Below are 72,089 nucleotides of genomic sequence, written 5' to 3'. Positions count from 1 at the left end.
GGCTTTGAACAAGACATAACCACCAGGCCCCGGATGCAGAGGGATACCGGCTCTGCTCTCCTCAGCTCCGCTCGGATGCTTCCTCCCTTTGATGTGCTCAAATCCCTGCGACAGGGTGAAAAGCAGCCTCGACCTCTGTCTCACCTCTCTCACAGTTAGTCATTCGAGAGCGGACCCCAGGTAGTTATGGGAGACGCCTATTTTTTGTTTTGCAGCAGCAGCTGCATTGGTGATTCTAATGATAGGTCACATTTTGAATTATAGTGTCCTGCACTACAAGATGCCCAGCCCGCACAGGCTTCAAGACACTCACAACATTAGCATACAGATACACCACAAACAGAACACAAACAGAATTATTGTCCAAGGCTTTGAGTTACGGATACATCGTTCTAATTTCAACGCAGCTGCCATGCCTTGACTTCTCTATGAATTTTCCTAAAACAAAAACTACCTTAGTGAACAGCCAACTTAAAGACTTTTTTTTGTCGCATCCCGAGTGTGAAATTGATAGAAAATAAGCCATTTAACATTCACACATCCAAAACAAATCTGGGTTATTATCCTGGATTTGTTCACATAAACAAAACTTCTAACGATTCATTACAAGTGAGACTGAAACAATAATGCCAGATGAGACAAAACACAACCTCAGAGTCATCACACAGTCCAATTTAATTAGTTTCTATCCAACGTGGTCCACCGTAGTAGTAGTAGTAGTACCCTCTAATCCCCTGCAAGCTAAAACGCAGAGACGTGGCAAGGTGGCATGCTCAAAAACACAACGGCACACCCACACGGGAGCGGGCCATTTCATAAACATGTACAACTTGTAAAATGACCAATTCGAAAAGTCATGAATACTAAAAACCCACTATTTTGCAGCAAGCTGAGGTGGTATATAGCAGGACTCAGGAGGGGGGGTCATCCCTCCTTCCGTGCATCCTTCCTCCAACCATTCCTCCCTCCCTCCCTCCCCGCTACCCACTCTCCCATGCCAATAGGAACACCCATAGTCCACACGAGGTCTCGGATTCCTTTGGGCTAACTGCAGGCAAGTGCAGGGAGGAGGGGGGGGGGGGGGGGGTGACCGGCTTGAGGAAATTGTACCACTCCTCGTTTGCTTTCAAGTCCCCAAATTCCATGCACAAAATTGGTGAAGTCTGGGGCCCTGAGCTGGGAAAACAGCTAAGTCAATAGGCAGCAATGAATTCTTATTTACCCAGCTGGAGGGGGAGGGGGATAATGGGACAAGACAGAAGAAGAAGAAGGCCCCTGAAGTCACCCAGCTGGGACAGCAGGGCCAGTGGCCAAAACCACATTCTACTTCCTCCCTCCCTCCGTCTGTCTGTCTGTCTGTCTGTCTGTCTGTCTGTCTGTCTGTCTGGTCGCTCCTCACATAGCTTTCTGCTGGATTCACAGGGCTAATCACAGACCAACAAAGACTGGCAAGTGTCTAAAACAGTGGTTTCATGTCAAAATGATATGAATTTGGCTGCGGACAGACCCACATAAACTCATAAAATACCCTAAATGATTGTTAAATCATTGTTAAAATGATTGTGACGCTATTTAAACCTATTTGAGTTCTCAGACTCAAACCTTTTCAGATTTTCACGTCAAGAACCCCCAAATTGATTTGTGAACATATTATGGTCTATCAAGAAAGAATGCATTGAAGAATTAACAAAAGTATAGTTAAGATAGTTAAGGAGTGGAGGTAGAGAGACAGAGAGAGAGAGAGAGAGAGAGAGAAGAGAGCGAGAGGGGGGGAGAGAGACAGAGAGAGAGATTTTGGCCTTACGGTTTCTCCCAGGGAGGCGGCCAGCATGTGAGTGACAGGTGCCATGTGGGGCGGGGCCAGCGGCCCGGCGTCTCTGAGCAGGGACTTGATGCATTCATAGGTGACGAAGAACGCAGCGGCTGAAACCAAGCAGAACCGCAGCCGTTAAAGGCCCATTAGTCAACCTGCATACAGCAATTAATATCTCTCACTGCCGCTGACAGGAGAGACGCAGAGGAGGTGAGTGACTGTGAAAGTGTGTGCGTGTGCGACTGTGCGTGTGCATGTGTGTGAGAGAGACTAGGAAAGTTGTGCGTGTCCCACACAAAGAGAAAGTCCTGACTCTCCAGCTAGTAAAACAAAAGGAGGAGTGCAGCCAGCAACAAACGTTGAATTCATTAGCAAACTGCAGCAAAAGCTGCATTACTCCGTTCAAGGACTGGGGCATTTAAGCTCAGCCTTTCTCCGACTCTCCGGTGATATACAGTATATAATACTGTACACATCATACAAATTTAATTTCTCGACACTGATAGCAATCATCAAAAATACAAGATACACACCTTTCAGATATCAGTATTTACTATGATAACTGCAATCTTGCATTGTTAAAGGACGACTTCACCACTTTTCAACCTATCTTCATATAATAGGTCCTCACTAATAATCATGATAAAATAGCACAATTTATTTCTACTCAGTCTGTGTCTCATAAGAGGGCTGTGGGCAGTTCAGAAACCCGTCCACCAGTGACATCATCATTAGGCAGATTTTTTTTAAACAAGATTTTTTACAAAAATGTTTAGATTTTCATTATCATGAGAACGATGACTTCCATTTTCGCATTGCAACTTTTCAGGACTAGAAAGCCTGCAGTTTCTATTAGCTTGTATTCCCCATTGATGATGTCACTGGTGGACGGGTTTCTGAACTGCCCACAGCCCTCCTATGAGACACAGACCGAGTAGAAAAAAATTGCACCATTTTTTCATGATTATTAGTGAGGACCTATTATATGAATATAGGTTGAAAAGTGGTGAAGTGGTCCTTTAAGTTGAGTATTTTTCTTCCCCTTATTTTAAAAGAAAAATGACAAAATGCAAGTTATCCCCATTTCCTCATGCTACATCCATCAACATGAATATGCCTGTCAAAAAGCTAGCGACACAAAAGCCAATGGATGATCTAATAAGATATATTGTCTCTGTCAGCTGAAAACCTCATACTGTCCAAAACTGTTACTTTTCAGGATAAAAAAAACAGCAAAAGTTGCAGATCTACAAGCTCGATAAGCTTCGCTTAAAACCACTTTTGATGCTTTTGTGTGAGGCTGCCTGTATAGTATGATCAAGCAGGGCGTTAATTCACAACACAAACAACAAAACACAACAAGTTATAGTATGGAGATGAGAGGTTTCTGCCCGACAGCGCTCGGAGGCACCCCATAAATAATTAATATGAACAGTAGCAGCTCTGTGGACACAATGACATCCTCCGGAGGATTTACGACTCTGGCTCATTTTTCACTTTGAAAATGTTCACACTTCACACCACAGTGACTTTTTTAAGTTTAAAGAATAAAACTGCTCGCTGGATCCCACAAACAAAGTCAATTACAGACGGTCTCCAAGTTCCTTATTAATAACTGTTGGCACAACTGCAGTGAAACTAAACACAATAGTATAGTATGCTAATGCAGCTAAATGCCTCAGCTAGAAAAGTGCAGATCTCCGCCAGACCGGGTTGCCTATACCCAGGGCTGTGACAGTCGCGGGATGCGGCAGTCAAGACACGAGGAAGCTGCGGGGGGTAAATACATTTTATACGACAGGCGGTGCAACTTATCCTATGGGCTGGAAAGAAAGCGCTTTTGGTGGTGGGCTAGAAATTATTAATTAAATTGGTTCATAATTCATATTAAATCAAATGGTTCACTAATAGCTAATCATGATGATACATCGTTAGTGATTAAGCATCTTAAGTCATAATAAGCACAGCTTGAGTGAACTACAGTCCATTGCATGGGCATTGAGAGGTGGTAAATAATGCAGTCAGGAATCAGGATTCCAGTCCACAGGGAGGCGTACTGGATAGTGCAGTGGTTCTCCACCTTTTCAGGCCGTGACCCTGAAAATAATCACTTTTGAACTGGTGACGCCCCCTGATAAGCACTTGGAGAGTAGGAGTTGAGGTATTCAATTTAGTTTGACTTGGTTCTACAGATAAATATTGGCCAATGGTTGACCAGTTTTTATAGCATCTTCTGTTGATTACTTAAAAGTCTTAACAGTCTTTAAATTGTCACTTTGCTGTCATCTGGGGACGCCCAAAAAGCATCTGACCCACAATACAATTACACACCCATGGCAAAGACATTATAGAACTAGAACTGCACTCTGTCGAGTGCCTACTTGCTTGTTGCACACAAGTAGGCCATAAATGGCCTACTAGTGCGCAAGCAGAGCGCGCAAGTACTATATGTCGACCAGTGTCGGGTGGATTAAAGGAAATGCCTCTATGTATATGTAATGTATGTAAGTTGATTAGCGGTATACTGTGGTTACTTTGCGTATGCCCCGTTTGATGCGTATGTATCGTAGCAGCATATGACGTCAGGGTATAACTGGTACAACTAGCTCTCAATGATGACGTAATAAAGATGTGGATTAAAGGACCCAATGCCAGGGTGTAATTGGTTTTCGATGGTGACGTAATGACGATATGTTTTAGTGTCGGGAGGATTAAAGGTAATGCCCCTATGTATACATGTATGTAATCTGACACCACTGCCATATCAATCATCATCAAATCAGTCATTGCGTCATACGCTGGCACGGCGCATACACATCAAACGGCGACATACGTGGACGAAAACTATTACTTGCACGCTCTGCTTGCGCAAGTAACAAGAGGAAAAAACCCTCAAATATTTGGAATCACCACTAGATGCCACAGCGGTAGCGCTGCCGCCATCACTTCAAGATTGCGGCAATGCTTTCTAGTTTCTATGCAACACCTCAAACATGCACGTAAACATGCACGGTCGCGTGCACATGCATACTGCATACATGCATACGCACACATGCACCCTGACATTCTGAATGAATATGTTACTAATTTCAGCTTTGATCCATTCATAAATGATAAATAAATGAGTCAATCAATATATGAGAGTAGAATATGATTAATGTTAATGTTTGGTACAGCATGACTTTTTAATGTTTTTTAAAGTAACCGGAAGTTACGTCATTCCTCCAATATGGCGGAGGCACTGGGCGCTGGTTGTTACTATGGGGGTTAATGGGAGTTTCACCTCTTGTTCTAGAATCTCTTTGCCCATACACTGACACCACGGCGCGTAATCAGCGCCTCAAACTGTGACTCCGCCCACCCCCGGGGGAAGTTGTGATTTGCGCTTGTTCACTGCAATGCAATTTGCGGCATTTTCAAAACAATATTGAGCAGAGTAGCGATTATCAAACGTAACAAGGCACGCTACCTCCGCAAGTTAGATAGCATCGGCATAGATGTTTGTCCGTATGTGATTAAGGATTGGACCAAGTTGCATTGGCAGCCATAGAAAATTCTTACCCCAGGCTAAAACCGGATGTGACGTTTTTGGGCGTTCCTGTCTAGCGTGGTGTCAGTGTATGGTACCCTCATTCCCATGGGTAGAAGGAAGTTTCATGTGTTTGTTTTTCAGGAAGTGAACATTTTCTAGTGTAGTGCAGTGTGGTATCCTACAGTAAAGCAAGTATCCTACAGTAAATTGTGTATGGCTCCCCCTGCTGGGAAAGTTCATGTGTCAAGTTTGTGAATCATTATCCACGTTAGTCTAGTTTGTCAAATTGCCACTGTGTACACACAGAGGAAGTCGGTCTTGCCCGAAATGTCAATGTGACATTACATTTTTAGAAGGATGCAAATTTGTGAGTTTATGGTCAAAACCACGGAGAGCTCCCTAGATTAGGAGATACGAGCCTTTCTTTCTGAGCGGTAAACAGGGAAGTAAACAGCAGCGCGCATGCGCGAACAGCAAGGAGTATGGTGCAGAAGGAGAGGCCAATCCCCCCCATTTTTTTATCAATGAAAATGCGCTAGGACGTGTGTACACGTTCTCGCAATCCATCGGTTGGATTAGCTAGGACGGCTCCACACGTCCTACGGTCTAAATGGGTTAAGGTCTTTCTTATAGATTACACAGCTGTAAGTACCAAACGATTGTGGTGCTGATAATAGAATACACCATTTTACACAAAGCTGATGATAGCTTACCATTCGGGAAGGAACCTATGGCAGCAGACGGGACACCGGCGTAGATTCCCCGGAAGCCTCCGGCCTTGTAGAAGCCCTGCTGGCTCTGCAGTCTGGTCTTAATGGTGTCCAGCGGAAACAGGGTCAGGTCTACACACATCCCCGCACAGCCCCCTGCCTGGTGGGACATGGAATCATCATCATTACACATCCCCACACAGCCCCCTGCCTGGTGGGACATGGAATCATCATCATTACACATACCCACACAGCCCCCTGCCTGGAACATGGAATCATCATCACACATCCCCACACAGCCCCCTGCCTGGTGGGACATGGAATCATCATCATCACACATCCCCACACAGCCCCCTGCCTGGTGGGACATGGAATCATCATCATCACACATCCCCACACAGCCCCCTGCCTGGTGGGACATGGAATCATCATCATTACACATACCCACACAGCCCCCTGCCTGGAACATGGAATCATCATCACACATCCCCACACAGCCCCCTGCCTGGTGGGACATGGAATCATCATCATCACACATCCCCACACAGCCCCCTGCCTGGTGGGACATGGAATCATCATCATCACACATACCCACACAGCCCCCTGCCTGGTGGGACCTGGAATCATCATCATCATCACACATACCCGAGGGACGCTAGCCCCTCCTATGCCCAGCTTTGTGTGTCTGTGTGTACCACGGAATGTGATGATTTGATTGGCTGAGCACGGAATGTGATGATATATGTATGTAAGAGCGCCTCTCACTGCACACAAGTGTGATTTTTTCCCCCTCCCCCTTACCGATTCTGATACCCATAACTTGCGTAGTGCCAGTCCGATACCAGAGTGTAATTTAAACAAATCTAGGACAGTGGTTCTCAAAGTGGGGGTCCAGGGACTATCTGGGCTCCTTGAGGGGGTTACAAATTGACCCTTAACACTCTGAGAAGCACTGATCTAGGAATACATTAAAATTACATTCATAATTGTTAAAGTGCAGCTTAAAGTTAGTAAACTAATAATTAGTGATGCACCGAATATTCGGCCGCAGAAAATATTCGGCAGAAAATGGCTAAAAATGCATTTTCGGCCTATTCGGTTTCGGCCCGAATAGGCAGAAAATATGTCACGAATAGTGTATGCAATTAATGCATTCAAAAGATCTGAATAAATGTTTTATGGACCCATAAGAGCGATGTTTATTTAAGTTAAGTTTTGCCATAACCATTTCTTTTGCCATAAATCAGGTACCTTTAGGTACGGCCATGACAGTAATGGTAGGAATATTAATCATATTCGGTTTTCAGCCAACTGTTTCCTATATTCGGTTTCGGCCAAGAATTTCCCTTTCGGTGCATCCCTATACTGTAAGGGCCCTATCTTGCCTTACCCCTTATCCCCAAACTCTTTTGCCATGTTTTACTATTTTGAAAAACCTTTTTAAAGTAGTTCACTTCAAATAGCCGATCTACAAGCTCACGACATGTCGATGTAGATCAGCAAGTGGAACCATTTCAAAATGTGTTTCAAAACAGTAAAATATGGCTAATAAGTTTATGGATAAGGGGTAATACGGCACACAAGATAGGGCCCTCCTACGAGTGTAGAATATAGTCATGTAACATCAACTGAAGAATTGAAAATATGACAGCAATTATGGAATATCATTATGTGATAAATAACGTGGCATCGGGATGGCACAGACTGCCATACCCGCGATAGCGATACCAGCATTTTACGGTATCGGCATCTTTTCCCCCGATACTAGTGTCCGTATTGAAACAACTCTACTACTATTCTGGGGGCGAACATTCAGCAGAAATTGCTGATATATACTGTATATACTGTATCCGCTTGTTGATGTGAAGAATAAGATGACTGCATTACTTAATTGACTCCAGGGCAATTCAGTTTAGCCAATGGAAATTAACAAAAAAATGCAGTTTAACACATTGTAGACCGGGAAAGAAAGATTTTAGTGTTGGCTGGCTATTAAAAAACAGCAAGCCTGACAAGTGTGAGAACTATTGACTTAGAAGGCATTCGTAGAATCGGTCTACGGTCAGTCGTGGATTAACTCATCTCCTGTAGCTTTTCGGTTTACATTCAGCACAAGCTCAGTATCTGAAATGCAGCTGGATTCATTGTACCGTTTTCATTGAGAATCAGATGACATTCCATTGGCTATTTCCATGGACTAAAATCCCAGTCCTAACACTAACTAAACGTCTAATCTTGTCTCTAATTCCCAGCGTCCCTCTATTTCAAACCCTAAACCCAATTAAGCTATGGCTATTAGTACAAGTAAAGTATAGACTATAGTAAAGGGGGTACTTATTCTGTAAACATTCATGCACACATAACACAGTTACAGCTTGCAATATTAAGTGCACAGACTACTGTGAAGTGTGAACACTAAAATTCTTTACTAGGACATTGGAATTAAATAACCTGAGGTGTCATTTTCGAGGGGAGCCTAATAGAAGTTAGAACAATGATAAAACATACACATTCAGACAAAATAGTTAAGACAAAAAACAAAACAAAACAACAACCACATCAACAACACACATCGAGTCCCCCTAGCGGTCCTTGAGGGGATTCCCCAAGCTAAATCATTGAAAGTTAAACCAAATGGACCAAACTGTCAGTGTACAAATGGAACCAAATGGAGCCCTAAGGGTACACTCAGAGTTAAATTAACACTGAGAATGTTACAGGTTCCATTTATGTTATCACATGGGGGTCTAAACTGATGAACATCATTGTGGTCATTAAACGAGCACACCATCCCCTTGCATATCTGTTAAAATGGGGCCAATAAAAATGTATACATTTTGGGGATCCTCGACATGAAAAGGTTTCTAAACACCTGCAGTACAGTACAGTACAGTATTAGGTGTGGAAAAACGACACAACAGAAAATAACATTACAGTTTAAGAGCTATTGTGGTCGGATAAAATATGACTATTTTGGTCGAAAGGATTCAAAAAGATAAAGCTGCAACATTACCAGCAGAGACGCAGTGAACCCTTGCCTGTCCATGTTGTGTCGTGTTGCTGTGTGTGCTCTCTGTCACTGTCAGTGCACTGTGTTGAGTGGAGCAAATCAAAACATGCCGTTCAAGGGCGCCGCCATCTTTACACAAAACACACACGCAGACACTTCCGCAGTGTGATCACGTGATCGCATGCATGCAGTGTGATTCGCTGGTTGGTTTTCTAAGAGACGGCACTTGGTTGGGTACGTACACTGTATTATGATAATATCACATATTTATATTGTGTTGATGAGTCTAGACTCTAGACTAGACGATTGCATAAATCACGAGTGGGTCAATTGATTGATTGATTGATTGATTGAAAATGGTATTAGTTTGTAGAATGGGTACAGTTCAATGAAAGTACAGGTCAATACAAAATCTGCTAAGAGGATAAAGCACTAACTGTAAGTACAGTACTAATACTAGACTTGTTTACATAAGGGTCCTCCATTTTCAATTAATCAGAAATTATACTTTTATACAAAGATGGGTTGAAAGTGACGTCATCCTTTAAGTGCAGTATAAAAGTAGCAATATCACAATGTAGAAATTATACTATATTACATTTACAAGTATTCAAAATGTTACTTGAGTAAAAGTAGTCTGACATAATATCCCTTTCCACAGGTTTTACAAGTTTTCAAAATGTGTCAAAATCGTATTGGTTAATGTATGTTTTGTAATAATAGCGTGGAGTTAAAAAAAAGTGCACTATTTCCTATGAGATGCAATAGTGCAGTAGAAAAAAAATGGAAATACTCAAGTAAAAGTACCTAAAATATTGTACATTAAGCACAGTAGCCTATATACCTGAGTAAATGTACTTGGTAAGTCTCCAGCAGCGGTGCTCAGGTGAGCAGCAGTGTGTTCCTTCGCCGTGACCCAGGGGCTGGGTTATTTATGGGCTCCTGTCAGCCCAGGCAGAGGCTCCTATTAAGGGGGGAGCAGGTAGACAGGCCACCACCTCTTTATACTCAGCAGCACCAGACCCAATGATGTCTGGGCCGAGTGCGCCCGGTTTGAGACCCGGTGCCCGCCATCCATCTTGTTGAAGCAAGCGCGTCTCGGAGGGATCCCGTTGGACGAGCTATAGGGCCCCAGCTGTGGCAAGACTATGGGCCGCTCGTCTGTTGTGTGTGTGTGTGTGTGTGTGTGTGTGTGTGTGTGTGTGTGTGTGTGTGTGTGTGTGTGTGTGTGTGTGTGTGCTGTTGTGGAGCTGTAATTGGCCCGGGCACAGCATCAGGAGGAGTGGTATAACAGACAGTATCAGCTCTCTTCTCCTGGTGTCCTCCTGATATGGTGCTCTTCAGCAGCACATGCTGTGAGTCTTAACCTATGGGTCGGGACCCCCATGGGGTACTATGATTGAGGGGGGGTCCCTCAGATGACAGTGAAGTGACAATTTAAGGATTTTAAGACCGTTTTCATAAATAAACAAATAAGAAAGGAAGAAAAAATACCATTAGCAATAATGGTATTTTTGGCCAAACACTGGCCAAATTGTCAATTCATATTTTTTAAGAAAGGGGCAAACATTTTGAAAATAGCGTGTGTGTGTGTGTGTGTGTGTGTGTGTGTGTGTGTGTGTGTGTGTGTGTGTGTGTGTGTGTGTGTGTGTGTGTGTGTGTGTGTGTGTGTGTGTGTGTGTGCGTGCGTGCGTGCGTGCGTGCGTGCGTGCGTGCGTGCGTGCGTGCGTGCCTTGAACTTGTTGACATTGTGATTGTCGTAGAAATGTATATATTAATAATTTTGTCGAATCCAAAATATTTGTATTGTTTATACCTTTGTTGCGTTGCAAATACACAAAAAAATACACGATTACCTTTTTAGACATGACTCAGGGACCTTATGCAACAGATGTTATGCGTGTGTGACATCTAGTGGCTGGATAAGTAAGTCTTGCCAAGCCATGAGGCCCACAGGGCAGGAGCTTATCTCCTCTTTCTGTAGCGTGAGGCAGCTTGATGTACAAGTACACCCCCTGGAGATGATGTGTAGGTACACCCCGTGGACAATGGACATGATGTACAAGTACACCCTCTGGACATAAATGGTGCATTTATATAGCGCCTTTATCCAAGGCGCTTTACATTCACCCATTCACACACACACATTCATACACTGATGGCGGCGGAAACCATGCAAGGTACCAACCAGCACATCAGGAGCAATTAGGGGTTCAGTGTCTTGCTCAAGGACACTTTGACACTAACTCTGGGGGAGCCCGGGTTCGAACTGGCGACCTTGCGGTTACCATCTGGAAACTCTACCCCTGAGCCACCGCCGCGACATGACGCTATAGTATGTCGCAGATGAATTGAACATGGTGGACCCTGTTGGAAACAAGTGTAATGCTTAATTGGGTCGTCCACTCACAGTTAACAGCCTTTGTATTGAGTTTGTGCTCGAAATGTACTGTAATTAACAAACTGTTAATAAATATTTCAATCAATCAATCAAAAAGCAGGGACTGGATAATTGTCTCCATACTGTATAGCACCTTTCAGGCTAACGATCGCGAAGATGCCGTTCTCGCCAGCAAGCGACACCGCTGTGCGATGCATTATATGAATAACACTGGAGAGTGTTCATTTACCCCGTCTAAAGGTCAATGAGAAGCACCCGGAGTCTGGGCAGATTTGCAGGGAGCACCATTGATGTTGACCCGCTCAGAGTATGATCTCAGAGATAAAAGCGAGAGGGGAACTTATTCACCGTCAGCCCTCAGAGTCAGCAAAGGGCAATTCTAACCCCGCAGGCTGTCTTTGAAAAACCGAAGGGCGAAGCATGGGAGGATTATAAGCCACGAGGAAGGAAGGGAGTTAGGGAGACAGTGGAAGTCTGGAAGAACTCAAAAAACTATAGTGCCAACGGCAATGAGGTTTGTAGTAATAAATTGTAAAGCCATCGTCTGATGGCAAACATTTGGCTCTCCTTCAGCGGTGTGTGTGTGTGTGTGTGTGTGTGTGTGTGTGTGTGGCAACAGCTACAGTGAACTCTGAAAGGGTAATTTCACTTTCCCAGGTGAGAGGTTGTACAGAGTTCCACACAAAGTTTCAGGCAGTTTATGGTGCGTATGCATGTGCACTTGCGTGTGTGCCCAGCGCCCCATGTACTGTATGTGTGTCTGTCTCCACAGTGACACCATTGGTTTGAAATGAATTTTAATCGTCACAGGTTTAGAGATCAAGTTTCTTTCAAGGCAATTAGTGAAAGCACCATCTGTAATGGTCATTGTTTTGAGCACAGAGAGAGAGAGAGACACACACACACACACACACACACACACACACACACACACACACACACACACACACACACACACACACACTAGCCGATATGCAGCTTTATTATTCATGAATCATGAGACAGGGTCAGTCAAGCTGCGCGGTATGAACTTAAGCCGAACATAACTTCTGCTCATTAGCCGACCAAACATTTGCATCATCCGGACACTTGCAACAGCAGGGGAATGAAGTGCTACAGTATATATACGACATGAGCATCTCTCGCACTGATCCCTGTGCTGTTGCTGCTGTAGCTGTTTATGCACAAACAGACAGGACAATAGTACAATAAGCGTATGTGGAAGGGAGGCGGAGTGGGAGCTAAAGGACGAGGTTAGGAAGAGAGAGGGGCAGAGGTACGGCAGTAAAGGGTGTTTGGGGTGAGAGCGGTCACAGATAAATTGAGCTGGGCGGGGTGGCATTAGGGCGGGGGGGTTAGAGAGAATAGAAGCGAATAAAAGAACTGTCAGCCTGCAACGTGGTTGCGGCTGCCGTCCGTGGTAGCGCGTGTACCTCCGATGTGCCATATCGACTCGCGTCACGCCTGAACTTCCTCTCGCTCCGTATCACCTTTTGGTTGCCAGCATATCACTCCCTCGCCTCCCATCTGCCACCAAGAGAGCTGCTCTTTGCTCCGCCGCGAGAGCCTTCCAAGACCATGTCATCATCATACCATCTTCCTCTTCCCCTTTCTCGCCTGCCCTGCCCTCTCATCCCTGCCAGGTCACCATGTGAAATATGATCTGCCTGTAGCATATTGATCCCTCGCTTTGCTCTTGCCTAAATATAGATGGATCACAGTCGAGGCAAAAGCACTCCTGGCTGACCGGTCCTGGCCGCCTCCTCGTCCTCCTCTTTGTCAGTGCCACTGGCCATCTGGGTCAACATTGATTGCTATGATGAACTTCACCGGGAGGGACAATTCTGATGGATTCTCTGCCCCCTTGTGTGGGGCTGTTGTTGTTGTTGTTGGCTGTTGTTGGTGGTAGTAAGAATGGGTGATGTGAAGGTATTGTCCCACAGGCTGAGCTGTGATGGTCATCGATTTACTTTCACGGACATGCCCATCGGCTCGACAATATGAGCCCCACCTGTCCTGACCTCCCTCTCTCTCTACTATACCTGACCTGTACACCCACGAACGACTACACGGCCGCTGGAGAAGTTTGGGCTGGGCCCCATGGTCCCAAAGGGCCCTTCTACAGAGGCACTCCCAAAAGCATCTTGACTGGTTGCATGCATCATTGTCTTGTAGGCTACATTGGTAGGCTTACCCCTGAGAGCATCACCCTGATGGGTTGCATCACTGGCTGGCATGAGATCGTGAACTGTATTAACTCTCTCTCAATGTCCGAGGAACCAGAACAAAGATATTTTACTCTTATGTACCACTACACGAGATGTAAAGCCCACACCGCACCAGTTGCAACTCCTTGGGACGAAACCGTTTTAAGGTCAACCATACAGTTTACCTTAAAACGGTTTTGTGCAACGGTTTTGTACACCAATGCAACTTTGAGTTGCATTGGTGTGGTTTACCTTAAAACGGTTTTGTGGTTTGGGAATGAAGAGAAATCTTGAACCTTGCCTCCCCTCTACAGTATGTTGAAACAACAATCTCCACCTAAAGCCACAGATGGAATCTGGTTTCTCCTGGGGAATCGTCAATGCTTTTGTAGCTGAAGGCAATTAGCCGGCATTTCTGTTCACTCTGTCCACAGAAAGATGGTGTCACTGAGATCCAAGACCTAACAGGTTGAAACTTTCCACCACGGAAACACGCTGATCACCACAAAAGGGAGGACGAATGCAGCATCAGCAGCAGTATCCTAAAGAAGCCTAATTATTTATCTCCCAGCCATTAGGAGACACATACAGTACAGTATATATTCATCACAACTAATGTGGTTGACTTCCTCCCTCTAGCGGTTTTAACTGGCTTTCCCTGCCTTCACACATGACTCTTGCATTTGTCATAGCCTGAGTACTGTGGTGGAGAAGGTGAGAGCACACCAAACAACAATACGTCACAGAGCGGTGCAAAGGCTTTGCAGCTTCCTGCACCGTTTGATAAATCACTTCACCGACCCTTCTCTTCCAATCGTAACTTGCTATTGCTACAGACGACATCACCATTCTGGCTCAGCGATTCACAAGAGTATTTTTTTATTTGAGAGGCTGGTGAGAGATTACATCTGCAGTACCTATTTGCCTCATTGGACCCATGGCAATTTGCAAACAATCCAAAACAGATCTATCAACGATAATATTGCCTGTGATGTGATGTGACAATAAAGCTGATTCTAATTTCAAGGACCCCCAGTTTCATATATTCAGAGGCGGACATACCATTGGGCTAGGGTGGGCTGCATGCCCGGGGGCCCCAGACTAGGGTGAGCCCCTTCAATTTGTTTTTTCTTTTTTTTTTTAATGATTTGAAATTGTAAAGTATTGCAATCCAATTCAAGTGAGATTTATGTTTAGTTATTGTACATTTAGTATTATGATTAAAACATTGAGAGCTTCTGCTCTGCTGTCTGCACTGCAGACAGTGACGCTGTGTTGTGGGGTAGCTCTGGAAAGCCCTGCCAATGCCAACTATAGTGTCCGTCCGTCCGTCCGTCCGTCCGTCCTGATACACCAGGACAGACAGACAGACAGACAGACAGACTATAGATCTCACGTCACAAATCTGAATTTAGGTGCTCAAATGAACTCAAACTGAAGCAATTCAGTAAAGGCCAACACTTCCTCCTGGGGTCATTTTAGGGGCTGGGACCTCCAGTAAAAGGCCTAAATACTCTCCAAGAGTTGGGGAACAACATATCAAGAGAGTGGAGTGGTAGGCCCTTGGATTGACCCAGGACCAGTGATTAAATGTACCCCACTGAAAAATAGCAGATCTACAAGCTCGTAGCGTGGCACTCGGTGCCGCACTACGAGCTTGTAGATCTGCCCAAAGTGGAAGGGCTTCAACCTTGGGTACTGGGTAGCTGAAGTTGAAGCTCTGCCCTTCAACTTTGGGCACTTTTACATGTAGGCTGACCCAAAGTTGAAACAGTTGCCAGGGGGACATCTTTGGGCCTGGGGTCCTCATCATTGGATATGTTGTTCCCACAACCGAGAAGAGTATTTTACCCTTTACTGGAGGTCCTAGGCCCTAAAATGACCCCATGAGGAAGCGTTGACCTTTACTGAATTGCTTCAGTTTCAGGTCATTTGACCACCTAACTTCAGATTTGGGCACCCTAACATGTGGTCTTTAAGTGGTGGGCCTGTGGTCATCTTAGTGGCTAGGAGGTCCAGTGAAAGGCCTACATACTCTCCCTAGATGGAGGAACAACATTTTACAATATGGGAACCGTAGGCCTTTGTATGGCTACAGTGCGACTGGTTCAATCCTACCCTAAATCTAGGCCTAAGACGTGACACCTCAAAGTGGGGTACATTGCATCCACTGGTCAATCCAAGGGCCTACCACTCCACTCTCTTGATTATGTTCTTTCCCAACTCTTGGAGAGTATGTAGGCCTTTCCCTGGACCTTCTGGGAAAGTCCTACATTGTAGGACTAGTAGCATGCCAAAGTTTGTGCTATTGCCATTGAGAATGCATTTAAGGGTGTTTAAGTTAAATAACTCAGAAACTACAAATCATTTCAAAGTAAAAAGTTCCAGCATTTGTCTTCACAGTAAGCTGAATTATAAAATGTGTGAATGGAGTTTCTAGGTGAAAGTGATTTTTTACGTGCCATTGAGCCCCATTATAAATGTATCAAATTTGAAAGCACTATATTTCTAAAACTATGAAACATTTCAAAGATTCCATTTCAGGCAAACATGTCCACTGTAAGATGAACCTAAATAGGTTTGAATGGGGTTTCTATACGTGTAAGTATGTAGGACTAGTAGCATGCCAAAGTTTGTGCTATTGCCATTGAGAATGCATTGGGCGTTTAAGTTAAATAACTCAGAAACTACAAATCATTTCAAAGTAAAAAGTTCCAGCATGTGTCTCCACAGTAAGCTGAATTATAAAATGTGTGAATAGAGTTTCTAGGTGAAAGTAATTTTTTGACGTGCCATAGAGCTGCCATTGAGCCCCATTATACATTTCTCAAATTTGAAAGCACTATATTTCTAAAACTATGAAACATTTCAAAGATTTCTTTTCAGGCAAACATGTCCACCGTAAGATGAACCTAAATAGGTTTGAATGGGGTTTCTAGGTGTAAGTATGTAGGACTAGTAGCATGCCAAAGTTTGTGCTATTGCCATTGAGAATGCATTGGGCGTTTAAGTTAAATACGGGGAGGAAATATGACAGCAAACTGCCTGTCATATTTTCTCCCTATTCCAACGCCCCCCCAGGTACATTATATATTTAAACTATTTTCAGCAATGGTACACTTATTTTTTCAGTGGGTAGATCTTGTTGAGCTGGTCATTTTGAAAGTAGATCTCACGTCATAAATGTGTGGGCACCCCTGTTCTAGCCCCTAGGATGACCCGAGGCCCACCACTTAAAAACCACATGCTACGGTGCCCAAATCTGAATTTAGGTGCTCAAATGAACTCAAACTGAAGCAATTCAGTAAAGGCCAACACTTCCTCCTGGGGTCATTTTAGGGGCTGGGACCTCCAGTAAAAGGCCTAAATACTCTCCAAGAGTTGGGGAACAACATATCAAGAGAGTGGAGTGGTAGGCCCTTGGATTGACCCAGGACCAGTGATTAAATGTACCCCACTGAAAAATAGCAGATCTACAAGCTTGTAGCGTGGCACTCGGTGCCGCACTACGAGCTTGTAGATCTGCCCAAAGTTGAAGGGCTTCAACCTTGGGTACTGGGTAGCTGCAGACAGACAGACAGACAGACAGACAATTACTTTTTATATTCATGAACATTATAACCTTTGATTCTGTGTTTTTTTTTTATATATATATTTATATATAATTAATTATTTGATACTACATTTAATAAATACCCTTTGTATAGCGGTTTTCATGGATCCTGGATGGCTGGATTATATGGCCTTAAAATAATTAAAATTAATAATTTATAAATCTCTATGGGAAAAAATGAATGGCCGATTTTTCAGTGGGTCCAAAATACCACGCCCACTGCTATGCTCTATATGCACAGTTTCTTTAATCAAAACTTCTTCAACTTGAATTTGTTGTGCCTTTAAATAATTCATGTTGCACAACATACTGTTTGCATACTCAGTAATAGGAGTCTGTCCTGCATGCACGTGCACGTGAACGCACGCACGCACACACACACACACACACACACACACACACGCACACACACACACACCTCATTGATTCTACTAATGTCATGCTGTACTGTGTGGCTGTAGTGACAGATGTCCCTGCCAGGTCTGATTTGGCTCCAGTGAATGATGCCTCAACATCACTTTATTGCACCACAACACGTACACTACAGCAACGCCAGCAGACCACCAAGTGATTTTGCCTACATTATTATTACTAAACTAACGGGGTGCAGGACAACCTTTCCAAGTGTGGGGACCACCAAACTGTGAGCAAGAGTTCTCAACCGTTTTTAACCACTTCAACCGCACTATAGTATCCATATACTGGCGTGAACATTAGCCAAAAAAAGGCAGATCCACAAGCTCACAACGCACAGATTGTGAGTTTATAGGTCTGCCTGTTTTTCTTTGTTTTTGTTTGGCAAATACATTTGGTGTAGAGCTGGGGAATCATGGGGGAAAAGCAGTCAAAGTACAAATGCAAGGTATTGTTTTTTTTTACTAATTATATTTGGGTTTGAGTGGTTAAGTTTATACAACTATGGTACATTTCACGTTTCATCATCTAGAAGTAATACTGGGATGCTGATGGCTGCAATTCGAAACTGGCCCCCGTAAAATCTGAATCCCCCAACACCGCCCCCCCCCCCCCCCTTTTCCCCTCACTGTATATGTTTCTTTTCCCTTTTTACCTTCATTATGATGAATTCCTGTACTGTTCCTTGTCTATATAGAAGTGTCTATTTGTACGTCTCTAAATGTTTTGATGAATTGAACATGGTGGACCCTGTTGTAAACAAGTGTAATGCTTAATTGGGTCGTCCACTCACAGTTAACAGCCTTTGTATTGAGTTTGTGCTTGAAATGTACTGTAATTCTGCAAACTGTTAATAAAATTTTCAATCAATCAATCAATACCATAATCCTAACTCTAACCTAACCTAACCTAACCTCACACAAAGGGCGCGTTCGGAAATAGCGCACTGAGCACACTGTGCAATGCAAACTAATAGGCGAGTGCGCTCCCGGTGCACATTTCAGAATGCACCCAAACTAACATTTGGGATGTCGCACAAGAGTCAACACTAGTCAACGGCGCTATATGCATAAACACTGGGTCAACGTGCATGATCAAACTGTGACTTTGTTTGTCTAATGTTTATATTTTTTCACTAACGTTACCATGGCTTGAGCAAGCAATAGACACAACAAAACAAAAATAAACTCACAATACCACTATCCCCCTTGACCTTTAATGCAAAGAAATGATTATGGACTTGTTCAACATACACCGACTTTGTTTACGAAATAGAAGATGGCATTCTACCATGACCTCAGAAGTAAAACATTATACCAAGTTTTTCAAATTTCACAAATATGGGCAATATGGAGTCTATGCAGATAGCTGTCAGAACATGCCCCACCCAGTTATTATGTCTGTTTCGCTTTTATGCCCATATATGGAGTTCTTTGTCAGGCATGCCCAAATATGGAGTCATATGCAGATGTCAGACTGATGTCAGAACAGGCCAGCTCCATGACAAAACGTTTCGACCGACTAGGTCTTCATCAGGCAAATATCAATGCTGCTAATATAAGACATACATTGACGCAGTCATCTGGAATTGATCTACACTTGCGCGATAGCTTTTTCAATTAGTATTGATTATGGCTGAAGCAGAAGACTCTAGAGTCCGGGCTGAGTTGGCGCCACCACCTCAGTAAATTGAGGAGCGCATGTCTCTCTACACGAAGCTGAAAGCGGAACACGATGCCCTGTTGGCTGAGAGGGCCGAGAACGCCACTCTCCCCATCAAGGTGACCCTGCCCGATGGGAGGGTGGTGGACGCCGAGTCCTGGAAGACCACGCCGTACCAGGTGGCGTGCGGAATCAGCAAAGGTCTCGCCGAGGACACAGTGATCGCTAAAGTGGACAACTCTCTGTGGGACTTGGACAGACCGCTGGAGAATGACTGTAACCTGAAGCTGCTCAAGTTCGGCGACGAGGAAGCCAAAGCGGTGTACTGGCACTCCAGTGCCCATATCATGGGGGAAGCCATGGAGCGGGTCTACGGAGGCTGCCTCTGCTATGGTCCACCCACCGACAATGGTTTCTACTATGACATGTACCTCGAGAACAACGAGCACATCAGAGCCGTGACTTTGCCTGTTTGGAGACCTTGTGCAACAAGATCATGGAGGAGGAGCAGCCCTTTGAGAGGCTGGAGATTAAGAAGGAGACCCTCCTGGAAATGTTCAAGTACAACAAGTTTAAGTGTCGCATTCTGAACGAGAAAGTCACTACCCCTACTACTACGGTTTACAGGTGTGGTCCATTGATTGACCTGTGCTTAGGACCTCATGTGAGACACACCGGAAAGATCAAGGCCCTGAAGATTCACAATAATTCATCCAGTTATTGGGAAGGAAAGGCTAACAAGGTAAGCCTCCAGAGAATCTGTGGAATCTCTTTCCCTGACCCCGAGATGCTCAAAGAGTGGGAGACACTCCAGGAGGATGCAAAGAACAGAGACCATATTAAAATAGGCCAGGAGCAGGAGCTGTTCTTCTTCGACCACAAGATGAGCCCAGGGAGCCCCTTCTTCCTGCCTAAAGGGTGCTTCATCACCCTGTTGGACTTCATCAGAAGTGAATACAGGAAGAGAGGCTTTCAGGAGGTGCAAACTCCCAGCATCTACAACAACAAGTTATGGCAGAAATCTGGCCACAGCGAGAACTACAGCGAGAACATGTTCTCCTTTAAAGTGGAGAAGGAGAATTTTGCCCTCAAACCCATGAATTGCCCCGGTCACTGTCTGCTGTTTGGCCATAAGACCCGCACCTGGAGAGAGTTGCCCTTCCGCATTGCTGACTTTAGCGTCCTACACAGGAATGAGCTGACGGGAACCTTGAGAGGCCTCACCCGGGTTTGCCGCTTCCAGCAGGATGATGCTCACATCTTCTGCTCCATGTAACAGATTGAGGGAGAGATCAAACGTTGCCTGGACTTCCTACAAGCCGTGTACAATGTGTTTGGATTGTCATTCAAACTCAACTTGTCCACACGGCCAGAACAGTTCATCGGAGAGTCTCAGATCTGGGACCAGGCAGAGGAGAAACTGAGAAACGGCCTAAATTAATTTGGACAGGAGTGGGTTGAATGCCCTGGCAATGGAGCTTTCTATGGACCAAAGATTGACGTTCAGATTAAAGACGCCATCGGTCGATACCACCAGTGTGGCACCATCCAACTTGACTTCCAGCTCCCCAAACGCTTCAATCTCAAATTCACCAGCAGCGGTGGGAAGAGCAAGGAGCCGGTGATCATTCACAGAGCCATCCTGGGATCCGTGGAAAGGATGTTCGCCACCTTGACCGAATTCTACGGCGGCAAATGGCCTCTGGCTCTCCCCCCGCCAGGTGATGGTCGTGCCTCTGAGACGCACATGTGACGAGTATGCCCAGAAGGTCCATCAGGAGTTCCACAGCAGCGGTTTCATGGCAGACGTAGACCTGAACCCCAAATGCACTTTCGATAAAAAGATCCGAAATGCAAAGCTGGTCCAGTACAACTTCATCCTGGTGGTGGGAGAGAAGGAGAAAACGAGCGGAACCGTTAATGTGAGCATGCGGGGCATGTGGGACAACAAGGACAACAAAATCCAATGCAGTGTGAAGGAGTGCATCGAGCGTCTGCAGAAGCTGAAGTCCTGCAGGAGTCCGGACGCCGAAAAGGAGTTCCACGCTGGCTTTTCCTCACTTTCTTGTCCTTTTGAACCATTCAAATGATGTTAATGTTTAAAGGTGCATTCAATTCAGAATTCAATGTATGTACTAAGGGATTGTTTCAAATATATGTTGAAAAATATATAATATATATAATTTAAAAAAAATAAAAAATAAAAAGGAGCATTCAGTGATTCGGGTGATTTGGAAAACCCCCCGGTCTGCCCAGGTAACAAGATGTGCACATGCAGCACATGGGGGGACACGCTACAGGCCAACAGCACGCACACCAAGGCCCGCCCCCGCTCGATCATGATTGGCGGAAGGCCCCTCTATCCTGATTGGATAACAAAACCTTTTTTGACCCCAGGGGTCAACTGGGGACAGGGAGGAACTCCTTATATGGTCAGCACACTCTATAGTAGGGAGGATTATCACAACAAAACAAAAAAAGACGTGATATTTGAATTAAGTGAAATCACTGAATATACCTTTAAGAAGTGCTGGCCGGATTCGGCACAAAGAAGGGTCTAAATTCATTCCGCTCCTATGCCACCAAAATGTGGAACGCCCTACCAACAGTCATTAAGACATGCAAATCCCTTGACTCCTTCAAAACTGCTCTCAACGGGCACCTACGGACGGCTGCAATTCGAAATTGGCCCCCGTAAAATCTGAATCTGAATCCCCCACCCACCCCTTTTCCCCCTCACTGTATATGTTTCTTTTCCCTTTTTACCTCCTCTATGAGGATTTCCTGTTTTGACTATATCGTTGTGTATATTCGTACGTCTCTTAATGTTTTGATGAATTGAAAATGGTGAACCCTATTGTAAACAAGTGTAATGCTTTATGGCGTTGTCCACTCACAGTTAACAGTTTTTTGTATTGAGTTGTACTTGAAATGTACTGTAATTCTGCAAACTGTTAATCAATCAATCAATCAATCAATACTCCAAGATATATGACAATAATTGACCTGGCTGGCAGAGCAACCAACGCGTCTCGATGTAAATCCTTATTAGCTACCAGCACAAAGGATATGCCAAGTCTCATCCGGGGTAGGTGAATCTATTGTTTCTATTATCCCCCCCCCACCTCGGATGTTCCAAAGAAGAGAACACTGGCCATAACACACTGGTAGAACCTCTGCAACATCTTGTTGCACACACCCAAAGATCTGATCTTCTCAGTGAGAATAGCCTGCTCCTCCTCCTTGCTGTAGTGTAGAGCAGGGGTTCTCAACCCGTGGGTCGCCAAATTATTTTAGGGGGTCCCCAAATTATTAAAAAACAAACAAAAAAAAAAGATTCTTTTTTTTTTTTTTAAATCACGATTTTTCTAAAATAGCAGACCTACAAGCTCGTAGCGCGCCACTCGGTGGCGCGCTATGAGCTTGTAGATCTGCTATTTTTCAATAGCTAAATTATAACATAATGCTTAAAACACCAAAAGGGGTTCCCGCCCAAAATGGTTTAAGGTTATTGTAGCAGTCAATTTATATTGGGGGTCGGGAGGGGGCGGGGCGGGGGTCCCGAGACATTGCCAAAGCATTTCCGGGGGTCCCCGGCCAAAAACGTTGAGAACCCCTGGTGTAGAGAGTTGTCAGACCAGTCCAACGACCTATTCAGATGCACGCCTAGAAACTTGTAGCCGTCTACAATCTCCATGACTGCAGGTATCCTCTTGGTGTGTGTGGTAGTCCACCATCAAGTCCTTGGTCTTACTAGCATTTGAGCTGGAAGCCATAGGTGCCGGAGAGGGGGTCATTTGGGGTCTGAATGGTCTATTATTTGTCACACAGCAATGATCAATCTGATGCAGAATAGTGGATTTTAAACTCTTCATTTCATGCAAAGTGAAGAGATGAGTCACACTCACTGGTGCAAGAACAACACGCAGAGGATGACAGGAAAAACAATCTTGAGGAGGTTAGTTGTGTTTTGTGTTTGTATTGTTTGTTTCTTGTGTTCACACTATTGTTGAACTGGTGTCTGTTGAATAGTCATTGTGTATAATTGTGTTGATTATAATAGTTGTTTTCCCCTCTCGTGTTTGCACCTTTGCTTTATTGTCTATTGTTGTTTTGCTCAATTTCCATTTTAATGGTTGCATTGCTTTTTGCTTTTAAATGATGCCAATAAAATATTCTGACTATCCATCTATAGGTTGAAGAAGAGTTTCTTTGGCCAATCAAAGAGTTCAACAGATGATTCCAACATCATCCATTTCAGGTTTGTTCTTCTTGCATGTGTTAACAAATGTAATTTAGATAGAATGTTATTTGAACAGATCTGCTAGGTTCATTGTTTGCCTGATATCTGAGTTTACTGAGGCACCCTCTCTGCATTCTGTGTGATTACCTTGCTTAGAAGCAGTGGTGGATTTTTTTGTTTTTTACTTAATGTAAAGTATCAAACTACAATGTAGAAAGTAAAAGTCAGGAATTAAAAATGTACTTTGTGAATGTACAAAAGTATTGGTATCATGTTATCAATGTACTTAACGTTCTACAAGATCACACTGTGTCGCAACGCAGTGTGAGCTTGTAGATCGGCTATTTTCAAATGGCCAAAATGATAGGGCTGAAGTGGGTAATGCATGTTTTGTAATAACAATCAAAATCTACAAAGTAACTACTAAATAATTGTATTTTCCTTTGTATTTTATCATCAGCAGCCCTGTACCAACATCAGCTCGAGTCCAGGATAATAAACAGCGGGTTGAAGATCATGGTAGTTTCCATAATGTATTATTCTGTTGAAAAAATGTCCAAACTTTTTGAAAAATATTTTAAAATAGTGGAAATAGCAGAATTACAAGCTCTATGAGCTTTAAGATTTGGTACAAGATGATCTGCTATACAATAGACATGCTAGTATAACATTATAAAATATGGCCTGTTTTGGTACATAGTACATGCATATTAAGTTATTTGTCATATATGCCCTCTGCAATTGTAGATTCCAAAGTGTAAAAGTGTAAAACTGTATAATGCTAAATGCTTAAATTGTAAATTGTAATAGCAAAACATGTTCCATGTTCAATGCCAAAAATGTAATTCAATTGTTAATCACAATTATTTGGATGTCAATTAATCATCAACGTCAACTTATCATGCAGGGATCTTCTTCACCTCAAAGCAAACTCAGAAGAAGAAGAAGAAATTATCCAAGTTTACAAGTGTGAGGAAGAGCAGGGATGCTGCTGCTGCATGGATAGAGCGCATTGTAGATCATTTACAGTAAGTATTACCATCTGACATTCTTAATGTGTGTGCTCTTATTAGTTATTGTGTCTTGCTCTATGAAACCACGGTTGAGAGTGTACAGTGTACACTATAGAGAGTATGCGCGTGACATCATCATCAAACCCGGAAGTTATGCAGGAATGCCTACCGAGTGGCAAAAAACTACTTTCTGGCCTTGATAGCCCATATATCCAAACAGAAAAGTCCTATCTGATTGCATTAAACAACGTTAAACAATGTTAAACTCGCTTTGCATGTTGCTTTGCCACTCGATGTGCCGATGTTCGATGTGTTCGATGTTCACTTTAAGCATGCACATACCCTCTATAGTGTTATGTTTCGTTCTGTATGGGTATTTCTTCTGAGTGTGATGTCTTTTTAACCATCTTATCTTATCTTCTCTTATCTTAATTTGTTCAGGTGTCAATGTTCCAAGATGATTGCATCAGCTGATGAAGCTGAGCTGTCCACCACCACAAATGACAACATCATGCCTGGGAGGAGGAGGACAGACAATTCAGACTCCAGAACTCCACCAACGTCACCTCATGTCCAGGAGGATGAAGAAGTTGGCAATGCCTTGGTTGCATCAGGTCATGCAACTGAGCCATCCACCACAAGCAACAGTTCATTACAGTAAGTAGTACAATATCTGGCATGGTTGATTGAAAATGTATTCTCGAAAAGTGCATTGAGGTTTAAAACTCATATTGCAATGCTGTCGAGATTACACACACAAAATATACAGATATAAAACACATAATAAAAAAAAAGAAGTTAAAAACGGTTACATAGTGAGGGAGGGAGATTTAAGAGCAGGTTATTAAATTGTCCATCCATAGGATATTGGGGCATTCATTTTTTAGCACAAGCTGAAGATTGTTCCATGAAACTGGAGCATCATAGCAGAAAGCAGTTTCTCAGTTCAGACTGGACCGGTGGATATGTGTGTACTTTAACTACTTTTATTATTTATCTTTGTCCTGCATTATGCATGCACTGCTGCGGATGTATAGTGTTACATATTGTGATCATTTACTGATGGTGTTTCCTTTGAGTGTGATGACTTTTAGGCGCGATTCATACTCCTATTTTAGCCCTAAAGTCGGCTCTTCGGTGCTACTGAAAATTTCTGACGAGCCGAAATCATTTCAGCACTACAGCGGTAAAATAGGAGTATGAATCGGCCCTTACCCTGCTGTATCTACAGTACCTGTGTAACTGTATCTTAAGCTGCTGTGCTGCCTTTGGCGGCTGAGTTTCCCTCGCAGGATCAATAAAGTCTTATCTTGTCTTATCTTATCACCAGCCCTCCACCGCCACCAACATCACCCCAGGTCCAGAATGATGAGCAGCGGGTTGAAGATGCAGGGAGCTTCACCTCAGAGGAAACTATGAAGACATTGTCTGCTGCTGGATGGAGAGAAAACACAATATGTTTCTTGTTTAGTTTTATTCTTACTTATATCTTAAAATGTGTCTGTATAATATATATCTTATCTTATTAATGATAATAACCTTTGTTTATAGTGTTTCAGGGGAAAAGGTCCAGTAGAATGTAGCCAAATATACACACACGCACACGCACACACACACACACACACACACACACACACACACACACACACACACACACACACACACACACACACACACACACACACACACACACACACACACACACACACATTATATACAGATCGATTTATGTCTATAATAAATTATTAACTCAAACACTGAAATAATGCTATATGTACAGCAGTGAAACACAGTACAGTTGAATACGTAATGCGAAGTAGCCTCCGCACCTGCCCAGTGACTAAGTGTCAAGATGACCCTGTGAGCCCCAGATTGCGGGTTTGAGTTGGCAGCAATGTTGGTCAAAGTGTGCAAACCTGCGTCCTGGTCTATGTTTTTACTGACTTTGTGCCGATCTACACTCCCACTTGATGACATAATATAAAAGTTATATACAGCTTTTGAAATGAATGAAGTCTAGATACTTCCTTAATGTTAACGAAGTCCACACCCATAACACCAGAGGAAGTGCAACGAACCATGTACAACCCAGATTCGGCACAAACAAGGGACAACATTTTGTTCGCTCCTATGCCACCAAAATGTGGAACGCCCTACCAACAGTCATTAAGACATGCGAATCCCTTGACTCCTTCAAAACCGCTCTCAAAGGGCACCTACGGACGGCTGCAATTCGAAACTGGCCTCCGTAAAATCTGAATCCCCCCCCCCCACCCCCTTTTCCCCCTTACTGTATATGTTTCTTTTCCCTTTTTACCTCCCTTATGATGAATTCCTGTTCTGTTCTTTGACTATAGAAGTGTCTATTTGTACGTCTCTAAATGTTTTGATGAATTGAACAAGGTGGACCCTCTTGTAAACAAGTGTAATGCTTAATTGGGTTGTCCACTCACAGTTAACAGTCTTTGTATTGAGTTTGTGCTTGAAATGTACTGTAATTCTGCAAACTGTTAATAAATATTTCAATCAATCAATCAAGTCATCCTTTAGCTCAATGGATGGCCGTATTGGTCTGGTCCATTTAACATGCTAAACATCTGCACTCAATGCAGGAGAATGCGTCTCCTCCAGGCCTGTATTTATAAAGTGAGACTGGGAGCTATATGCCTACTACCACACAGTTGCACTGAACCGTCATTTGGTATCTCCTTGAGGACAAGAGGGGAGATAAAATTCCAGTTTGTAACAAGTAATGTAAATCTACTCAAATACCAATAATTGACAAACAAAAGGTAGACTAACAAACAGGTTCTGAGGCTGTGGTCATCACAACACGACACCCCTAATGACAAAGAAAGGGGTGGTGGTGGAACTTCAGTATGTGTCCCTAAGACTGTGGGATGGTCCTCACTCAGATCTGCTATTTTTCAATAGCTAAATTATAACATAATGCTTAAAACACCAAAAGGGGTTCCCGCCCAAAATGGTTTAAGGTTATTGTAGCAGTCAATTTATATTGGGGGTCGGGAGGGGGCGGGGCGGGGGTCCCGAGACATTGCCAAAGCATTTCCGGGGGTCCCCGGCCAAAAACGTTGAGAACCCCTGGTGTAGAGAGTTGTCAGACCAGTCCAACGACCTATTCAGATGCACGCCTAGAAACTTGTAGCCGTCTACAATCTCCATGACTGCAGGTATCCTCTTGGTGTGTGTGGTAGTCCACCATCAAGTCCTTGGTCTTACTAGCATTTGAGCTGGAAGCCATAGGTGCCGGAGAGGGGGTCATTTGGGGTCTGAATGGTCTATTATTTGTCACACAGCAATGATCAATCTGATGCAGAATAGTGGATTTTAAACTCTTCATTTCATGCAAAGTGAAGAGATGAGTCACACTCACTGGTGCAAGAACAACACGCAGAGGATGACAGGAAAAACAATCTTGAGGAGGTTAGTTGTGTTTTGTGTTTGTATTGTTTGTTTCTTGTGTTCACACTATTGTTGAACTGGTGTCTGTTGAATAGTCATTGTGTATAATTGTGTTGATTATAATAGTTGTTTTCCCCTCTCGTGTTTGCACCTTTGCTTTATTGTCTATTGTTGTTTTGCTCAATTTCCATTTTAATGGTTGCATTGCTTTTTGCTTTTAAATGATGCCAATAAAATATTCTGACTATCCATCTATAGGTTGAAGAAGAGTTTCTTTGGCCAATCAAAGAGTTCAACAGATGATTCCAACATCATCCATTTCAGGTTTGTTCTTCTTGCATGTGTTAACAAATGTAATTTAGATAGAATGTTATTTGAACAGATCTGCTAGGTTCATTGTTTGCCTGATATCTGAGTTTACTGAGGCACCCTCTCTGCATTCTGTGTGATTACCTTGCTTAGAAGCAGTGGTGGATTTTTTTGTTTTTTACTTAATGTAAAGTATCAAACTACAATGTAGAAAGTAAAAGTCAGGAATTAAAAATGTACTTTGTGAATGTACAAAAGTATTGGTATCATGTTATCAATGTACTTAACGTTCTACAAGATCACACTGTGTCGCAACGCAGTGTGAGCTTGTAGATCGGCTATTTTCAAATGGCCAAAATGATAGGGCTGAAGTGGGTAATGCATGTTTTGTAATAACAATCAAAATCTACAAAGTAACTACTAAATAATTGTATTTTCCTTTGTATTTTATCATCAGCAGCCCTGTACCAACATCAGCTCGAGTCCAGGATAATAAACAGCGGGTTGAAGATCATGGTAGTTTCCATAATGTATTATTCTGTTGAAAAAATGTCCAAACTTTTTGAAAAATATTTTAAAATAGTGGAAATAGCAGAATTACAAGCTCTATGAGCTTTAAGATTTGGTACAAGATGATCTGCTATACAATAGACATGCTAGTATAACATTATAAAATATGGCCTGTTTTGGTACATAGTACATGCATATTAAGTTATTTGTCATATATGCCCTCTGCAATTGTAGATTCCAAAGTGTAAAAGTGTAAAACTGTATAATGCTAAATGCTTAAATTGTAAATTGTAATAGCAAAACATGTTCCATGTTCAATGCCAAAAATGTAATTCAATTGTTAATCACAATTATTTGGATGTCAATTAATCATCAACGTCAACTTATCATGCAGGGATCTTCTTCACCTCAAAGCAAACTCAGAAGAAGAAGAAGAAATTATCCAAGTTTACAAGTGTGAGGAAGAGCAGGGATGCTGCTGCTGCATGGATAGAGCGCATTGTAGATCATTTACAGTAAGTATTACCATCTGACATTCTTAATGTGTGTGCTCTTATTAGTTATTGTGTCTTGCTCTATGAAACCACGGTTGAGAGTGTACAGTGTACACTATAGAGAGTATGCGCGTGACATCATCATCAAACCCGGAAGTTATGCAGGAATGCCTACCGAGTGGCAAAAAACTACTTTCTGGCCTTGATAGCCCATATATCCAAACAGAAAAGTCCTATCTGATTGCATTAAACAACGTTAAACAATGTTAAACTCGCTTTGCATGTTGCTTTGCCACTCGATGTGCCGATGTTCGATGTGTTCGATGTTCACTTTAAGCATGCACATACCCTCTATAGTGTTATGTTTCGTTCTGTATGGGTATTTCTTCTGAGTGTGATGTCTTTTTAACCATCTTATCTTATCTTCTCTTATCTTAATTTGTTCAGGTGTCAATGTTCCAAGATGATTGCATCAGCTGATGAAGCTGAGCTGTCCACCACCACAAATGACAACATCATGCCTGGGAGGAGGAGGACAGACAATTCAGACTCCAGAACTCCACCAACGTCACCTCATGTCCAGGAGGATGAAGAAGTTGGCAATGCCTTGGTTGCATCAGGTCATGCAACTGAGCCATCCACCACAAGCAACAGTTCATTACAGTAAGTAGTACAATATCTGGCATGGTTGATTGAAAATGTATTCTCGAAAAGTGCATTGAGGTTTAAAACTCATATTGCAATGCTGTCGAGATTACACACACAAAATATACAGATATAAAACACATAATAAAAAAAAAGAAGTTAAAAACGGTTACATAGTGAGGGAGGGAGATTTAAGAGCAGGTTATTAAATTGTCCATCCATAGGATATTGGGGCATTCATTTTTTAGCACAAGCTGAAGATTGTTCCATGAAACTGGAGCATCATAGCAGAAAGCAGTTTCTCAGTTCAGACTGGACCGGTGGATATGTGTGTACTTTAACTACTTTTATTATTTATCTTTGTCCTGCATTATGCATGCACTGCTGCGGATGTATAGTGTTACATATTGTGATCATTTACTGATGGTGTTTCCTTTGAGTGTGATGACTTTTAGGCGCGATTCATACTCCTATTTTAGCCCTAAAGTCGGCTCTTCGGTGCTACTGAAAATTTCTGACGAGCCGAAATCATTTCAGCACTACAGCGGTAAAATAGGAGTATGAATCGGCCCTTACCCTGCTGTATCTACAGTACCTGTGTAACTGTATCTTAAGCTGCTGTGCTGCCTTTGGCGGCTGAGTTTCCCTCGCAGGATCAATAAAGTCTTATCTTGTCTTATCTTATCACCAGCCCTCCACCGCCACCAACATCACCCCAGGTCCAGAATGATGAGCAGCGGGTTGAAGATGCAGGGAGCTTCACCTCAGAGGAAACTATGAAGACATTGTCTGCTGCTGGATGGAGAGAAAACACAATATGTTTCTTGTTTAGTTTTATTCTTACTTATATCTTAAAATGTGTCTGTATAATATATATCTTATCTTATTAATGATAATAACCTTTGTTTATAGTGTTTCAGGGGAAAAGGTCCAGTAGAATGTAGCCAAATATACACACACGCACACGCACACACACACACACACACACACACACACACACACACACACACACACACACACACACACACACACACACACACACACACACACACACACACACACACACACACATTATATACAGATCGATTTATGTCTATAATAAATTATTAACTCAAACACTGAAATAATGCTATATGTACAGCAGTGAAACACAGTACAGTTGAATACGTAATGCGAAGTAGCCTCCGCACCTGCCCAGTGACTAAGTGTCAAGATGACCCTGTGAGCCCCAGATTGCGGGTTTGAGTTGGCAGCAATGTTGGTCAAAGTGTGCAAACCTGCGTCCTGGTCTATGTTTTTACTGACTTTGTGCCGATCTACACTCCCACTTGATGACATAATATAAAAGTTATATACAGCTTTTGAAATGAATGAAGTCTAGATACTTCCTTAATGTTAACGAAGTCCACACCCATAACACCAGAGGAAGTGCAACGAACCATGTACAACCCAGATTCGGCACAAACAAGGGACAACATTTTGTTCGCTCCTATGCCACCAAAATGTGGAACGCCCTACCAACAGTCATTAAGACATGCGAATCCCTTGACTCCTTCAAAACCGCTCTCAAAGGGCACCTACGGACGGCTGCAATTCGAAACTGGCCTCCGTAAAATCTGAATCCCCCCCCCCCACCCCCTTTTCCCCCTTACTGTATATGTTTCTTTTCCCTTTTTACCTCCCTTATGATGAATTCCTGTTCTGTTCTTTGACTATAGAAGTGTCTATTTGTACGTCTCTAAATGTTTTGATGAATTGAACAAGGTGGACCCTCTTGTAAACAAGTGTAATGCTTAATTGGGTTGTCCACTCACAGTTAACAGTCTTTGTATTGAGTTTGTGCTTGAAATGTACTGTAATTCTGCAAACTGTTAATAAATATTTCAATCAATCAATCAAGTCATCCTTTAGCTCAATGGATGGCCGTATTGGTCTGGTCCATTTAACATGCTAAACATCTGCACTCAATGCAGGAGAATGCGTCTCCTCCAGGCCTGTATTTATAAAGTGAGACTGGGAGCTATATGCCTACTACCACACAGTTGCACTGAACCGTCATTTGGTATCTCCTTGAGGACAAGAGGGGAGATAAAATTCCAGTTTGTAACAAGTAATGTAAATCTACTCAAATACCAATAATTGACAAACAAAAGGTAGACTAACAAACAGGTTCTGAGGCTGTGGTCATCACAACACGACACCCCTAATGACAAAGAAAGGGGTGGTGGTGGAACTTCAGTATGTGTCCCTAAGACTGTGGGATGGTCCTCACTCAGATCTGCTATTTTTCAATAGCTAAATTATAACATAATGCTTAAAACACCAAAAGGGGTTCCCGCCCAAAATGGTTTAAGGTTATTGTAGCAGTCAATTTATATTGGGGGTCGGGAGGGGGCGGGGCGGGGGTCCCGAGACATTGCCAAAGCATTTCCGGGGGTCCCCGGCCAAAAACGTTGAGAACCCCTGGTGTAGAGAGTTGTCAGACCAGTCCAACGACCTATTCAGATGCACGCCTAGAAACTTGTAGCCGTCTACAATCTCCATGACTGCAGGTATCCTCTTGGTGTGTGTGGTAGTCCACCATCAAGTCCTTGGTCTTACTAGCATTTGAGCTGGAAGCCATAGGTGCCGGAGAGGGGGTCATTTGGGGTCTGAATGGTCTATTATTTGTCACACAGCAATGATCAATCTGATGCAGAATAGTGGATTTTAAACTCTTCATTTCATGCAAAGTGAAGAGATGAGTCACACTCACTGGTGCAAGAACAACACGCAGAGGATGACAGGAAAAACAATCTTGAGGAGGTTAGTTGTGTTTTGTGTTTGTATTGTTTGTTTCTTGTGTTCACACTATTGTTGAACTGGTGTCTGTTGAATAGTCATTGTGTATAATTGTGTTGATTATAATAGTTGTTTTCCCCTCTCGTGTTTGCACCTTTGCTTTATTGTCTATTGTTGTTTTGCTCAATTTCCATTTTAATGGTTGCATTGCTTTTTGCTTTTAAATGATGCCAATAAAATATTCTGACTATCCATCTATAGGTTGAAGAAGAGTTTCTTTGGCCAATCAAAGAGTTCAACAGATGATTCCAACATCATCCATTTCAGGTTTGTTCTTCTTGCATGTGTTAACAAATGTAATTTAGATAGAATGTTATTTGAACAGATCTGCTAGGTTCATTGTTTGCCTGATATCTGAGTTTACTGAGGCACCCTCTCTGCATTCTGTGTGATTACCTTGCTTAGAAGCAGTGGTGGATTTTTTTGTTTTTTACTTAATGTAAAGTATCAAACTACAATGTAGAAAGTAAAAGTCAGGAATTAAAAATGTACTTTGTGAATGTACAAAAGTATTGGTATCATGTTATCAATGTACTTAACGTTCTACAAGATCACACTGTGTCGCAACGCAGTGTGAGCTTGTAGATCGGCTATTTTCAAATGGCCAAAATGATAGGGCTGAAGTGGGTAATGCATGTTTTGTAATAACAATCAAAATCTACAAAGTAACTACTAAATAATTGTATTTTCCTTTGTATTTTATCATCAGCAGCCCTGTACCAACATCAGCTCGAGTCCAGGATAATAAACAGCGGGTTGAAGATCATGGTAGTTTCCATAATGTATTATTCTGTTGAAAAAATGTCCAAACTTTTTGAAAAATATTTTAAAATAGTGGAAATAGCAGAATTACAAGCTCTATGAGCTTTAAGATTTGGTACAAGATGATCTGCTATACAATAGACATGCTAGTATAACATTATAAAATATGGCCTGTTTTGGTACATAGTACATGCATATTAAGTTATTTGTCATATATGCCCTCTGCAATTGTAGATTCCAAAGTGTAAAAGTGTAAAACTGTATAATGCTAAATGCTTAAATTGTAAATTGTAATAGCAAAACATGTTCCATGTTCAATGCCAAAAATGTAATTCAATTGTTAATCACAATTATTTGGATGTCAATTAATCATCAACGTCAACTTATCATGCAGGGATCTTCTTCACCTCAAAGCAAACTCAGAAGAAGAAGAAGAAATTATCCAAGTTTACAAGTGTGAGGAAGAGCAGGGATGCTGCTGCTGCATGGATAGAGCGCATTGTAGATCATTTACAGTAAGTATTACCATCTGACATTCTTAATGTGTGTGCTCTTATTAGTTATTGTGTCTTGCTCTATGAAACCACGGTTGAGAGTGTACAGTGTACACTATAGAGAGTATGCGCGTGACATCATCATCAAACCCGGAAGTTATGCAGGAATGCCTACCGAGTGGCAAAAAACTACTTTCTGGCCTTGATAGCCCATATATCCAAACAGAAAAGTCCTATCTGATTGCATTAAACAACGTTAAACAATGTTAAACTCGCTTTGCATGTTGCTTTGCCACTCGATGTGCCGATGTTCGATGTGTTCGATGTTCACTTTAAGCATGCACATACCCTCTATAGTGTTATGTTTCGTTCTGTATGGGTATTTCTTCTGAGTGTGATGTCTTTTTAACCATCTTATCTTATCTTCTCTTATCTTAATTTGTTCAGGTGTCAATGTTCCAAGATGATTGCATCAGCTGATGAAGCTGAGCTGTCCACCACCACAAATGACAACATCATGCCTGGGAGGAGGAGGACAGACAATTCAGACTCCAGAACTCCACCAACGTCACCTCATGTCCAGGAGGATGAAGAAGTTGGCAATGCCTTGGTTGCATCAGGTCATGCAACTGAGCCATCCACCACAAGCAACAGTTCATTACAGTAAGTAGTACAATATCTGGCATGGTTGATTGAAAATGTATTCTCGAAAAGTGCATTGAGGTTTAAAACTCATATTGCAATGCTGTCGAGATTACACACACAAAATATACAGATATAAAACACATAATAAAAAAAAAGAAGTTAAAAACGGTTACATAGTGAGGGAGGGAGATTTAAGAGCAGGTTATTAAATTGTCCATCCATAGGATATTGGGGCATTCATTTTTTAGCACAAGCTGAAGATTGTTCCATGAAACTGGAGCATCATAGCAGAAAGCAGTTTCTCAGTTCAGACTGGACCGGTGGATATGTGTGTACTTTAACTACTTTTATTATTTATCTTTGTCCTGCATTATGCATGCACTGCTGCGGATGTATAGTGTTACATATTGTGATCATTTACTGATGGTGTTTCCTTTGAGTGTGATGACTTTTAGGCGCGATTCATACTCCTATTTTAGCCCTAAAGTCGGCTCTTCGGTGCTACTGAAAATTTCTGACGAGCCGAAATCATTTCAGCACTACAGCGGTAAAATAGGAGTATGAATCGGCCCTTACCCTGCTGTATCTACAGTACCTGTGTAACTGTATCTTAAGCTGCTGTGCTGCCTTTGGCGGCTGAGTTTCCCTCGCAGGATCAATAAAGTCTTATCTTGTCTTATCTTATCACCAGCCCTCCACCGCCACCAACATCACCCCAGGTCCAGAATGATGAGCAGCGGGTTGAAGATGCAGGGAGCTTCACCTCAGAGGAAACTATGAAGACATTGTCTGCTGCTGGATGGAGAGAAAACACAATATGTTTCTTGTTTAGTTTTATTCTTACTTATATCTTAAAATGTGTCTGTATAATATATATCTTATCTTATTAATGATAATAACCTTTGTTTATAGTGTTTCAGGGGAAAAGGTCCAGTAGAATGTAGCCAAATATACACACACGCACACGCACACACACACACACACACACACACACACACACACACACACACACACACACACACACACACACACACACACACACACACACACACACACACACACACACACACACACATTATATACAGATCGATTTATGTCTATAATAAATTATTAACTCAAACACTGAAATAATGCTATATGTACAGCAGTGAAACACAGTACAGTTGAATACGTAATGCGAAGTAGCCTCCGCACCTGCCCAGTGACTAAGTGTCAAGATGACCCTGTGAGCCCCAGATTGCGGGTTTGAGTTGGCAGCAATGTTGGTCAAAGTGTGCAAACCTGCGTCCTGGTCTATGTTTTTACTGACTTTGTGCCGATCTACACTCCCACTTGATGACATAATATAAAAGTTATATACAGCTTTTGAAATGAATGAAGTCTAGATACTTCCTTAATGTTAACGAAGTCCACACCCATAACACCAGAGGAAGTGCAACGAACCATGTACAACCCAGATTCGGCACAAACAAGGGACAACATTTTGTTCGCTCCTATGCCACCAAAATGTGGAACGCCCTACCAACAGTCATTAAGACATGCGAATCCCTTGACTCCTTCAAAACCGCTCTCAAAGGGCACCTACGGACGGCTGCAATTCGAAACTGGCCTCCGTAAAATCTGAATCCCCCCCCCCCACCCCCTTTTCCCCCTTACTGTATATGTTTCTTTTCCCTTTTTACCTCCCTTATGATGAATTCCTGTTCTGTTCTTTGACTATAGAAGTGTCTATTTGTACGTCTCTAAATGTTTTGATGAATTGAACAAGGTGGACCCTCTTGTAAACAAGTGTAATGCTTAATTGGGTTGTCCACTCACAGTTAACAGTCTTTGTATTGAGTTTGTGCTTGAAATGTACTGTAATTCTGCAAACTGTTAATAAATATTTCAATCAATCAATCAAGTCATCCTTTAGCTCAATGGATGGCCGTATTGGTCTGGTCCATTTAACATGCTAAACATCTGCACTCAATGCAGGAGAATGCGTCTCCTCCAGGCCTGTATTTATAAAGTGAGACTGGGAGCTATATGCCTACTACCACACAGTTGCACTGAACCGTCATTTGGTATCTCCTTGAGGACAAGAGGGGAGATAAAATTCCAGTTTGTAACAAGTAATGTAAATCTACTCAAATACCAATAATTGACAAACAAAAGGTAGACTAACAAACAGGTTCTGAGGCTGTGGTCATCACAACACGACACCCCTAATGACAAAGAAAGGGGTGGTGGTGGAACTTCAGTATGTGTCCCTAAGACTGTGGGATGGTCCTCACTCCTCATAACCCAATGCAACTGGGAAAGCATCTGTGTCAATTTAGATTTTAACCACTTTAACCATTATTTTATACTTTGGCAAAAAACATGAAAATGTATGCAAATCTTTGAATATATAGGCCTATTATATTTCAAAGCAAACATTTTAAACTCGCTGGCCTTAATGCGGTCGAGGTACTGAGGTGCATTTTGAATAATAGGCTTTAATGCCTGAGAGCGTGTCACAGGTTCAAATCCTGACGCCGACGACCTTTGTCGCGTGTCATTCCTGTCTCGCTCACTCTGTCTCGCTCACTCTGTCTCGCTTTCAGGCACGTGCAGAGGGGGGGGCTAGGGGGGGCTTGAGCCCCTGCCCTTTTGCAAGAAGTGCAAAAAAAGTTTTATTTTTTTATTTTCTTTATTTTGGTTTTATGGAAAGGGCAACAAAAAGTTTTATTTATTTATTTATTTTTTTGTCACATAAGGACATGTGGTGTGGGGGGCCAATACGAGCTTATGTGGGGGCCAATAAGGGCTTGTGGGGGGCCAATAAGGGCTTATGTGGAGGACCAATAAGGGCTTGTGTGGGGGGAAAACAAGGGCTTATTTGGGGGCAAATAAGGGCTTGTGGGGGGCAAATAAGGGCTTGTGTGGGGGGCAATAAGGGCTTATGTGGGGGCCAAAAAGGGCTTGTGTCGGAGGCCAATAAGGGCTTGTGTGGGGGGCAAAAAAAAGCTTATGTGGGAGGCCAATAAGGGCTTGTGTGGGGGGCAAATAAGGGGTTATGTGTGGGGGAAAATAAGGGCTTATGTGGGGGGCCAATAAGGGCTTGTGTGGGGGACCAATAAGGGCTTGTGTGGGGGGGCAATAAGTGCCATTGGACCTTCAAGACGAACATTTGACAAGTAATGATAAATTCCACTATCATAATGAATTATCTTTTAATCTGCCATCAGTCAGTTTTAGTTTCAGACTAATGAGAACATATTGCTTATTTTACTGTCCAATGACATGTGCCCTTTTCTGGAGTTTGAGCCCCTGCCCCCCCAGTGCTCTCTGCACGGCCCTGCCCCACACACATTTTTGAGTGGTGCAACCAATCCAAGGAACAGCTACAGTATGTCCCTATGTTTAGAGTACCAACAGGGGGCACTGTTGCACCACTCAGTCCAGTCTGATTTTAACACATTTTGGGCGGGAACCCATTTTGGTGTTTTAAGCATTATGTTATACTTTAGCTATTGAAAAATAGCAGATCTACAAGCTCTGTAGGTCTGCTATTTTTGAAAAATCGTGAAAATGTGGCACAAATCTTTGAATATATATATTCTTTCAGAGGACTTTTTTTATTTCGACGTCAGGCCAAAATGTATAGGCCGTTGACTACAGTCCGCCAGAGTCCTCTATCCTGGGCCTTCTTTTCCAGCTGTTTCCATGTCAGTCCACACTGCTTGATGTCAGTCTCAAGGTCCCTGCGCCAGGTGTTCTTCGGCCTCCCTCTCGCCTTGCGGGTTCCATCTAAGGGTTCAAGGTCCAAGGTTGTCTTTATTGCATGGTCTCCCCAGGGAGAAATTGGTCTTGGAGACAGAGTCACAGCTGCATACAAAAAAACATATACACATTCACTTAAGAAAAACACCATGAAACACACCAACATAATACAAAACTGAGATATTGCACACATTCCCTTGATAAAGTGCAACTAGTCAATAAAGTGCATTCGGCAATATCTGATTGAGGTACAACACATTGCAAAGGGTCAGATACAATATTCCGAGCTCGTCTCCATCCCCACCATCTTCTCGTACTCTCCTCTTCTACTGGCGGTAGACCCGCTCTCTGCCAGAGGTCGTTATTGCTGATGGTGTCTGGCCAACGGATGGTCAGGATCCTCCTCAGGCAGGTGTTGATGAATGTTTGGACCTTCATCGTTGTTGCCTTTGTTGTCCTCCATGTCTCTGATCTGCATAATAGTACTGGCTTGACGTTTGTGCTGTAGAGCAGTGGTTCCCAAAGTGGGGTCTGGGGACCCCCAGGGGTACTTGAGGGAGTTCCAGGGGGTCCCCAGCTAAATGATAGTTTGGAACCAAATGGACCCTTATGGGTCTGTAACTCTGAGAGTGTACAAATACACTCAGAGTTACATTAACATTGATTTTACAATATAAATTGTGGTCCCAGAGGACGAAATGCCATTAAATGGGGGGGTCCGTAGACTAATGCATGTCAAACTGGGGGTCCTTGAAATTAAACGGGTTGAGAATCACTGCTAGAGCCGTCAAAATCTTCTCTTATGGGGGTCCCTGGCATATATTTTTCAAATGGGGGTCCGCGGGCTAATTAGTGTCAATTTGGGGGTCCTTGACATGAAAAAGTTTGGGAACCACTGCTGTAGAGAGTCTGAGCTTTGTCTGCTGGCTGGTTAGGGTTATACTGTACTATATATACTGGTGTGGAATCTCGAAGTGTGTGTGTGTCGCCTCGGACGGAGCAGGAGAAAGAACAAAGAAAAACCCGTGATGATGGTCTCATGACATCCGCATTTATTTGTTAAACACAGAAGTCAGGTCGTTAACAAAACATGCATGTGGAAATTACACGCTGTGGTCTGTATCTACACCAGCCTCCGTCCCAAATTGAGTCTAGTTGATACAGCCCTGAATGTTGATATTACATGGTGTTAAATACTCAAGATTCGCCGTCCCCCAAGAAGTCCCTCCCCTCTCTGGGTATAAACTCTTCCTGACTTCTAACCAATGAGGTCTAAGCCTGACTTCCTGTTAGAGGCAGGCATTTCTAGACAAAAGGCATGGTAACCTTTTAACGGAGTAAGAAATACCACAATAATGAATTAAAGACACAATGAATATATAAACCTAACGGAAACATATGAACAGAACTATATGAAACAAACAGAATTATATGAAACTAAACAAAAGTATATCAACCTGAACTGACTATATTTAAGAAATGAATGAGCTTGATACATATCACTATGTTCCTGAAATACCCTATGTTAAGAGTACATTTTTAGATTAGTTACTGAAGGCACTAATAGTTTAGTAAACAGTCTATATATTAGTTTCCTAGCGTTTATCTTTATTCCATAATAACAGAAGAGTGTTTTAAGAAGGTAATTCCAACATAATGTTTTTAGAGTCAACATGCATTAGATTCAAGCAGAAATAAGACCCGAGACATTTGGCCGTCAGTAGGACAATAAAAGTCTTCTCTGCAGTAAAACTAGCCGTCTGTCTCGCACCTTCTGTGGGCTTCAAGGGAACTTAGAACAAAAGCATTTGCATGATCTCCTAGTAAGGTGTTGCTAGCTCAAGACATTGACAATAGCCCCTTTTGGTACCGCTCGTTAGTGTAAACATACCTTATTCATGGAAATAGGAGTCGTCAAGTCTACTAAAATCTTCACTCTGTAACTGTCCAATTTTAACATTTGTTTAGCATTGCTCAAGTAGCATATATGCTTATATGATTCATAATATACCACATTCCCCCTTTGACAGACTCAGTCTGTCACTATGAATTATGAATCATAATTTGGACCAAAATATTAAAACTTTAAAAATCAATTATTTTTTTTTCTCTTCCTCTTCAAAACCTTTAAATTTTTCAAGGTCCCCCCTGGGTGCTCTAAAAACATCAAACTGAAATTAAACAAACAAGCAATAATTCGAACCTCCATCGTATCATTCTGCCATGTCCGCTAGTTATCACAGACATGGGAGACTTGAAAACACGATCAAAGCTAAAATCGAATGACACATCAATGATGACCAACAAACTCATTTTGAACCATAATTGCAGACCGCCCTCACCATTCATAATTGGAAAGCTAGAATACAATTAAGGCTCAAATAGAAACACAACATCCGTCGTGATTCATCAAAACAAAATATGAAAACAAACACAAAATCATACCAAATAATACAGTAATACATCTTTTTTTTTTTCTCCAAAGTTTGATGCAAATCCCACGTCGATGGTCCACGCGCTTTAGACTCTTTCTTTTTTTTCGACTAAAATATAAACGCAGATGAATCCTGGCTCTGGACGGCCATGAACATCCCAAGGGACGTGTAATCAACAAGAATGTGGAACGATGATCTTCATTTCGAACAAATACTCCCCATCCATGTAGCTTTGCATATTTCTGAGCAATCAGAAAGTTGGGTGACCAAAAGACTGTATACCAGCTTTAGACACAGATGACGTGCAGCGTGTAGAAGTGACCTGGTGATTTGAACTGAAGATTGATGTCGTCTGACACCTGGTGCAGACGTCCGTACTCCATAGATGACGTAGTATCGGCAACGAAATCTTCTGGTTAACCGCTTAGCAGCTGTAGGATGCCCTGTAGATGTTGACCACTGTTGTGTAGAGGAGAGCAGAACTCTCCTTCGGCACAGGTGTCAATATTGACATGATGTCGGATGTCCACTGGTACACTGGCATACTCCAAACTGGGTCACTGCAACTGTTTTTTTTTCTCCGTCATCCTCCTGTTTAGAAATATGAACTAACTCCACACCAAGATTTAGAGTAGACATTCTTTTGCAAAACACAACCATGCATTAAAATATTTGGTTCACACATGTTAGTATCGACTACTCAGTGTTACTTACAAAGTCCTAAAAAATCATCTACTCATATTAAAATCAAATTGTTCCTTGTACTCTCTTGTCTCGCCAACTCCTGATAAATTTAACAATGTAGACTCATTTTTCGTTTGCCTTATTAATGCAATGGTCGTTTCTTGAACAACCAGATTACTTCTATACATGAATAATGCATCCTAAATTAGACTGCACATTTGTTGACAATAGTCATTTCTCCAAGCAATTATAAGCCACAATAAGTTTAAAACTCATTGCATGTTCCCTCTAAACAAAAGTAATTTATCGTGACACTCTGACTCCTCATAAGATTTATACATTTTTAAAGAATTTAATCAAACTGCATTGAGTGCAATCTGAAAAAATACCCCTCATTATCAATTTGACCTTTATCTGATTAACCAATACCCTCCCCCCTTCTGACACTCAAAATAGAGTGACAGAATTTACACAATACTGATTGTGTCAAAACGTCATAACAGCTTCCTGCCACATGTACAATGTCCATGTCCCTTTACGCCAAACCGTAGCCTACCGAAAAGCATAAACCACGAACACCCATACCAATGCTGAGACAGAAGGAAGGAAACAGAAAGTATTCAGAAATTGCACACTCCAAACAGGGGAAAAAAATCGTTAACCTGCCATGTCGTCGCCCGTCTTTTTTATTTTATTCCAACAGTTGCCACCACATCACCAGGAAAGAGGTCGTTATCCCATAGAGTCCAAAGTCAATGGAAGCACTTCAAAAAAAATAAAAAATAAAACTGTTGCATCCCGCGCAAAATAGGACAGACTCACTGTGACACTCGTTGATGGGCTGCAGTGATGAGAGTCCTTGTGACAGCCGAACTCCACTGCGGGTCACGTGATGGTGAAGGCCGCGGAGGACAGCTTCGCATCGACAGAGCGGACCCAAGTCCCCACTGCCTTCCAGACACTGCCGTTGCTACTGGCAAGCCCTGACGTCGAAAAGGGGAAAAACTGGGTCCTGGCCCGTCACAAAACCCTGATAGATGTAACACACTGCCACACGAGAAGCAACCCGTATAGTTACGTGGCAAAGGACCACGCTAGCAGGCCCCAGGAGAAACAGCGTGATCGCCGGGTCCCATGAGCCTTGCATCCCGTGAGCCACGGAAATGTTGTACTGGTCCCCCCGGTGGGAAAAAATCCCTCAAGTCCACCGTTGAACGCTCACCCAGGTCAATAACGAGCACCGCCTCCACACCTGAAAGTTCGTCCAAGCGTGCTGTTTAGACCTCTTCCCGCGAACGCAGTCCAACCTTTCCTGGAGGACCCGGATCACTCGTTGTCCAGATGTTTCTCCAACTCCAGGACCTCCATCCACACCCACTGCATCGCTCCGGCCGTTGCTGGAAGAGTCATCTCCATCAGAAGCATGGACCCCCCCCATTAGGGAGCGGTGGCACAACCAAAGCGTCATCCTGGGCATTCGACATTTTAGAAAGACTTTTTGCATATGCCTTACAAACCTTTTTACCCTGTAGAAGAAACAATTTCATCACCTTCCGTTCCTCCTTCACCCCAGCTGCCAACGCTTCCTCATACTTGTGCACACGGACCTTCATGTCCCCAATGACATCCGGATAGAATATGCTTTCCCGTGGCCAACACCGATCATCTATCGGACCATGTAACTCCCATCTCCCCAGGATTGATGATAACTCGTCAATAAGCACATCATCATTGTGGAAAGAAGCTTGCTGACTAGACGAATCCATAACCAGTATTTAAGTTATTGAGTTCAGAGATATTAAATTACAATATGTCACGTCAACTAACCTTTACGGATGCAATTGATTTGTAATGCTCCTAAAACACCTCACCTAAACAGGGAACATACAAAGAACTCCAAAAAGAATTGCCAACCACTTACAGACTGTAGGCACTTGAGAACCTGTGAGCAGCTGCGTTACCGTAGGAATGTATGGTGTCACGCAAATTATGTGAAATGCAAAAAACTACTGTATATATTATACACAAGTTCAAGAACCTGTGTGAGAAATATTATAACTGACTATAAGCTTTAAACAAGAGCAAACGAAATGGACTATTTCCTTTCGAGTTGGAAAGGTAAAAAAGTACAACGTTCGAACCTAAATTTTAGCAAAAAACCCCCCATAAATGAAACCCTTACACCTTACCTCGAACAGGCAGAAACACACCCCGTTCTCTGAAAGAGAACACAGGTTTTTAAAGAACCCCACACAACAGTTGTCACTGTTAAAACAATTAGTTGACAACAAAAAGAATCATGCAACAAAAAATGAAACGCCACCAGTCACCACATTAATCCAGGAATTGTCCGTTAGTCAGAGAAAAGAAATGCATGCATTAAAGACCATATGCTAACTGTATCTATAACTGTATCTGTATCTATAAAACTATGAGAAAATTCGAAACAACCGAATGGTTTCCCCAAAAGGAATAGTGAAAATGAACAACCTTTAAGAGGATATCCAGGAAGCCAACCAAAATGAAACAACGAGACAATATCAAATTATGTTTACCAAATGTAATTCACTGACAATTAGCAATTTATGACCGAGACAAACATAATTTATCCCAACCGTCAATTAAGAATAGTGAAAAAAGACTTGATATTTACACAAAGCGATACTCACGTGTTTCCCTTGACAGACCTCCAAACTGAAAAATAAAATAAAACATCATTCCCATACAACACCTGTTGAAAGAAAAGAATGTAAACTACTCACCATTAAACGCTTTTTTCCTTAAACTGAGCCATTCCGAAAGTACAAAACAACACTAATAGATATGTAACACTGAGTGTAACAACGGAGATATAGATAAAAGGAAGAACAAATGATCCCATCACATCAACGACTGGCGGGCCCTGTAAAAAACAAAATGATCCACACAAAACACAAAACGTTCGCCTAAAAACGGAAACAACAACACAAATAAGTCTAAACATGTGCCTGTATTTGCAGTCTCAACACAAAACAAAAGATTCACCACGGTCACACAATAGCCGGGTTTGTAAATTGGACCAGCCAGAAAACAAACATCCATCGGGCGTACGTCCCAAATGCTATTGTACCCCCCTAAAAAACCCTCCAGTCGCACGCAGAGACTACAAAACCACAAACCCATATGAAGACTAAAATAAAGCATTGAAATACTAAAAACAACAAAAACAAAGACAAAGACAAAAGACAAAGACAAAACAAGATCACATCACAAATAAACAAACATCAAAGATAACCCCAACCTCATAAAGGCATAAAACTATCCTTAACCATCCCACTATCAACCACTGACATTCCTCAACCTACACACAACAGCCATTCATCAACTCCCCTCAACTCACACACAAACACACAAACAACCCCCATTCAGTCACTCACCATTCAACAACCATCCACAACTTTCCCGCCGAAAATCCAAAATGGCGCCCGCGGACCCCCAGACAAACAATAGAACAAAGGAACCCACAAGACTAACATCCACACCACCACACAAACATCATACATCAACAAAACAAACGTGACCTACTCTTCACCAAACCAGACTACCAACCAAACCAAACTACAACATATTCACAAGAATCCTTTTAAAGGAAAATATTAACACAGAACAGCACATCCTTATCTCCGCCTCTCCGTAAAATCAGAGAAATAGTCACTCTCCAACCAACGCCAACCATGGAAATTCCTGAGCGACAGAAACTCCATATGACAGACTTCTGCACCAGGACACAACCATCCACAACTTTAAAAAATTAAAATGCAGATAAATGCAACGTCCCTTTAGCGCTCCGTCGACTGGTGGGACCTGCGTCAAAACCCAGCCGCCTACAGAAGCAGTCTGCCCTAACCAACCAACATTCGTGAACCAGATTTTCACCCTGAAATCCCCTTTTTAGACGAAAAAAAAAAGAACCCCAGTAGAAATGTTTCACCCAGTTACGTGCAAACACCCATAAAAAGAATTACGACCCACCGTCGAACACAGCGCGTCCCCGGTCGTAACCACCAGGATATTCACAAAACAAATTCACGGCTTTTCAAACAAAGCTTAGACACTTACTCACCCCATTTAGACCGTGCGTAGAAAATAGCAAAAATAACAAAAAACAAACAGTTGTCCCGCTCAGTTAAAACCGACCCCTTCTTGTGCCTAACAAAGCATCGAATCTATGAAGGTGAACAATCAATGATTAATTAACCCTACCATTAAATTCCTCGCCGCAGAAAACAGAAATAACACGAAATGTCCCATCACATGCTATTTCAGTCCATAACTTACGACGCTTTACGACAACCGGCCTACGCGCGTACGGTAAACTTGTCGCAAAGAGAAACACACACAGTCAAGCGTGCACCAAAACAGATGAAACATGATAAAAAAACAAACCCCTATTTAAAACGGACCACGTGATCAGTCCACGGGAAAAAAATAAAAATAAACGGACGGCAGACAAAGGAAAAAGCGCCCGGTTTGTTTTGTCGCGACCGGAAACAAACATCATTAGATCTCCCTGTGTCACACCTCCTAAGCTCCCATCGACACGACACACACTGTTTCGTAACTCACCCATCGCTATTAGACTGAAAAATCTGGTCCACCGGTTCTCATTGCCTGGAGCAAAGATATCTTGCCCCAAAAGCACCGGGTCTCCGCACCACTTTGTGGAATCTCGAAGTGTGTGTGTGTCGCCTCGGACGGAGCAGGAGAAAGAACAAAGAAAAACCCGTGATGATGGTCTCATGACATCCGCATTTATTTGTTAAACACAGAAGTCAGGTCGTTAACAAAACATGCATGTGGAAATTACACGCTGTGGTCTGTATCTACACCAGCCTCCGTCCCAAATTGAGTCTAGTTGATACAGCCCTGAATGTTGATATTACATGGTGTTAAATACTCAAGATTCGCCGTCCCCCAAGAAGTCCCTCCCCTCTCTGGGTATAAACTCTTCCTGACTTCTAACCAATGAGGTCTAAGCCTGACTTCCTGTTAGAGGCAGGCATTTCTAGACAAAAGGCATGGTAACCTTTTAACGGAGTAAGAAATACCACAATAATGAATTAAAGACACAATGAATATATAAACCTAACGGAAACATATGAACAGAACTATATGAAACAAACAGAATTATATGAAACTAAACAAAAGTATATCAACCTGAACTGACTATATTTAAGAAATGAATGAGCTTGATACATATCACTATGTTCCTGAAATACCCTATGTTAAGAGTACATTTTTAGATTAGTTACTGAAGGCACTAATAGTTTAGTAAACAGTCTATATATTAGTTTCCTAGCGTTTATCTTTATTCCATAATAACAGAAGAGTGTTTTAAGAAGGTAATTCCAACATAATGTTTTTAGAGTCAACATGCATTAGATTCAAGCAGAAATAAGACCCGAGACATTTGGCCGTCAGTAGGACAATAAAAGTCTTCTCTGCAGTAAAACTAGCCGTCTGTCTCGCACCTTCTGTGGGCTTCAAGGGAACTTAGAACAAAAGCATTTGCATGATCTCCTAGTAAGGTGTTGCTAGCTCAAGACATTGACAATAGCCCCTTTTGGTACCGCTCGTTAGTGTAAACATACCTTATTCATGGAAATAGGAGTCGTCAAGTCTACTAAAATCTTCACTCTGTAACTGTCCAATTTTAACATTTGTTTAGCATTGCTCAAGTAGCATATATGCTTATATGATTCATAATATACCACACTGGTTAGGGTTATACTGTACTATATATACTGGTTAGGGTTATACTGTACTATATATACTGGTTAGGGTTATACTGTACTATATATACTGGTTAGGGTTATACTGTACTATATATACTGGTTAGGGTTATACTGTACTATATATACTGGTTAGGGTTATACTGTACTATATATACTGGTTAGGGTTATACTGTACTATATATACTGGTTAGGGTTATACTGTACTATATATACTGGTTAGGGTTATACTGTACTATATATACTGGTTAGGGTTATACTGTACTATATATACTGGTTAGGGTTATACTGTACTATATATACTGGTTAGGGTTATACTGTACTATATATACTGGTTAGGGTTATACTGTACTATATATACTGTAGAGATGTATTAGGGTTAGGGTTAGGGTTATACTGTACTATATATACTGTAGAGATGTATTATGAGGTTGAGTGCCGGTATTGTTGTGCACGGGAAATAGCAGATCTACAGTATAAAGCTCCTAATGCGTCGCAGCATGATGTGTCGTGAGCTTGCTTGCCCCGGCTTTAGTGTTATAGGGTAAACATTTTAATCTTTTTTAAATGGCATTCATAAAATTGACATCCTACGATGATGTCCTAGTAGTCTAATGTGTGTGTGTGTGTGTGTGTGTGTGTGTGTGTGTGTGTGTGTGTGTGTGTGTGTGTGTGTGTGTGTGTGTGTGTGTGTGTGTGTGTGTGTGTGTGTGTGTGTGTGTGTGCGTGCGCGTGCGTGCACGCGCTAGCCTCACCAGGGCATCTCTTTCATCGACTCTGTAGGTCAATGAAGATGGAAGGGCTGCGTTACAGTGAAATATGCACAAACATGTCTGGCAATCTGATCCTATCAGTTGTGGCTGGATGTGGAGCCTTATAGAAATACAATAGATATCCTCTCAGAGGAGCTCTCACAGCGACATTTGATTCATATCCCTGCATAAAGCGACACATCATTCAGCACTATGACGTCAACACCAAGACACATAACGGACACGTGAGTCTCACGAGAGAGCTCTGATAAATCGCTATAGTCACTAGCATATAACATTTTGGTATATATCAGATATATCTAATTCTACACTCTCCTCTTATCACTGCTGCTTCATTGTGCCTTATTGCTTTTCGACTGAAGATTAAATATTCCATACACCTGCTTGTGTCCATTGATCCAGGGTGTACTGTGTGCACATCTGGCTTCTTCCAGTTCATTGTTATCATTTTACGAGCAATAATTTAAAGCACTGTTTCCTAAACAGTGATTCGGGACCCATCTTTGGGTGGCAGACCAATTTGTATAGGTCGCGAGTAAATATCTCCTTTTCTCCTCTTCCTACATTTACAAATATATATATTAGGCCTATTTATCACAAAGAATTGCTGTGACAATTACAACATATTTCTTGAAGAAAATGAAAAGATATTGCCTAATAATTTGCATAAATAGCTAATTGCAGATCTACAAGTTCACAACATGGCATGACACATGTCTATATGGTGGATTTTTATTAAACAAAAACTTTGAGTGAAGATAGATTTTACCAGACATGGCAACCCTTCATTGACTATTTCAATAGGTGCACGCTAACCCCTCCTACACAATAGATAACATAATCAAAAATTGAAAAGGAAAAAAAAAAAGAAAAAAAAGGAACTGAGTGTTTTTTCTTATTTTGTTTCTCTCATTTAAAAAGAAAAATGTCTGTAATTCAGTTGATTTACAACAACGTGTTGGGAAAGTTTGAGAGCAAGAGTGTCTGTCCTGTTGTCTTTATTTTGTTTGTCTGTTCACATTTGTCACTGTTTTTTCTTGTTTATCACATTTATGTACCTTTTTTATTATGTATTGTATTTGGAACATTTACACGAACGAGAGAATAATTCAAGCTTTCCGTACAGCTGCAATGAGTTTAACGTTGGCATAGGTATTAAAGATGCCTGGGTTGTGAGGAAGCTGCTGTTCCTCTCCAAATGTCACACTGCATGGTCAGATCATCAGACAGGTTTGTCCCTGGAGTGGACAGGCAGTGTTGGCGTCCAGAATAGACCTGAACTGGACTCTCTTTCCACTGTGGTCTTGTAGTTGTGGGGATGGGTTCAGCTCTCGGCTCCTCGATCCTCTGTGGCCCTGATCATATAAAAGAGTTGCCATTTCTCAGTTCTGACCCTTACATTTTTCCTTCATCATCTGAATCTGGGGCGACTGTGGCTCAAGAGGTAGAGCAGGTCGTCCAATGATCCATGGGTCGGCGGTTCGAATCCCGGCTCCTCCTGGCTACATGTCGAAGTGTCCTTGGGCAAGACACTGAACCCCAAATTGCTCCCGATGTGCTGGTTGGTACCTTGCTTGGCTTACGCCGCAATCGGTGTATGAATGTGTGTGTGAATGGGTGAATGTAATGCACAATCTATGTAAAGCGCCTTGGATAAAGGCACTATATAAATGCACCATTTACCATTTACCAATCTTCTGCTGCACTTCCTCCCTCGACCTCAATGATGCAATTCTAGCCCCCTTTTCCTCATGCAGAAACCTGATGCAGCTTCTTAAATTGTTCATTAACGCACCTCTGTTTTATGGGTCTGGATGTGTTCTTCTATCATAGTTGGTAGTATGGTTAAAGTGCTTCATTTTGTCAGTAACTCTTGGACCTTTGTGTGAAGTGCGGCTTGAAGAGATGAAGAGATGTCCTTACAAAGAGGACTGAGGACACTGTGGAGAGAGAGGAGGACATAGGACATGAAGCAGACATCACAGAAGCTGTGGCAACACGACAGGAGATGGTGGATCGGCTATTTTAGGTTTGGTCGGGACATTGCCTCTCTCTATTGCACCTCTGAACAACAACCATGCCTAAGGAGCTCAGGCTTGACAAATCACTCTTTTATTCACTTCTTAAAGTATACTCTTATCTAGAGGACTTTCCATAATTTAAATTACCATTTTAAATTAATGTTTTATTTATCACGGCATGTACCGGTATTTCTTTAGTTTTATGTAAAGCACTTTGTAATCTGTTAATACATACAGTTCTTCTTTGCAAAATATGAATCCCAGAGTACTGTCTGTTTAACCTATACAGAAGAAAGGTGAGCAGTGTATACAAGAACAATCAACATCATTGTGATTACAGGGATGAGCTGTGCCTGCATTAACCTTCAATTAGTTTTCCTTCCTGCCTGCCAGTAGGCACTAAACCAGGGGTCTTCAACAGCTCCTCAGCTACTACAGCCAAATCTTTGTTTTTTTGTGACCAACTTTATTTTTGTTTTTTTAAAAGAACCCGGGTTAGCACAGACATTACTAGCCTGGTTAATAAACCAGACCGAATCAGCCGTTGGCAAAAAAAAGTTGCCTACCAGCGGATTACGGTCTGGCGAGGCTCAGTAGCACGCCTCTTTCCTACAACCGAGAACAGGTCGGACCAATCGGGACACGGTATGCAATATGGGCGGGCTTTGGTACAGTGACGTTCAATGCTTGAGACTTTTGACTGACAGTAGCTCTGACCAATTGCGTCAAAGAGAAAATGTTTGAACCCGCCCCCCGGGAAATGAAATCCAAGTGGAGCCAGCCCAGACTGATATACCGCGACAGTGTTGTGTGATATTAGTCTGGCTTATTAGCCAGGCTAAGACATTACAGGAGAGGGAAACAACAACGATGCATACGTATAACATAATACATGTTTATTTTTCTAACAAAACAAATAAGATGGAAACCAAGTACAAGTATTCAACCTAACGGAGTCCTGATTTAACCTTCTGTGCCGTAAGTAGGGCTTGGATGGAATCTGTCCTTGCTCCCTGTGCTCGAGCACTGGAAGCCTCTAAACTCAAGACGTCATAGAAGGATAACTTCCAACGGTGGATACTGAGCCAAATCTTTGTGATAGGATGTTTTTGCGGGGCGCCCCTCCTATGCCCAGCTTTGTGCGCTTGTGTACCAAATTGGAGATGATTTGATTGGGCCAGCTTTGTGTGTTTGTGTGTACCAAATTTGAGATGATTTGATTGGGCCAGCTTTGTGTGTTTGTGTGTACCAAATTTGAGATGATTTGATTGGCTGAGCACGGAATGTGATGTATGATGGAGGATGTATGCTGTTGAGCGCCCCTCACTTCATACGAGTGTGATTTTTTTTTAATTAAACCTTAAACCCTAGCATCCCTATTCTGAGGAATTTCGCCAAAAATATCCAATCTACAAGCCCAGAGGCGTTGTGAGATTTGGAATTTTCAGGTTATTTTCGGTTTGGTGTAGCAGGAAGAACAGACCATGTACAGGGTGAAAGGTTAAGTTTACTAAGTATTGACTAGTTTAAGATAGCTATGAAACCTAGGAACAAGTTTAATCTTTATACAATATGTAGACTACTGGGGGGTCCCTAGCTGCTTCATCTCTATCAGCTAAGGTAGGGGTCCTTGGCCTGAATAACGGGTTGAAGACAGAGTACAGCAACTTGCAATGGGCCTGGTCTACAAGATTTGCTACACCACCAAGCTACCCCGCATGTACCTGCCCACGATCACAACACCAGAGGGAGTTCAACAAACCACGTGCAACCCAGATTCGGCTCAAACAAGGGATTGAAATAATTTCGCTCCTATGCCACTAAAATGTGGAACGCCCTACAAACAGCCATTAAGAAATGTGAATCCATAGACTGGCCCCTGTAAAAAAGGCAAAGTCCTTTTCCCCCATACTGTACATGTTTTTTTCCCTTTTTTACTATCCTTAACTGTATTATGATGAAGTTTTTCATATAAGTGTATATTTGTACGTCTTTAAATGTTCTGATGAATTGAAAATGGAGGACCCTGATGTAAACAAGTGCTTGTGGTTTCATCCTCGTAGCACTTTTTGTATTGACTTGTGCTTTTGAAAATGTACCCAGTCTACATACTGTGCATAAAATGGTCAATCAATCAATCAATCAATCAATCAATCAATCAATCAATCAATCAATCAATCAAGACCACTGGATGAGATTATAGAGCTTCTCCATCCCTAACAGTGATGCAGCAGGTCAACCTCCTCCCCTGTTAACATCTGATTATATTCGAGACACAGTGAAACAAATGTTTGCCTCAGATTATCCTGTGCAAATGACAACCTTTTGGTCAACGCACTGAGGGAGATGCTATAACCTTTAGATTTGAATAACATCTGGGCAGCATCGGCCAACATACTGTGGTACAAGAGTGTCACCTAGTGGACATTGATGAAATAACAAAACGCCAACTGGATTATTTAGCTATAAACGACACCATAGTTCATCATGATGACCATTTTCTATGCATTTATTGGTCATTTGAAAAGGGGGAAATGCATTAGAGTCCAAATCCAGGGACAAAATACTGGAAATAATGCCAAGAACAATTAAACTGCAGTGCCACTGAGCAGCACACGCATTGGAACAGCCTTCATGCAGTGCCAGTTCACCTACTAGCAATGTCTAATGACTCTATTCCACTCTCAGTAACACAAAGTGTGCTTCATTAATCCTGCATTTATAATTCATATTCATGTCATTTATCAGCCGTCAGCCGTTATGCATGCAGCCTATTCCTCTTCAACAAATGGGAGGAGCGTTCTAATCAAGCTGACTCTAGTCGGTGGAATTCTTTCTGGAACCCACATGGGGCCCGTGTTCTTTCTCGTGTGATAATAACCCATTTATGGGCTAATTTCACAATTCATCTTTGCAATAATTGCCTCCATCAATATAAACCAAGACGATGCAGGCCTCATTTGTAGAAGTTATAGCAGAGTTTCTAACTGCCCATAATGAGGCTCTTGTATGATGATTAATGTGTAGAAGGCTTATAGGCCTATAACCATCAACCTAACATGAGACAACCTAACATTTGACGGGGGCTATATTGCATTTGACTCCATATAGGCCTATGTGCATTTGTCCAGGCCCCCATGGGCCTGCCAGTGGTCCTCCGATTGACTGACTGACTGACTGCTGACAAATGCACATAGGCCGCAGCTACCCAGTACCCAAGGTTGAAGCGCCCTTCAACTTTGGGCACTGGATAGCTGAAGTTGAAAGCTTCAACTTCAGCTACCCAGTACCCAAGGTTGAAGCCCTTCAACTTTGGGCAGATCTACAAGCTCGTAGTGCGGCACAGAGTGCCACGCTACGAGCTTGTAGATCTGCTATTTTTCAGTGTGGTACATTGAATCACTGGTCCTGGGTCAATCCAAGGGCCTACCACTCTACTCTCTTGATATGCTGTTCCCCAACTCTTGGAGAGTATTTAGGCCTTTTACTGGAGGTCCCAGCCCCTAAAATGACCCCAGGAGGAAGTGTTGACCTTTACTGAATTGCTTCAGTTTGAGTTCATTTGAGCACCTAAATTCAGATTTGCATGTGTTTTTTAAGTGGTGGGCCTCGGGTCATCCTAGGGGCTAGAAGGTCCAGGGAAAGGCCTACATACTCTCCAAGAGTTGGGAAAGAACATATCAAGAGAGTGGAGTGGTAGGCCCTTGGATTGACCAGTGGATGCAATGTACCCCATATACATAAACAAAAACAAAACAGATACCTCTCAAAGAAAATAGGACATTACACATAAGGATGGATATAGTGTTAAAGGAATATTTTGAGCCATGCTCTTTTAAATGACATTTTAAAATAAATCCTTAATGAATAATATGTGGCAGTGCTACAAGGTGGTCAAATGACCTGAAACTGAAGGTCAATGCTTCCTCATGGGGTCATTTTAGGGCCTAGGACCTCCAGTAAAGGGTAAAATACTCTTCTCGGTGGTGGGAACAACATATCCAACGATGAGGACCCCAGGCCCAAAGATGTCCCCCTGGCAACTGTTTCAACTTTGGGTCAGCCTATACATGTAAAAGTGCCCAAAGTTGAAAGAAGGTTGTCAAATGAACTGAAACTGAAGCAATGGTGTAATTGTGCCCAAATCTGAAGTTAGGTGGTCAAATGAACTGAAACAATTCAGTAAAGGTCAACGCTTCCTCATGGGGTCATTTTAGGGCCTAGGACCTCCAGTAAAGGGTAAAATACTCTTCTTGGTTGTGGGAACAACCCCAGGCCCAAAGATGTCCCCCTGGCAACTGTTTCAACTTTGTGTCAGCCTACATGTAAAAGTGCCCAAAGTTGAAGGGCAGAGTGTCAACTTCAGCTACCCAGTACCCAAGGTTGAAGCTCTTCAATTTTGGGCAGATCTACAAGCTCGTAGTGCAGAGTAAACTAGGCGCAGGGTATGCTTTAAGACGTGGCTACTGGCCATTGTGAATGACAAATAGATGGCACAGTGATCACCATAGAAGCGTACCAGTACGTATCCCCACTCTCAAAATAGTCACCTCTGGTTGCAGAAATCCAAGATGGCGATGGTCAAAATGATAAACCTGAGTCTTCAAAATGTGACTTCACAAACCAATGGGTGATGTCACGGTCATTACGTCCATTATGTTTTTTACAATCTATGGCTGCAGCAAAGGTTGGCTTCCTCTAGCTTCTGCCCTCAACCATTCTGCAGGATGAATGGGACCCTTTTCTCTGCTGAGCTATGAACCCTTTTACTTTTCACATGAGGCCTTTCTGACAGAAGATGTAAAGAAAATTAATATTGGAAAAAAGGAGCACATTATTATTTTTTTTAGTTGTGTGTTGGGAAATAGGATTGTATTGCTGTTTGTTTTGTTATAGGTCAATAATTGGAACATTCTCAATACCACTTACTGCTATATGACTATAGACGCTGCAAATGTACTGTGCAACAGCAGCTACAGCATGTCAACCCCTGACTCCTGTATTATGGAGCCTAGCTTAGCTTGGTTTTACCCTGGGGTTCATGCATGGCTCATTAGACCTGACTGATGGGAGGCCAACTAAAGCTACAACTATAATGGTTTATAGCTGCCTCTTGGTCACAAAGGCAGTGCCATACTTTTTTATATATACAAATCTTGATTCTGTAGCACTGCTTTAAAGCACCCATCCCTCCCTGTAAGCACTATATGTTCTTTATAATTTTATGGAGACAGACGTGGTCTATAGGGTGTTCCAAGTGTATTATTTACTTGCAAGTTAGTTGAATTTTACCCTTCCAAAACCTTTATACAATATTTTACATGATTTTGTCTAAATTAGTTTAAAGCGGCCTTGTGCCTCAAAATATGGACAGTATGAAGGTTTCATTGATACAAATCGTCTGACAAGTACTATACAGTATGTGCAACTGCACAGGAGACGCAAACAAACAACCCACAAAAACCCTGGCAATTGTCGGCCATAGATCAAGTATGGCGTTATGGCTGATGTCGGCTTAGTGTGTCATGGCCTTAAGACTTGAGGCTGTGGTGCCTTCCATGAGTTCCTGCCTGATGTATTCGAACACCATGGCACCTCTCACTTTGTAAAATCTCTGCAAACCCTCCCATATCCATGCATCCCAGTGCTGCGTTATGGTGAATTTCCAACGCAAGACGACTTATAATTATAACTGCACTTAGGCTGAGTTGTACAGCAATTCTGTATTTGTAATAACCAGTTTAGTTGTTAGATACATTTATACTAACTACCTCTTCACTTGATTGAGTATTGGTGAGTAGCGAAATCGTTCTTTGTATTTTTTGCAGAAATGGAGAGGCTGTGCTGCATGTCATCATCATGCGGCAGCAGGTTGGAAAGTCCCATGGCCCTATAGCATATCTGTGCTGCATGTCATCATCATGGAGGCTGTGCTGCATGTCATCATCATGGAGGCTGTGCTGCATGTCATCATCATGGAGGCTGTGCTGCATGTCATCATCATGGAGGCTGTGCTGCATGTCATCATCATGGAGGCTGTGCTGCATGTCATCATCATGGAGGCTGTGCTGCATGTCATCATCATGGAGGCTGTGCTGCATGTCATCATCATGGAGGCTGTGCTGCATGTCATCATCATGCGGCGGCAGGTTGGAGAGTCTGTGCTGCATGTCATCATCCTGCGGCAGGTTGGAGAGTCTGTGCTGCATGTCATCATCATGCAGCAGGTTGGAGAGTCCCATGGCCCTATAGCATATCTAAAATAGAGAGTCTGTGCTGCATGTCATCATCATGCAGCAGGTTGGAGAGTCCCATGGCCCTATAGCATATCTGCTACCTTTGATGCTTTTGTGTGACGCTGGCTGTAGTGCGATCGGATCAAGTATAGGGCGTTAATTAACAACAACAACAAAAATCACAAAAAGTTAGAATATGGAGATAAGAGGTTTCTGCCCGACAACAAACGATGTCGGAAAGAAATTGCTATGGTGGCTATATGTAATTATTCCTGGTAGAAATAATGAATGCTTGTGGTTGGCTCTTTTGGATGATCTTTTCTTTCACAATGAGTGATGGCGTAGCCCCTAAGGCTTTTTGTTCCTTGGTTTTGTTGCCTGGCTGGGGTCTCTCTCCTCAGGGCGCATGCATCCATCATCAGCATGCCCATTACTGTACTTTATTGCATTTTCGGCCCCACCTAAATTAAACTGTTTATTATGACTTGATCTACATCATTCTAACTCTTATATGCTCTCTCTCTCTGTGTGTGTGTGTGTGTGTGTGTGTGTGTGTGTGTGTGTGTGTGTGTGTGTGTGTGTGTGTGTGTGTGTGTGTGTGTGTGTGTGTGTGTGTGTGTGTACATTGTAATACCACAAAATTCCAGCAGAGGGGGCCCATGTAATGTTCTTGTGATGTTGTGCGATGAAGCAACATGCTTAATCGGGCTTTTTGGCCTGCAGACAAAAAGCCCCCCCCCCCCCCCATCCATCTGAATTTTTTTTACAAACATTGTCAATAATACACATGTGATGCTACATTAACTATGCTACAAAACAGCAGATCTACAAGCGCATAGAGCTTGTAGATCGTCTATTGTTTCTCTACACCATCACTGTGTAAAAGGACATATTAAGTTAAACCCATTCTGGACGGGAACCCGTTTTGGTGTTTTAACTAAGCATTATTTAGCTATTGAAAAATAGCAGATCTACAAGCTCGTAGCGCGCCACTCGGTGGCGCGCTACGAGCTTGTAGATCTGCTATTTTTGAAAAATCGTGAAAATGTGGCACAAATCTTTGAATATATATTCTTTCAGAAGACTTTGACGTCAGGCCTAAATGGGTTAAGTAAATGTATTCAGTTACTTTCCACCACTGCCTTTAATAATGCCTATATAGGCTGGAATGGTTATCGGTTAACATGATGTAATGCTTAAACATGATGTAATGGTTAAACATGATGTAATGCTGGGGCGGCAGTGGCTCAGGGGTAGAGTGGCTGGATGGTAACCGCAAGGTTGCCAGCTCGAACCCTGTGGGCTCCCCCAGAGTTAGTGTCGAAGTGTCCTTGACCCTCTGTGCTGGTTGGTGCCTTGCATGGTTTCCGCTGCCATCGGTGTCACCGTCTCCACACCTTAGCGCAAAACGGTCTTAAACTGCGCACTTCTTAAGCTGCGCGCAGCTTAAATTCTGAGTTTTTAGACAGCTGGTGGATGGAAAAGAAGCTCCACCTCCGCGGACTTTTTGCGCGGAGGAGAGCGTTTCCGGGAATCTGGCCGTCGCGCAAAAAGTCTGCGGAGGTGGAGCTTCTTTTCCATCCACCAGCTGTCTAAAAACTCGGAATTTAAGCTGCGCGCAGCCGAGAACGTGCGCAGCTCTTTCGATAGTGTGGCAGCACCTTATGTGTATGAATGAATGTGTGTGTGAATGGGTGAATGTAATGCACAATCTCTGTAAAGCGCCTTGGAGAAAGGCGCTATATAAATGCACCATTTACCAATGCTTAAACATGATGTACAGTACTATATATATGATGATGTCTTCAGCTTCAACAGTACAGTACAGCAGTACAGCAGCCTGTGTGGCAGCTGTGCATGCAAAGCAAACATACTCTAATCAACTAACCTTTTTTGCAGTGGCATGTAAGGTCTCTGGACTTAAACTCCCCGACCTTCCATGATGCCACTATATGAATTATGATTCATATATTATTATTCACATTGTTATTATTATTATTATTAGTAGTAGTAGGCCTAGTAGTAGTAGTAGTAGTACTAGTAGTACTATTTTAAGATTATTGGGGGGGTGGGGGGATTGCAAGAAAGGGGGGCCTTTAACAATATTTTCTCCAGAAAAGGGAGGGAAGCTTTAACATTATTCTCTCTGACTGACTGTTAAGAACATTAAAGTTGTCAAATTTAGAAGCAAATTAACCGTAATGAATGATTGATCGATGATCGACTTGCTAAGTCTAACTGCCACCATGTGACACCTTTCTAGTTTTGGTGACAAGCGTGGTGGTGACAATGGTGCATTGTAGCAGTTTAATCCACAGCATTACTGGCATCACATTCACACACTAATATACTGTAGCACAGAGGTGCCCGCACTTTTTTGACTTGAGAGCAACTTTCAAAATGACCAACGCAACAATATCTACCCACCAAAAAAAAATATTATAGCCTACCATTTCTGAAAATAGTTTAAATATGTACATCACCTGGAATGGTAAATAGAACGGGAGAAATGGAATATAGGTTTTTATTTAATTTGTGATGCTATACCAATGTTTTTGTGCACAGTTAACACTCTTGAAAACAAAATATTGCATTGTGGGTTTGAGCTGACAGGCCTTTTTGATGTCAATCAGTCAAGTCACCTTAATTCAAGTGGCAGATGCCAAAAATAGTTTATTTTATATTTAAATTAAATATTCTTTAGGGGCATGTCATGTGATCTACCTGCACAGCCTTTGTGATCTACTGGTAGATCACACTCTACCTTTTGGGCACCCCTGCTGCATCTTTATCCAAAACATTGTACTGCATGGCATTACATTCACACACAGACAGCCGTACCGAACATGCTTATCAGGGGTTCGGTGTCTTGCTCAAGGACACTTCGACACAGGAAGGGGGAGCAGGCGGGGATAGGACCGCAGGAACCTCTCGTACATTTCCTGAGCCACTGCTCATATTATATCAGAATCTAAAGAAATTAAGAATAAAGGTAATAAGAAATATTCAAACACCACACCTTAAATCCCAGCCTGTAAAACGACACCAATAAAATATATAACGTGAATAAAAATCAATGAACAGCATAAAAACTGCCTTGAGTGTATATATATACACACATATATAGGTATACAGTATAACAGTGACCTACAGTAGGCTATATAGGCTACTGTAAGATGTAAATCAGTAGACTACTTTCGTCAGTACCTAACCCCTAACCCCGAAACTTCTTTGCCTTTTTTTTACCATTAAAAAAATAAATAATAATATTAAAAAATTGTTCAACATCGACACATTTGTAGATCGGCTGTCCGTGCTGCTCCAGTGTCCATAACCGCGTTATCCACAGTGGACACCCATGCTGTTATGTGTTGTGGTACAGTGTATGTTTTTTTTTTTTTTACATGCTATACATGTTTTTAAAGGGATAGTTCAGATTTTTTGAACTTAAGTTGTATGAAATACTTGCCATTAATATAGTGGTTGCAACTGTATTAATTGATTGCCCGAGTCCCATGGTGGGAGTTCTGCTCTGGTTTTGGTCAATATTAAGTAGTTCCGGTCATTTTGTGGGGGGCACTGGGGCCACGCAGTAAAAGTAAATGAATCCACAAAACGAACGTAATTTGTATTGTTGACCTATTTCTAAAATATTAGCGCGACTTTCGTTCAACTTTGACACCTCTATCAAATGGAACTATTTTTTGGGCGTAGTGATATGGACACAAAAAACATAGTTCTGTGTGATAGAGGGGTAAAAAAAGAACGGAAGTTGCACTAATATTTTAGAAATAGGTCAACAATACAAATGACGTTAGTTTTGTGGATTCATTTACTTTTACTGCGTGGCCCCCAGTGCCCCCCACAAAATGACCGGAACTACTTGATATTTCACCAAAACCAGAGCAGAACTCCCACCACAGGACTCGGGAAATCAATTAATACAGTTGCAACCATTAATGGCAAGTATTTCATACAACTTAAGTTCAAAAAATCTGAACTATCCCTTTAAATCTTTTTGACTTGTGCCTCTTGAACTTGACCTCTTGTATGGTTGAGTATCAGGCCAACAGGTGGCCCATTCCCAGCAGGTATGTTATGTACTTTATGTACTGAGTACAGTATCAGGCGGTGTGACAGACCGTACTGTTTGATGTCCCTGTGCTGGTCCCTGCACGCTCTCAGCAGATAGTGAAGGGTTTAAACCATTAAGACCGGGAACGCATCTGTTTTGACCACCTTTAAGAGCCTTTTAACCATTATTTTAAACTTTAGCTGTTGAAAAAAACAGCAGATCTACAAGCTCATAGTGCGGCACCGAGTGCCACACTGTTCCTAGAACAACATATTTTCAGATGGGGGTCGGCAGCCAAATACATAATATTTGGAGTCCTTGACATGAAATAGTTTGAGAACCACTGATATAGAAACATTAGGTTGTTGTTTTAACATTTAGAAGACATTTGCAGAATCTCGTCTCGGGTCTCAATGGTTTAAAAGGCTGTGCAGGAGCAGCAGTGCTCTCACACCGAACGAGGCAACCCCCCACGGACGACACGACCATGAAGGCTCTCATTCTTCTGTCTCTGTTTGCAGTGGCACGTGAGTATGAGGATATTACACAGAGGCTCAGTTCACAAGGTGTTTCCAATTAAATACTTTGGTGCGTTTCATCACACCAAAGTGGGTGCCGGAGCAAGTCCAGAATACTTTGATAATTCATCAATGTCACTTTAACCACTTAGACCTTATATCTACATCATCAAGATGTGTTTGTATACCGTCACTTTAAAAGCGTAATTGTGTTTCCCCGGGCAGCGCTGGTCAGCAGGTATCAATACACTTTGTGTTTCCCCGGGCAGCGCTGGTCAGCAGGTATCAATACACTTTTAGACCCACATGTTTGTGCCAGCGTGGGTGAAAAGATCTATTTCTTGATCGCCTCTTGTCTTGATTGTTTAAACATGACGTCATGGGCCGCTATGCTCCATAACAGGCCAAAGCTTTTTGATACCGCGGGTACTCAATAAGCTTGTTTTTTTTTTATTGAGCTCCATCCCTCAGTGCAAAACTGTGTAGCAGTGTGGATGCAGTGTAAAAATCGTGAAAATGTGTGCACATCTTTGAATATAATTATATTCTTTCGCAGCAACCGTTTTTAACTCAAATATGTGCTTCTGGGGGGGGGGGTTCCCTGCCGAATACAGGGGGGGTCGTTGACATGATAGAGTTTGAGCACCACCACCACTGAATTCGAAACTGGCCCCGTAAAATCTGAATCCCCCACCCACCCCTTTTCCCCCTCACTGTATATGTTGTACTGTACTGTACTGTAATTCTGCAAACTGTTAATCAATCAATCAATCAAAAACATTTTCTAGAATCTGGTCTCGGGTCTTAATAATAAAACTGTCCTTGTCCCGTCTCCAATCAGACGCCGCTCCCATCGAGGACGAGGAGGACAAGATTGTGGGCGGCTACGAGTGCAGGAAGAACTCTGCACCCTATCAGGTGTCTCTGAGCTCTGGCTACCACTTCTGTGGAGGCTCCCTGATCTCCAGCCAGTGGGTGGTGTCTGCCGCTCACTGCTACAAGTCGTAAGTTACTCTGTCTGTCTGTCTGTCTGTCTGTAAGTCGTTACGACGTACATGGGCAACTAGTATTACATTGTCATTGTATTTTCTTTATGCCCCTTCGGGGTTGAGCCCTAAAAATAATAATAATACAAGCATAGTGAGCCTAACATCCTCCTCCCTTCTCCCCTCCCCTCCCCTCCCCTCCTCTCCTCTCCTCCCAGTCGTGTCCAGGTGCGTCTGGGCGAGCACAACATCGATGTGAACGAGGGCACCGAGCAGTGGATCAACTCGGCCAAGGTCATCAAGCACCCGCGCTACAGCGGCAGTAACCTCGACAACGATATCATGCTCATCAAGCTGAGCAAGCCGGCCACGCTCAACAGCTACGTGCGGACCGTCGCCCTGCCCTCCGGCTGCGCCAGCTACGGTACCCGCTGTCTGATCTCTGGATGGGGCAACTTGAGCGCCTCTGGGAGTAAGTACCAGTCTGTATACCCGCTGTCTCCACTCTGGATGGTAAATGGTGCATTTATGTATATAGGTGAGGGCATATATGAAAAAAAGGCACCTTACCCTAAAAAAATTGCAACAGAAGGTTTCTCAACTGTTTTGTGTAGTATTAGGTGTCCTTAATAACATACTAAAAGTTTACCAAAGTTTGACCATGCGAAAGGTGTTATTTTAGCATAATATGCATAATATGCCCATAACATCCTATATAAGGCAAAAAAGTCCAGATTTCATCATTCTTTAAGTAACATGTGACATATGAAACTAGGGTGTTTGCATGATTCTGAATCCATTCCAAGCATTAGTTTTGCACAAAAAAACACTCCTTGGGCTAAATTAGGCCATATCCACTTGACCAAATGTGCTGACCTCATCACGTTTGTGTGGCCGTTTTCCTCCCAAGGAGTGTTTTTTGTGCAAAACTAATGCTTGGAATGGATTCAGAATCATGCAAACACCCTAGTTTCATATGTCACATGTTACTTAAAGAATGATGAAATTTGGACTTTTTTGCCTTATATAGGATGTTATGGGCATATTATGCATATTATGCTAAAATAACACCTTTCGCATGGTCAAACTTTGGTAAACTTTTAGTATGTTATTAAGGACACCTAATACTACACAAAACAGTTGAGAAACCTTCTGTTGCAATTTTTTTAGGGTCAAACCATAATTGCACCTGTCTAATATGCCTTTATCCAAGGCGCTTTATCCAAGGCGCTTTACATAGATTGTGCATTACATTCACACACACATTCATACACCGATGGTGGAGGAAACCATGCAAGGCACCAACCTACACATCAGGAGCAATTAGGGGTTTAGACAGAGTCTTGCTCAAGGACACTTGATCAACTTGAACTTGAAGCCCACGGGGATCGAACTGGCAACCTTGCAGTTACCATCCGGCCACTCTACCTCTGAACCACCGCCGCCCCTGGATGGGGCAACATGAGTCTGTACCATCTGTCTCATCTCTGGATGGTGTGTGTTCCCCTCAGGGCGGCAGTGGCTCAGAGGTTGGGCGGCTGGATGGGAACCGAACCGCGAGGTTCCCAGTTCGATCCCTGCATGGGCTCCCCCAGAGTTAGTGTGGAAGTGTCCTTGAGCAAGACTCTGAACCCCTAATTGCTCCCGATGTGCAGGTTGGTGCCTTGCATGGTTTCCTCCGCCATCGCTGTGTGAATGTGTGTGTGAATGGGTTTTGGATAAAAGCACTATATAAATGCACCTCTAGACCAGGGGTTCTCAACGGTTTTACCTGCAGGGGACCCACAGAAATGCTTTGGCCATGCTTCGCGTCTGATGTGTGATTATCTCCTCTAGACAACTATCCAGACCGTCTGATGTGTCTGGACGCTCCCATCCTGAGTGACAGCAGCTGTAGGAACGCCTACCCTGGTCAGATCACCGGAAACATGTTCTGCGCCGGATATATGGAGGGAGGCAAGGACTCCTGTCAGGTAAGATTATAATATTATATATGTCTGTGCAGCAGCTAACAATAGCCACACCACTCTAGATTCGATCGACAACAACAGGAGGTAATAATAAATCTATCGCAACTAGCGACTGGACCGCTGAGCGCCGTCTAACACAGGATCTTTTTTCAGAATTAGACGGGATGATTTAGATCGGGAGTTATGATCGTTTTAAGATTTTCGTTTTCGTCAGCTAAACAGGCAGGGGAGATTTTCGATGACGTGTCACTTTTTGACACGTCATCGGATCAGGCAACAAGCGCTCCAAGGCTCTAGAGCGATGCGAACGGTTTTGTTTTCATTAATCTCCGTCTTGTTTATCAATCTCCGTGTTGGGCACTTGACCATGACCTTGAACTTGGACGGAGAACTCCGGCTTGGACATCCAAGTTGTTAACTTAACTAACCCCCCAGACCAGTGTAAATGCACGTACGAGGAGCCGCCATTTTCAAAATGTCCACTTGTCGCGACTGTAGAAAATATTTGTTGAACTTGAAGGTCTGACTAACGAGATGTCTGACTTATGGGAAGACATCGTAAGGTCGTCGAGGCTAGTGCACGTGCTATAAGGGCTATAAGATGGAGTCTGAAGAGGTGAGTTTTCAGACTGCAGACGCAGAGGGTGGAATGCTGCTTGTGTTTGTCATGTTGTTCCTCAGGGTGACTCCGGAGGTCCCCTGGTGTGTGGCGGTAATGTGTTTGTCATGTTTGTTCCTCAGGGTGACTCCGGAGGTCCTCTGGTGTGTGGCGGTAAGCTGCAGGGTGTGGTCTCCTGGGGCTACGGCTGTGCTCAGAGGAACAAGCCCGGGGTGTACGCCAAGGTGTGCAACTACAACTCCTGGATCTCCCAGACCATGATGAACAACTAAAACTACAAGTCCCAGATCTCCCAGACCATGAACAACAACTAAAACTACAACTCCCCAGATCTCCCAGACCATGATGAACAACTAAAACTACAAGTCCCCAGATCTCACAGGCCACGATGAACTAAAACTACAACTCCCCGGATCTCACAGACCACGATGAACAACTGAACTACAAATACCCAACATTCATCACTGCCAACCAGGAAGTCAACATGTTGCAACAAGAGAATAAAGATTGTTTCACCTCTAAGGATAATGTCAGTGTCTGTCTGTCCATCGACCGGATCACAATATTGTGATCACAAAGTAAGCATGGTGTCTTTGACATTATAGGCTACATTTTAAATTAGATTTCATATTTCTAGAGGGTGCCATACTTTGTCATTATGTTCCATGTCAACATAGGCCTACATTTGAATGACACCACATCAAACAGAGTTCAGTGTTTTAATGAATGGAGAATTATGTGCAGGTAGTAATTTAGATACAAATGTGAGGGACATCATGTATTTGACTTAGTGATGGGAGATTAATCGGCAAACACATCGGTATCGGATGATATTGGGCTTAAACCAATTAATCGGTAATCGGTAAAATAATATATTGGATTTAGCAGATATTTAATTTTATTATAATTATGTTGAAAAATAAACCCTGAAAAAGCCTTTTGTGATGATGAAGGCTGCAAATTACATCAGTGTTTTCTGGGGAAGCTTTCAAAAGAGTCAATAGTTGGAACATTTGAAAATAAATACTACATTCAAGCTGTTTATGTTGGGATATGAGCCAACATTTCAATAAGGGTGCATCCCTAGTTTTTTCAGAATGGCCAAAATTATATATATTTTTTAATTTAATACAGAATGAGATCATATCGACATCGGTTATCGGCAGAGAGATGTGTTTGAGGTGAGCGGTGAGTCTCTTATAATAACTAAGTAACAGTTGCATTACTTTTAATAAACCGTAGGGCGTAGGCTATGAGGTCAGTTAAAAAAGAAGCATATCCATTATAATTCAGTATTATATGTGAACACATGTAAAGGAATAAATGTTGACAAAATGCTGTGTACATAAATACAATAGGCCTAAATGAGTCGACAGAACAACAATGACATAGTGATTGGTATTGACAGATGTCTGAAAAAGGTTAGTCCTGGCAGAGAAGTGACAGTGGCAGTGATAGTGGCATTATGCTTAATACAAAACAGTAGCCTAATAATGTACATGCATTTAGTCTTATTGTGATGTGATGTGAGCATTTGCTAGGCCTACCATTTGTAGCCTTAAGCCAGGGGTGGGCAACTTTGACGATGCCGAGAGCCACTATATGTCCACACTCACTCCAGAGGGAGTGCATATTACTGTCGTAGCAAAAATAGCCGATCTACAAGCTCAAAACTTGCGACGCGTTTTGAGCTTGTAGATCGGCTATTTTTGCTATATTTGAATTGGAAACCTGAATCATTTTTTGCTATTTTTTTAATTGGAATCCTGAAAAGTAACCTTTTTATTGAATTTCAAATGCATTTAGTTTAGGTTAACTTTATGAACTGTTAACATAAAGTTCTACATTGGACACAAAAAGACAATAACATTTTAATACTAGTCATTAAGTACTAGTCATGTAATACTAGTCATTTTAATACATGAAGTAATTAAAGCGGGTTTGGAATTGTAACATTGAAATCAATACTATATCAGTATTCTGATATTAATTACACCTTAGAAGCCCGGAACTATTTAATCCATTTCATCCAGGGTGCCCATCATTTGTAGCCAGTGTTGCCATATTGGGCGGTTTTCCGCACAATTGGGCTAGTTTAAAACTCTTTGTGCGGAAAAAATAGCCTTGGGCGTGCACATCAAATTTGGGCTGGTTTTTAACATGTCGGCGGGTTATTTTGTCTGGGGCGGGTGCGCAATATATTAAGCCTGGTATGAGTGGTTTCCTTCAATGCTGGGACCGAGGCTAGGTTTCTATCTACTGCACAGAGCTCGGATCCTGTCTAAATAAAACCCGCCTACCGTATCACACACACCAACCATGCACTGTTTCTGTATCCGCTCAAGAAACCGGGGCCCCGGTTTCTTGAGCGGATACAGAAACAGCCCCGGAAACAGCCCCGGTTTATTTCACCCAATAACAACTCTGGCATAGTAGGATGGGCGGGGGGTGGCCTCTCCCGTCCAATTACGGGTGCGCCCGGCGTGGCCGTATTGGGAGGAGTCACCTATTTCCTTATCAATAATATCAACGCGGGAGGTATAGTCAGGAGGAGGAGGACAGCAGGTGTTGTTTTTGCTCGTTTTAATTTCAACGTTGTACCTACCTTTACAGTATAAGCTGAGTACTGTATATAACGTGTCAAAGTAGCAATGCCGAAGTGGGGAAAGTACAAAAAGTTGTACAGGAAGGAATGGGAGTCGGACCCAGAGCTAAAGACGTGGATTGCCCCTGTCAAGGATGATCCCGCCAAAGCACGATGTAAATATTGCAATGCCATTATAAGAGCGCATTATAATGACCTGAAAGAGCATGGCCAGACAAAGAAGCACCAGGCCCGGTGTGCACCCAGTGTCCTATCATACACTGTACCAGTCAATGCTGGTCCATCAGGCACCATCAAAGATGACCAGAAACGGCGTGAGCTTAGGATTGCGACATACGTTGCATGCCACACATCCATTAATGCTGTGGACGACCTGTCAGATATCTGGCATGATGAAACGGGAGAATTCAAAATGCACAGAACCAAGTGCACAGCAGTAATTAGGTCTGTCCTGGCACCACACTTCAGAGAAGAGTTGATTGCTGACATTGGTGAGTCCCCCTACTCTCTCTATCTGGATGAAACTACAGACGTATCCGTGACGAAACTCCTGTGTATATGTGTCAAGTACAGGTCGCTGACACAGGCCAAATTCATCAGCACATACCTGGGACTTGTTGAAATTATCGACGCTAATGCGGTAGGAATATCAGATGCAGTCATCAAGTTTCTGATAGAATCTGGCCTTGACATAAAAAACATGGTCGGGATTGCTACTGATGGAGCAAGTGTCATGGTCGGAAAAAATCACTCTGTGTTCACTTTACTGAAACAAAAGCAGCCCAGTCTGCAGCTGATTCGCTGCATATGCCACTCATTGGACATAGTTGCAAACAAAGCCATGCAACTTCTTCCAAGCAACCTTGACTATATGATAAAAGAGACCTATAACTGGTTTGCACACTCATCGAAGCGCCAGTGTGATTACAGAAACGTGTACGAGACACTGTATGACGGAGAGACTCCACTGAAATTTATTTCACCCAGCAAGACACGTTGGTTAGTTGTTTCAGATTGCATTGACCGCATCGTAGCGCAAGAAGATGCACTGAAGCTGCACTTCAGCCTGGTATCCACCGCTGAACACTGCTATACAGCCAGGCTGTTGAATGAAATGTACAGTGACCCCAAAAACATTCTGTACATGCACTTTCTCCGCCCTGTGTTGGTAGAAATAAGAACGGTGAATAAAATCTTCCAGTTGGAAACAGGAGACTCACTGGGTGTGTTTAGGGATCTTGACAGGCTGTATATGTCTACACTGAGGAGAGTGGTAAAGCCCAGTGCGTTACGCATGAATGAAAAGCGTCTCCTGGAACTCGACCTGCAATCATCCGCCCTCTACCTCTCACCCCAGGATGCAGACATGGGTACAACATTCACACAGATGATGGAAAGAAGCAAACTGCCCGGTAATGTGAAGGACATAATCCTCTCGCGGTGTTTTGATTTCCTAAAGGAACTCCTGGTACAGTATCAAATGCGCCTGCCAGGATCAATGGAAATGCTGCGTAAACTGGAGTTGTTTTGCCCCAAAACCGTGATGGCCACACTAGACAGACCCAGAGTTAAAGACTTGCCCACAGAGTTCTTTTCATGTCATATCGACACATTAGAGCGCCAGTGGAGAAACGTGGCATCAGCAGGTTTCTCAAGTGATCAATCCGTTGACAAGTTTTGGCTGGACATTGAAGCATTCAAAGATGCAGGAGGAAACCAGTGTTTCAAAGAAATGGCGCTGGGTGTCATCAAAATGCTGAGTCTGCCCATATCTAATGCTCATGTCGAGAGAGCATTTTCCCTGGTGGCACTGATAAAAGATGACACAAGAAATCGCATGGGACTAATACTCCTAAACAGCATCATGCTTGTGCGCACTGGACTGAGCAGGACTGGACTGACGTCCGGTAATTTCAAACCTCCCCGACGGCTGTTGGGGAGATTTGATTCATCCATGTACTAGTATTAGCCAGCTGACCTGGCTTGCAGTGACTGTAAATAGTTCTAAGTTTGTGTAATAGTTCTACGTTCCCCACGTTTGGGTGGTTTAAAACACAACAACAAAATAACAAAGGAAAAAAAAAAGAAAACGGAAACAAAAAGAAATCTTCAACTTCAACGACATAGTCGACATTGATAAGGTAAGATAATTTCGATGTAACTATACTGTGTGTGTGTGTGTGTGTGTGTTGACTCAGCGCGTTGACTCAGCGCTCGAGCCGCTGTGCCGAGAGAGAGAGCGAGAGAGCGAGAGAGAGCGAGAGAGCGCTCGAGCCGCTGTGCCGAGAGAGAGAGATATGTTTTATTGTAAATTTGTATCTCACATTTCATTGTGGCTACACAACACCAGTGCATGTTGCTATTTTGGGTTGGCTGACTGACTGACTGACTGTTTTTTTCTGCACACTATGGTTAGTTTATCTATGTTATCTTTGGTTATTTGGTGGAGATATGACTAATGAAGCTTTGTATGCATACACACTATATGCACAGTGTTTTCTGTTGCATATGTAATGGTTTTGTGCCGTTAGATGGGGCACAAAAAAAATTTGGGCTGGTTTTTATTTAATTGGGCGGGTTTAAAGTTGTGCTTGGGCTGGAATCTGTCATTCAGATCTGGCAACCCTGTTTGTAGCGCACGGACCACTTTTACCGCAAGCTGGTGTGCATGTCTGTGCAGCAGCTAACAATAGCCACACCACTCTAGATTCGATCGACAACAACGGGAGGTAATAATAAATCTATCGCGACTAGCGACTGGACCGCTGAGCGCCGTCTAACACAGGATCTTTTTTCAGAATTAGACGGGAGGATTTAGATCGGGAGTTATGATCGTTTTAAGATTTTCGTCAGCTAAACAGGCAGGGGAGATTTTCGATGACGTGTCACTTTCGGATCGGGCAACAAGCGCTCCAAGGCTCTAGAGCGATGCGAACGGTTTTGTTTTCATTAATCTCCGTCTTGTTTATCAATCTCCGTGTTGGGCACTTGACCATGACCTTGAGCTTGGACAGAGAACTCCGGCTTGGACATCCAAGGTGTTAACTTAAATAGAACACAAGTGGTTACAATAAAATTGTAGGCCTATCTCTGTGTGCAGCATGACCATATTAATGCTGTTGGGCAGAAACCACACAACTCTATATTTTGCATGGGTTATTTTCCCCGTAAATGAATGCCCTACTTCATCATACAAGAATGTCACGTATACTGAAAATAGCAGATTGCTGTGAGTGAGTATCACTATTTTATTGTATTCCTTAATAGTAAGAAAAATGGGGGCTCACCTGTGGAAGCAGTCTGCAACCCAGACCGACACACGTACATGACCAATGGAAGAACCTGTGTCTGGAGTGGAGGAGAAAGCACTGGTGGACGGGTGATATACGTGACTAAGCACATTTACTATACTGTACTTAAAGGTAAGGTAAGTCCTAGTGTAGTGTTCTCAAGCAGTGTATGGGACTGTCGATTAACACCAAGCTAAACCACAGCCAATGAAGACAGAATCAAGGTTGGAATTGACCGTTTACTTGCATACTTCTTTGATGACTTGATGGTAAAATAATAAAACAATACAAACATTCAGTGTCTGTTCTAAATTGACAGCATTGCACACCCAGGCAATTAGCAAAATCACACTGTGGCTATTAAACCACATACACACTGCAGTGTAATTAGCAAGATGACATACACCTGCACTGCTCTGCAGACAGCAAACATTGTTTAGAATTCCAAACTTCCAAATAAACATTCACAAAACATATCACAGAAAGTTACAATAACTGGATTCACCGGCACAACTTACGACATTGCATCTAAAATGCTCCCAAGTGGGTAAGATGTGTTTCAAGGCTCAAGCTCTGAGCAGGTCTGCCTTCTCTATGCTCTGCTGCATGCAAAAATGGTCCCATTAAATAGAGTTTTCAAAATAAAAGCAGTGGTACACATCTTCACAATAAAGTATTCACAAACTTTTCTACTCTAAACAGAAATACAACATGTTGAATAGAATTGCCTTAAAGGCAAGACACCTAGTGTTTCTAAACTTTTTCAAGTCAAATTAATATGTATATTTGGCCACATAGACTCCCCCATCTAAAAAGGTTTTTTTTGTCCCCAGAAGAGAAGATTTATGTTAAAAAATGTGCATCCAAACATTTTCGATAATTTTCAAAAATAAATCAAAAGCAGCAGATGTATAAGCATAAATAGACGAGAGAACATGGACATGCTAAAGGTGGACTAGGACTATAGTATAGCGAAGATGAACATATAGAGTGAATGCATGCAGTCTTGCAGTCGTCTCTCCACTCACTCACTGTGTGGGACACACAGAAACAAGAGAAAGTTGGCTGCATGGAACTTGTGAAGGTGAAGGAGCGATTTGTCATGCTGAGCCCGTTGGATAATGGAGTCAGATAATGGCTGGTCTCTGCTTCTGTCCCAGCTCCAGGATGTTTAATTAGATCAAAGGCTGATAAATGAAGTTGTGACTTTCAAATGAGCTTCTAGGAAGGGTTGGAGGTGGCGAGAGATCCCTCCACGCTGATAATAATGCTCTTCATCAGGGGACTCTGATGATATTGCAGAAAGATTAGACTTTTTGTTTTTGGCCCACAACAGTGAAGAAAACGTATCTTGTTGGCAACTGGTGTCCTTGAGGGAGGGGGCTCCCAGGAAAATGAGAAATAGTAAAATATAAACACTTAAGGCTACATTAAGTGATTTTCTTTGGTTAAAATAAGTGTTAAATAATAGCGCTATATTCTCATAGTACTCTGTTAGTCTCCATGTCTGTCCAGCTTTAGTCTTTAGTTTGAAAATGCATTTTCAGGTCGGGATACCAATTTCATCCAATCAGGCAAGAGAACTCAGTCAGGATCCGGATACAGATTAAACAAGTGA

At 42.5% G+C, this 72,089-nt stretch overlaps 2 protein-coding genes, 1 long non-coding RNA gene and 1 pseudogene across 5 annotated transcripts in view; 2 read left to right on the top strand and 2 right to left on the bottom strand.

Moving 5' to 3' along the window:
• The window catches only part of slc25a26 (solute carrier family 25 member 26), a 95,366-nt gene extending 86,172 nt beyond the window's left edge, over positions 1 to 9,194 (bottom strand). Inside the window, exons 1-3 of the mRNA XM_079510037.1 lie at positions 9,069 to 9,194; positions 6,059 to 6,215; positions 1,805 to 1,923 (exon numbers count right to left, since the gene is read on the bottom strand). Coding sequence (XP_079366163.1) covers positions 1,805 to 1,923; positions 6,059 to 6,215; positions 9,069 to 9,101 — 309 coding nt within the window. The 5' untranslated portion in view covers positions 9,102 to 9,194. The remainder of the gene's footprint in view (positions 1 to 1,804; positions 1,924 to 6,058; positions 6,216 to 9,068) is intronic.
• Positions 9,195 to 18,115: 8,921 nt separating this feature from the next.
• LOC306929868 (threonine--tRNA ligase 1, cytoplasmic-like) lies at positions 18,116 to 21,452 on the top strand (annotated as a pseudogene). Its single transcript has 2 exons — positions 18,116 to 18,148; positions 19,398 to 21,452. The product of its transcript is annotated as a threonine--tRNA ligase 1, cytoplasmic-like (transcript).
• A 16,869-nt stretch (positions 21,453 to 38,321) lies between these two features.
• LOC306930124 lies at positions 38,322 to 71,093 on the bottom strand. The gene is made up of 4 exons (XR_013790854.1): positions 70,990 to 71,093; positions 70,469 to 70,529; positions 49,947 to 50,091; positions 38,322 to 38,593 (listed from the first exon to the last, which is right to left on the bottom strand). It is a non-coding gene; the product is annotated as an uncharacterized lncRNA (long non-coding RNA).
• On the top strand, positions 60,971 to 65,247 carry LOC306930120 (trypsin-3-like; the record flags this gene model as incomplete). Of its 2 annotated transcripts, XM_079510868.1 has the most annotated exons (7): positions 60,971 to 61,010; positions 61,843 to 62,005; positions 62,206 to 62,459; positions 63,824 to 63,960; positions 64,699 to 64,865; positions 64,918 to 64,929; positions 65,024 to 65,247. In XM_079510868.1, 5 exons carry the CDS (start codon positions 60,971 to 60,973, stop codon positions 64,846 to 64,848), a joined length of 744 nt encoding a protein of 247 aa, XP_079366994.1. In that variant the 3' UTR covers positions 64,849 to 64,865; positions 64,918 to 64,929; positions 65,024 to 65,247. The 2 variants fall into 2 exon arrangements, with proteins under 2 accessions (XP_079366994.1, XP_079366993.1); XM_079510867.1 differs by lacking the exon at positions 65,024 to 65,247 and having other exon boundaries at positions 64,699 to 64,981.
• Positions 71,094 to 72,089: the final 996 nt, after the last annotated feature.

The sequence above is a fragment of the Electrona antarctica genome (assembly GCF_951216825.1).
Source record: "Electrona antarctica genome assembly, chromosome: 9".
Taxonomy (NCBI): Eukaryota; Metazoa; Chordata; class Actinopteri; order Myctophiformes; family Myctophidae; genus Electrona; species Electrona antarctica.
This window is presented reverse-complemented; position numbering and strand designations above follow the sequence as displayed.